Source organism: Triticum aestivum, chromosome 7B (assembly GCF_018294505.1).
Source record: "Triticum aestivum cultivar Chinese Spring chromosome 7B, IWGSC CS RefSeq v2.1, whole genome shotgun sequence".
Taxonomy (NCBI): Eukaryota; Viridiplantae; Streptophyta; class Magnoliopsida; order Poales; family Poaceae; genus Triticum; species Triticum aestivum.
Genome location: NC_057813.1, coordinates 608,177,998 through 608,250,086, shown reverse-complemented (window position 1 = coordinate 608,250,086; position 72,089 = coordinate 608,177,998).

The window sequence follows — 72,089 nt, the reverse complement described above, 5'->3', positions numbered from 1 at the left end:
CCGCCGCTGCTATCGGAGATGGTGCTCCTTTTAGAGCTGGTGCCAGTGTCGGAGCAGGTGCGGTGTCGATGTCCGGTCCTCTGGTAGATCAGACTGATCCACTGACGAGGTCAGTGCCCAATCCTCAGCTGGATTAGACTGAGTTGTTGCCGCTGTCAGTGCTAGAGCAACTGCCGGTGCTCGATCCGTTGCTAAAGGTGGTACCGATGTGCGAGACAGCGGCGATCGTGTCTGGTCTGCTATGAAAAGCTTTCTAACTTGACTAGGATCCATGACCGGTGATCCAGTTTTTTTCTTCATTTCTTTTAAATGCGAGAAGGACTAATTGTGGCGTTTTGTTTAAACCAAACTGCAGTTCATCATAGGGATTCAGCTTGTACTCAGAAAACAAACTGATCCAATTTTTTCCAGCAATATAAGTGATGGGCAGTGCCTTCATTACTGACATGACATAAGAAGTGAAACCTGCAAAAATAGCCATCGTAGAGCAAACCAAACGGTTTATTCTGTGATGAATGTCACATGGAAAAACCCGCATCGTAAAATTGCAGGAAAAGAAAGAAAACATGACATTAAATCAATAAGATTTAGACAGTAAATCAATAAGATTTACTTGATGTGACACGAGTGAATCCTTACCAGGAAATCACTATGTTGAAGTACTAAACAGAAGATTTATCGTCCAACTAAGGGTGGCATGTAGGGGCCCCGCCTACTCCCACAAGCAGGACAGTCCAAAGGTCATGACAAATCGTATGGACCGAACATCCATGGGACTAGAAATCCTGGTGGGTGCGATAAACCCTGCAATGCATACAGATATTGGAGTGTAACCATAATTGATAAACCGTCCTCACAAAAAATGATCTGGATACTTCAAAATATACAGACTAAATTGAGTGGACATACATTAGCATAGACCATTCTCAGGACTGACCACACACCAAAAGCGGCAATACTAATAAACAATACAGGGTTCACAAACACAAATCAAGTACTGAACTATAGACAAGCAAAGTTGCACTAATTAAACTCTGCAGACTATTTCTTGCCACCGACCTACGGGATGAACCCCACATAACTGACTAGGCCATGGACTTCATGAGAGATGTCTACATGCACCATCACCATCTCATCAACCTTGGAGAACCTAACAGAGTGGTCTTTCCACTCATAAACATGATGATGAAGACAAGCCACATCAGATTTGTTGGGAAGCTTTACAAGAACCACACCCTTCGTAATCGAAGGCACAACCAGGAAATTGTTGTGGTCAAGTACAGCCTCGAGAACATGCCTAACAACAATGCTACAGGAAAACACTAGTTCAGGACACATGGTGACAAGGACACAACAGCTGGATAGTTTAGCAGTAGAACTCATGCCCAGGTCTTCCAGTTCACACGACATGACTTTGAGAACTTCATCTCCACCATGGACCTGGTTCTAATTCAAATAGAAACCATATTTTATTACAACCTCCGTTCAGAAATATAAGATGATTTTCGATATTATACTCCATATATGACTACATATACGCACAGAAATTAGTGAACAAAGACACTAGAAGATGTCTTCAAAGGCATGAGAGCAGAGGGATTACTTGCAATATCCATAACACAAGTTTCTGAGGCAAATATACCCTCTTCAAAGGTAGCATTGATGTTCATAAAGTACTCCCTCCGTCCCAAAATTCTTGTCTTAGATTTGTCTAGATACAGATGCATCAAGTCACAGATATATCTGTATCTAGAAAAATCTAAGACAAGAAATTTGGGACAGAGGAAGTAGTTGAAAGTAATCTATAAGAAATCAGTGTCAACCTCTCGCATGTTTTGGTCAAAAGAGGTATTTAGAACCGTCATTTGGCACACTAAAATCACATGCAAGATCACCCAGAAAGTTGTACTACAAGTACTAGTACCGCGTGTTAGATGAAAAAACACGATCAAGATCGAGAAAAAGATCATAAACAAGAGACATTACCTGGACTTGCTTAATGAGGGACCCCAAAGAGGGGGGCTTGGACAGGGGCGATGGCTTTGAGCTTGATTGCGGTAGTCTCGGCGGGGTGCTTGTGCTTCTTCGTACCATGAGCCTCGATGGTTTTGGCCAGAGCCGTAGACATCACGTCGGCCGGTGCTCCAGCGTCCATCCAAGAGACGAAGCTGAGAGAGAAGAGTGAAAGGAGGAATGAGATGAGGGAGAAGCGAAGCGAGTGGGGGTTTTCTTCAAGAGAGGAAGCTGAGAGAGAAGAGTGAAATGATGGTTGCTTCGTCTGTCCAACTTACTGCTGGAAAGGAGGGGGTTTTGTGATTTGACGGCTCATTGGGCATTACTGCGGCGCTTCGATCGGGGTATTCTACCGTCACTCTACTACGGAGTAATTTAGTGCATGACTGGTGGACCCAGGTGCTGGCTATCCCACACGTCGGTGAAAGTGAGTAATTTAGTGCATGGCTGGAGGAGGATCCGCATGGTAGAGCGTGTCCACTATTTTTCTGAAGAAAAAAATGATTACAACAAGCGTTTCCACTCTTACGACGGAGGAGTGTGAAACACGGCAGCCACTTGAACATACACAATGGTCCTACTACTAGGCATGTGCAGTGGTTCATATGTCAGTACTACATAATCTTGTTGCTAGTGTAGTAAGATATGACGATAATAGATGATGTTGTGCGCATGTCAACTGTATGTAACATAGTACCGCTTTTTCGACTGTCCGGTCGAGAATGAACCGTGAGATCAATGTTAACAGAACTAGGTCTACAGTGCATGGAGAGTATGGTGCTACAGTACTCCACGAAACATGAACCATATGAAGCACGAATAGTGTTAGGCAGGGTATATGAAGGGTGCACGTGATGGGAGAAAAATTTCCCTTCTCGACCCACTTTTGGGTGTTTGGCAAAGTGCATGAAGGGTGCAGGTGTCCACACTAGTAGGTTAACAAAAATACACGAAGAGGAAACAACTATATTGAGATGAGAATCCAACCAAACACACCCACATGCTTTGTGCTACAGTGACTAATCTGCATCGTCTGAGTTTGATCCAACGGTCATGTTGCGCCAAGACATGGACATGTCACACCCTAGTTAGTCATGCATTAGAGTGTTGCATCATGTCTATTCCATTCAACAGAAATTTGAAATGGGGATGACAGAACTCCCAGCCCCTCTGAAACCAACTAGGGTTTACTAAAAATATTTTCAATGAACCTGAAATGCCCTTCTAAAATGTCCATCATTTTTGTCTTGGTTCAGAACCTCTGCCAAAAGTGGTGCACAATTTTCTAGGTCATCCTAAGGTCTTTGAATTAAATCATAAGTATTTGAGTTTGGGCATTTAAATTATATAAAATATTTCAAATGCTCAAATATTTCCAAACCAAAATGTTCCAAGATGGATATATTCCACTTAGTGGCCATAAGCAGTTTTGTGATTTTTAGAATTGCCTAGGTATTTTTAGAAAGTCCACAAACTTAAAGAAAAATAGAAAAGGAAAAATCTGAGAGGAGCAGAGGCTTACCTGGCGCCCACCTGGCAAGCCCACCTGCCGGCCCAGCCCAACAGCCGCTCCAGCGAGCTGCTTGCCTTTGCCAGGCAGGCAGGCAGGTGCTCGACGGCGGCACCAGCGTGCTCCACGCAGCTGCCCATCGCCCTGCTTCCTCCTCTCGCCGCCCTGCTGGCCTGGATGAACTCCACGTCGCACCCCGAACCCCGTGGACACACCCATTCGCCCCCAGCTCCTCTCCCTCGCTCTCCCGCACCATGGCCGACGCCACCGCAGCTGCACCGTCGCCGTAGTCGCGCTCTCCGTCGTCCGCGCGCCGCGCCACCGCGTCCAGGAGCTCCGCCGCCCTCCTCTCCTTCGAGCTAGCCAAGCCCCGAGCGCTCGCGTGCCTCGAAGCCACTGCACCCACCTCGTCCGATCCGCCATCGCTGGAGATCCCCTTCGCCGTCGCCGCCGCACTAGCTCGTCCCCGACCGCGCCGTCTGCTTCTTCGAGACCTCCGTGAACCCAGCTACCCCATCCCCCTTTCCGCTCTCGCTCTCGTGCACCACAGCAAGCACACGAAGCTTCACCGCATGCACCGTCGCCGAGCTCGTCGCCGACGTGTCTCCGGCTAACCACCGGCCACACCACCGTGTCCATCACACTCACCGCACCCGCAGGAACCCGTAGCACCACTCCACGGGCCTCGCCATGTCCCGTAGCCTCGAGTTCTACCTCACCCGAACTCCGGCGACCGCCAAGGTCGTCGCCGGCGACATTTCCGGCCACCCCGAGCTCAACCACCACCACCAAGAGCTGCGGCTTGCTTCCGGCTACCCGTAGATGCCCTCCGCCGCTCATTTAGTCGCCGGAACGTACAAAAGCACTCTCGCCGCCGCGTTCGGCCTCGCCGGCGGCTAAACGCCGGCGAGTTGACCCCGCTGACCCCTCATTTGACCACGGGTGGGCCCAGTTTGACCCCCTGGGTTAATGACAGGTGGGGCCTAGCCCTGTTAATTAATTAGGATTAGTATTAACTAATAATTAGTTAAACTAATTACACTGACACACGGGACCCACTAGTCAGGTTTGACCTGGACTGTTCCGTTGACCACTGACATCATCCTGACGCAGTAATTTATTTACTAGAATTATTATTACACAGGAAATTCCAGAAAATAACCCAAACTTCAAAAGTGTTATATATGAAAAATGATCAGAAAAATCCAATCTATCCATATGTACTGGTTTCATGCATGTTTAAGCAAGCTAACATGATGTTTAGTGCAGAACAAGATAAAGCACTTTAAAGGGCCATCTATGAGTTTGAAATTTGAATCTTTGGTTCAAAATGATTCAAACCCATCTGGTCTTAGTTGCATTAGCCCAACACACTCATTTTGCCATGTCTCATGCATGCATAATATTGTTGCATATTGTTTGGTGATGTTTGTGTATCGGTGCTCTCTGCGGTAGGTCCTGCCCCTGAGGAGTATCGTGATTACCCCAACGAAGAATAATACCAGTGCACCGACCCATCAGGCAAGCAACCAACCATTTGATCATATCGATACAATCCCATGTTCACGCTCCTGCTCTCTTTTACTGCATTAAGACAACGCGTTTCAAACTGCTGTGTGCTGCGGTAGTTGAACCCATTTCCTCTGCATGACCTGTCATTGCCAAAGTAACTAGATGAAACCCACTAGCATGTGTAGGAGTTGATTGAGCCATGTGTGTGTGTTGTTCCTACCTTGCTATGCCTGCTATGCTTAGAGTCGTGTTAGGTCTGGTTCATCTAGGTGATGGGCTAGAGTGAAATGATCGTGTCAGTATGAGAGTAATGTGTTGAACATGATTTGGTAAAGGTATCGATGAGAGGCCATGTAGGAGTACATGGTGGGTTGTTTCATTGAGGCCGTCCTTAAGAACTGAGATCTGTATGTGTGATTTAAGATTCAGCTACTACCATACATTGGGCCCTGAAACATGACCCCGCTCGACTTCTTATTCACCCTAGCTCTCTGTCCAGGAGTTGCAAGTAGTTTCTGGTGTTTGTAGCTTACTAGAGGCCATGGACAGTGCTGACCCTAGGGGTGGGCTGTGATGCGGTAGGTACGTGGCCGGGTATACCGGGCACCCATTAGGTGTCGCGGAACCCTGTTCACACCGTTTGGGGCTGTGAGCGAAATCCCGGCCGGATCTCCTCACGGATGGAACCCGAATAGGCGATAAACCTGGACTAGAGACTGGAGTGTTTAGGTAGGTCGTGGTCTACACCCACGTCGGCTTTGGCTTGAAGTCTGCCGAGCACATGTCGTGTGCAGACGCTAAGTGGTGGAAACATGTATGAAGAAGTACACCCCTGCAGGGTTTCATAATCTATTCGAATAGCCGCGTCCGCGGTAAAGGACTACTTGGTTGCCTATACAGTTCATAGACAAGTAAACTGGAAACTACTAAAAGCCTCAAGATAAGCGTGAGTGCCGAGGATGGCTCTTCCGTAGGAAGACGGAGGTGGATCCTCGGTAGTGTATTGAAGTGGTGAGTAGTGGACTCGTGTGCGAAAAACTATTTCAAGTTGGAGTCTCGTAGGATAGCTTAGCCAAGAGTCAAAGCTGGCTTGCTGCAATAACTCCACCAACCCTTCTTGATAATGTGCATGTATGTAGGATCTGATGAAAGTCTTGCTGAGTACCTTTGTACTCATGTTGCTTTAATTACATTTTTCAGAAGACGCTGCAACCCCTTCTAATGGGTTCTTCGTAGACGTTGACATCGATGAGTAGACTGAGGCCCAGGTGGTGACCCTGAGCTTGTGAAGGACCATGTAGTATAGCTAGGCTTACCCAAGCCTCTTTTATTTTACTAGTTGTCTGTACTCAGACAAGACACTTCCGCTGTTGGCTTGTATGCTTGTATGACTTGAATGTGGGTCATGTGACCCGTACTTGTGTGTATGCTATGTATGGCTCTCTGAGCCCTTAAATAAAGTACTGGTGTTGTAGAGTCATGTTGTGATGCCTTGTTGTATTTGCACATATCGAGCATATTGTGTGTATAATTGAAATGCTTGGTATGTGTGGGATCTGACTATCTAGTTGTTTATTCTTAGTAGCCTCTCTTACCGGGAAATGTCTCCTAGTGTTTCCACTGAGACTTGGTAGCTTGCTACTGCTCCGGAACACTTAGGCTGGCCGGCATGTGTCCTTCTTCGTTCCTGTGTCTGTCCCTTCGGGGAAATGTCACGCGATGAATACCGGAGTCCTGTTAGCCCGCTGCAGCCCGGTTTACCGGAGTCCTGCTAGCCCAGTGCTACAGCCCGAATTCACTTGCTGATGACCGACACGTTCGATGCTGGGTCATGGATGCATGTCCCTGTAAGTCTGTGCCACTTTGGGTTTACGACTAGCCATGTCAGCCCGGGCTCCTTATCATATGGATGCTAGCGACACTATCATATATGTGTGCCAAAAGGCGCAAATGGTCCCGGGCAAAGGTAAGGCGACACCCGTGGGAATACCGTGCGTGAGGCCGCAAAGCGATATGAGGTGTTACAGGCTAGATCGATGTGACATTGAGTCAGGGTCCTGATAGCCTTGGCATCAGAGCCGGACTGCCTGTAGGTTCTCCAAGCCAAACTGGTCGATGTTGAGTCTAGAAATGCTTTAGTTATATGTAGGGGAATTGATTTTGGGTTAAGGATTAGGATCTTTCTCTCTATCAGGTTCACGTGTTACTAATCAGTAGTACCTTATAGGTTTGATGATTACAAGCCTAGCTCAGCTCTACTACCCTGTTACACTGTTAAGTTGGACCCAGAACCTTGATATGATGTTGTTGAGTGTCTATGCAATTCTTTGCAAAATGTCTCAAAATCCTTTTTGAGCATTTACAACCGTTATGCTGTCCAAATTCTGCTAGAAATTCTAATGCCTTTGCATTGTGGTTGTGCTTTCAGATGGCCACTCGTGATCAAAACCAAGTGGTTTGCCTGACTCGATGTATCGATGTGCCCGGTCATACGGCTATGTTAGTCCAGGTAATGATCGAGGCGGGTTACCGTTGGTATCCCGAATACACGGTCGAAGAGCAGTTTCGAGACTTTAATCAAAGCCAGTATCTCTGCACTGTCAGGATATTTCCCTCTTACCCTGGTTCTACCGAGCCCCTCCACTATTTCTATGGACTCGGGGTTACTATTGAGATGGCCGTGCAAGATGATGCCTATTCTATGATGACCATCATGCGAGTTAGGACTGGCCTGCTTCGGAACACCGACTTCCGGTATATGCCAGCTTCACTCCCTGGAGCGTAGGGGTATCTTCGGGCTATCTATGCTGACTCCACTGAGGAGGACTCACTAACTCGCACCACTGCACAGTTGCTTGAAGACAAGGACCGTGAAAGTCGGGCCTTGAGACTAGAGCTTTTCAATACCCGTGCTAATCATTGGGCCACTTTGACTCGGTTTACACCGACTGTGCAAGCGGGATATATGGATATGTGAGATCTCTATCCTGTGAGATCTGCTCTGCCAGGCATGATGGATTGGCGTGATGTAGGAGGCATCACCCCACCTCGTGGTCCCCGTAGGCCAACCGTTTGTTGGAGCGCATCGAACAGAACACAGCACACCATCAGAGGAATAACTTGGTGTCACTCAGTCATTTCATCAAGTTACATCCACCCACCTTCCACCACTCCGTCGAGCCTCTCGACGCCGGTGACTGGCTTCATAGTATTACTCACAAACTATGTTCTGCACTCGTAGCTGAGGCTGATAAGGTCACCTTTGCTGCATATCATCTCGAAGGCCCCGCCAGTCTCTAGTGGGAGAACTATGTAGCTATGCGCCCAGTGGGCCATGTCACTACTTGGGCTGAATTCAGCGAGGCTTTCCGCGAACATCACATTCCGGAGGGTCTCATGGACTGTAAACGTGAGGAGTTCTGCAGTTTCACTCAAGGTCGACTCTCTGTGGATGCATACAGCAGGGAGTTCGGTAACCTAGCACGGTATGCAACTGAGGAAGTTTCCACTGATGCCAAGAAGCAAGCAAGGTTCCGCAAGGGACTTAGCCCTGAGCTTCGTCGTGACCTCCGTCTGCATGAGTGCACATCTTTCCAGAATCTTGTTAACAAAGCCATCAGTGCTGAGTCTGGTCAGACTGATTTCGAAGCAACACGCAAGCATGGCCGTGACTTGGGTTCCTCATCTGGTGCTGGACCACAGAAGCGCCGGGTGTGGGTGCCTAACACTGCCCTGCCACCCAGGTTCACACCGAGGCCATCCTATCAGGCGCCTCGCCCAGCTCAACAGTATGCACCAGCCAAGCCCTATGGTGGTCTAACCAACAATGCTCCTCCACTCACCAGTTCCGTGACGTGCTTCAAGTGTGGGGAATTAGGCCACTATATGCGCGAGTGTCCCAGACCAATCCCAGCCAGTCTGCAAAAGTTGTTGGCCGTGGCAAGCCGATAGGGAAAGTGTTCTACGCCAAGCCGGCCACCACTGCACGTGGCCATGTCAACTGTATCTCCGCTGAAGAAGCTCAAGAGGATCCAAACGTCGTTCTCGGTACGCTCCTTGTTAATTGCCACCCGACATCTGTCCTTTACGATACTGGAGCATCCCATTCATTCATATCCGAAAAATTATGCTCGTTTGCATAACATCGCATTCTGTGACATGCCTTCCATCATGGAAATTTCTACTCCTGGCTCTAGATGGAAAACCTCTAGCGTAAGCCATTGGAATGAAATTCAAGTCGACAGACTTGTTTTTGTTGCATCTTTGATAGATCTCAAATCTTCGGATATTAATATCATCTTAGGTATGGACTGGATGTCAGCCCATCATGCCAAGATTGATTGTTTCTCTAGGACTGTTCAACTCACACATCCTTCGAGAAAGATAGTCAATGTCTTGACCCGAGTAGCCAAGCGACAACTATATTCTCTTAACGCCAGTCCTTTGCCAGACCTCGAAGACGTCCCGGTAGTCTGTGACTTCCCGGATGTCTTTCCAGAAGAATTGCCAGGTGTCCCACCTGACAGAGATGTCGAGTTCGTGATAGATCTCATTCCAGGAACTGTCCCAATTTCTAGAAGACCCTATAAGATGGCACCTTTTGAACTAGCCGAACTTAAGAAACAACTCGATGAGTCCTTGAAAAAGGGTTTCATCTGACCTAGTTCATCTCCATGGGCTTTCCCCGTCCTCTTCGTCAAGAAGAAGGATGGTACGGACCGGATGGTTGTAGATTATCGACCCGTCAACTTGGTCACAATTAAGAACTAGTATCCGCTCCCTAGGATCAACGACCTGTATGATCAGCTCGCTGGATCCTTAGTCTTCTCTAAAATGGATTTGAGGTTGGGCTACCATCAAATCAAAATCAGGAACGGGGACATTCCTAAAACGGCCTTTGTTACTCGTTATGGGCAATACGAGTACACTGTCATGTCCTTCCGTTTAACCAACGCTCCAGCCACCTTTTCTCAGTTAATGAACTCAATCTTCATGGAGTATTTGGATAAATTCGTCGTGGTTTACCTTGATGATATACTCATCTACTCCAAGAACGAGGAAGAACATGCCGAACATCTAAGGCTAGTGTTGATGAAACTTCGAGAGCATCGCCTTTATGCGAAGTTCTCTAAATGCGAATTTTGGTTGCCAGAAGTGACCTATCTAGGACATGTAATTTCTGGTAAAGGTATTGTTGTCAATCCCGAGCGAGTTCAAGCCGTCCTTAATTGGACTCCATCTGAATCGGTCAAGCAAGTTCGGAGTTTTCTTGGCTTAGCGAGCTATTGTCACCGCTTTGTCGAGAACTTCTCCAAGGTTGCTAAACCTCTAACTGAACTCCTCAAGAAAGATAAAAAGTTCGAGTGGAGTCCACAATGTGAGCACAACTTTCAGGAACTGAAAAGACGCCTGACATCTGCTCCCGTACTGGTACCACCAGATTTCTCTAAGGACTTTGTTATCTATTGCGACGCCTCGCGACAAGGACTAGGTTGCATACTTATGCAAGATCGTCATGTAATTGCTTATGCTTCACGGAAATTGCACCCTCATGAGGAGAATTATCCTACTCATGATCTAGAGCTTGCAGATGTAGTCTACGCACTTAAAACCTGGCGACATTACCTCCTCGGTAATCGTTGCGAAATCTTCACCGATCACCAAAGTCTGAAGTACATATTCACCCAACCGGATTTGAATCTCAGGCAAAGACGTTGGGTCGAGTTGATCACAGATTTCGACTTAGGGATAACTTACACCCCAGGAAAAGCCAACGTCATGGCTGATGCGCTAAGTCATAAATCTTATTGCAACAATCTAATGTTGCAACAAAGTCAACCACTTCTCCATGAGGAATTTCGGAAACTTAACCTTCACATTGTTCCTCAAGGATTCCTTTCCACCTTGGTGGCGAAACCTACCCTTACGGATCAAATCATCGCTGCCCAAAAACGAGATAAAGGGATATCTCGGATCAAGGAGAACATTGCTAGTGGGGATGCTAAATGTTTCTCTACAAATGATCATGGTGTTGTGTACTTTGAGAACCGTTTAGTGGTTCCCAAGAACCAGCATCTACGGCAGTTGATCCTTAAGGAGGCTCATGAATCTCCTCTCACCATTCATCCCGGTAGTACCAAGATGTATCAGGACCTACGCCAGAGGTTCTGGTGGACTAGGATGAAGAGAGACATTGCTCAATTTGTTGCTAGTTGCGACATCTGTCGTCGTGTAAAAGCAGGGCATCAACGGCCTGCTGGCACCCTTCAACCCTTAGCTATTCCTGAATGGAAATGGGATAAAATTGGTATGGATTTCATCACCGGTTTTCTCAGGACCAAGAGAGGGAATAACGCTATCTTTGTCGTTGTCGATCGTCTTTCCAAAGTAGCCCATTTCTTGCCTGTTCGCGAGAGTATAACCGCTAGTCAGCTAGCAGACTTGTACATCTCCTAAATAGTGTCTCTCCATGGTGTTCCACTGGAAATTAACTCGGATCGAGGAAGTCTCTTCACCTCTCGATTTTGGGAAAGTTTCCAAAATGCTATGGGAACCCGCCTTTCCTTTAGCACTGCTTTTCACCCTCAATCAAGTGGTCAAGTAGAACGCGTCAATCAGATTCTAGAAGACATGCTTCGAGCTTCTGTTATCTCATTCGGAATGGATTGGGAGAAATGCCTTCCATTTGCCGAATTTGCTTATAACAACAGCTATCAATCTAGCTTGGGTAAAGCCCCTTTTGAAGTTCTCTATGGACGAAGGTGTCGAACGCCTCTTAACTGGTCAGAAACCGGGGAAAGACAATTCTTTGGCCCGGATATGGTCCAGGAAGCAGAAGAGCAAGTTCGCATCGTTCGTGAAAAGTTGAAAACAGCCCAATCTCGTCAAAAGAGTCAATATGACCGAAAACATAAGGCTATGACTTTTGAGGTTGATGAGAAGGCTTACCTTCGGGTTACTCCTCTGAAGGGAACCCATCGTTTCGGTATCAAAGGCAAATTGGCTCCTCGCTACATTGGACCCTTTCGCATTCTCGCTAAACGAGGAGAAGTTGCCTACCAATTGGAACTACCTCCGCATCTCTCTAGAGTCCACGATGTCTTCCACATTTCCCAACTCAGGCGTTGCTTCTCGGATCCTATCCGTGGAGTGGACCACGAAACGCTTGATCTTCAAGATAATCTCACGTATCGAGAGTACCCCATTCGTATCCTCGATCAAGCCGAGCACACCACTCGACGTCATAATATCAAGTTTCTCAAGGTTCAATGGTCGCACCATTCTGAGAAAGAAGCAACTTGGGAAAGGGAGGATCGCCTTCGACTTGAGTATCCCGCCTTCTTCCCGGAGGAACCTAAACCTCGGGACGAGATTCTTTTGAGTGGGGGTGAGTTGTCACACCCTAGTTAGTCATGCATTAGATTGTTGCATCATGTCTATTCCATTTAACAGAAATTTGAAATGGGGATGACAGAACCCCCAGCCCCTCTGAAACCAACTAGGGTTTACTAAAAATATATTCAATGAACCTGAAATGCCCTTCTAAAATGTCCATCATTTTTGTCTTGGTTCAGAACCTCTGCCAAAAGTGGTGCACAATTTTCTAGGTCATCCTAAGGTCTTTGAATTAAATCATAAGTATTTGAGTTTGGGCATTTAAATTATATAAAATATTTCAAATGCTCAAATATTTCCAAACCAAAATGTTCCAAGCTGGATATATTCCAGTTAGTGGCCATAAGCAGTTTGGTGATTTTTAGAATTGCCTAGGTATTTTTAGAAAGTCCACAAACTTACAGAAAAATAGAAAAGGAAAAATCTGAGAGGAGCAGAGGCTTACCTGGCGCCCACCTGGCAAGCCCACCTGCCAGCCCAGCCCAGCAGCCGCTCCAGCGCGCTGCTTGCCTTCGCCAGGCAGGCAGGCAGGTGCTCGACGGCGGCACCAGTGCGCGCCACGCAGCTGCCCGTCGCCCTGCTTCCTCCTCTCGTCGCCCTGCTCGCCTGGATGAACTCCACGTCGCACCCCGAACCCCGTGGACACACCCATTCGCCCCCAGATCCTCTCCCTCGCTCTCCCGCACCATGGCCGACGTCACCGCAGCCGCACCGTCGCCGTAGTCACGCTCTCCGTCGTCCCCGCACCGCGCCACCGTGTCCAGGAGCTCCGCCGCCCTCCTTTCCTTCGAGCTAGCCGAGCCCCAAGCGCTCGCGTGCGCCGAAGCCACTGCACCGACCTCGTCCGATCCGCCATCGCCGGAGATCCCCTTCGCCGTCGCCGCCGCACTAGCTCGTCCCCGACCGCGCCGTCTGCTTCTCCGAGACCTCCATGAGCCCAGCTACCCCCTCCCCCTTTCCTCTCTCGCTCTCGTGCACCACAGAGAGCGCACGAAGCTTCACCGCATGCACTGCCACTGAGCTCATCGCCGACGTGTCTCCGGCTAACCACCGGCCACACCATCGTGTCCATCACACTCACCGCACCCGCAGGAATCCGTAGCCCCACTCCACGGGCCTCGCCGTGTCCCGTAGCCTCGAGTTCGACCTCACCCGAACTCCGGCGACCGCCAAGGTCATCGCCGGCGACATTTCCGGCCACCCCGAGCTCAACCACCACCACCAAGAGCTGCGGCTTGCTTCCGGCTACCCGTAGATGCCCTCCGCCGCTCATTTAGTCGCTGGAACGCACAAAAGCACTCTCGCCGCCGCATTCGGCCTCGCTGGCGGCTAAACACCGGCAAGTTGACCCCGCTGACCCCTCGTTTGACCACGGGTGGGCCCAGTTTGACCCCCCTGGGTCAATGACAGGTGGGGCCTAGCCCTGTTAATTAATTAGGATTAGTATTAACTAATAATTAGTTAAACTAATTACACTGACACACGGGACCCACTAGTCAGGTTTGACATGGACTGTTCCGTTGACCACTGACATCATCCTGATGCAATGCTGACGCACTAATTTATTTACTGGAATTATTATTACACAGGAAATTCCAGAAAATAACCCAAACTTCAAAAAATCATAGAAATTAATCTGTAGCTCCAAATGCAAAGTGTTATATATGAAAAATGATCAGAAAAATCCAATCTATCCATCTGTACTGGTTTCATGCATGTTTAAACAAGCTAACCTGATGTTTAGTGCAGAACAAGATAAAGCACTTTAAAGGGCCATCTATGAGTTTGAAATTTGAATCTTTGGTTCAAAATGATTCAAACCCATCTGGTCTTAGTTGCATTAGCCCAACACACTCATTTTGCCATGTCTCATGCATGCATCATATTGTTGCATATTGTTTGGTGATGTTTGTGTATCGGTGCTCTCTGTGGCAGGTCCTGCCCCTGAGGAGTATCGTGATTACCCCAACGAAGAACAATACCAGTGCACCGACCCATCAGGCAAGGAACCAACCATTTGATCATATCGATACAATCCCATGTTCTCGCTCCTGCACTCTTTTACTGCATTAAGACAACGTGTTTCAAACTGCTGTGTGCTGCGGTAGTTGAACCCATTTCCTCTGCATGACCTGTCATTGCCACAGTAACTAGATGAAACCCACTAGCATGTGTAGGAGTTGATTGAGCCATGTGTGTGTGTTGTTCCTACCTTGCTATGCCTGCTATGCTTAGAGTCGTGTCAGGTCTGGTTCATCTGGGTGATGGGCTAGAGTGAAATGATCGTGTCAGTATGAGAGTAATGTGTTGAAAACGATTTGGTAAAGGTATCGATGAGAGGCCATGTAGGAGTACATGGTGGGTTGTTTCATTTAGGCCGTCCTTAAGAACTGAGATCTGTATGTGTGATTTAAGATTGAGCTACTACCATACATTGGGCCCTGAAAGATGACCCCGCTCGACTTCTTATTCACCCTAGCTCTCTGTCCAGGAGTTGCAAGTAGTTTCTGGTGTTTGTAGCTTACTGGAGGCCGTGGACAGCGCTGACCCTAGGGGTGGGCTGTGATGCGGTAGGTATGTGGCCGGGTATACCAGGCACCCGTTAGGTGTCGCGGAACACTGTTCACATCGTTTGGGGCTGTGAGCGAAACCCCGACCGGATCTCCTCACGGATGGAACCCGAATAGGCGATAAACCTGGACTAGAGACTGGAGTGTTTAGGTAGGTCATGGTCTACACCCACGTCGGCTTTCGCATGAAGTCTGCCGAGCACATGTCGTGTGTAGACGCTAAGTGGTGGAAACATGTATGAAGAAGTACACCCCTGCAGGGTTTCATAATCTACTCGAATAGCCGCGTCCGCGGTAAAGGACTACTTGGTTGCCTATACAGTTCATAGACAAGTAAACTGGAAACTACTAAAAGCCTCAAGATAAGCGTGAGTGCCGAGGATGGCTCTTCCGTAGGAAGACGGAGGTGGATCCTCGGTAGTGTATTGAAGTGGTGAGTAGTGGACTCATGTGCGAAAAACTATTTCAAGTTGGAGTCTCGTAGGATAGCTTAGCCAAGAGTCAAAGCTGGCTTGCTGCAACAACTCCACCAACCCTTCTTGATAATGTGCATGTATGTAGGATCTGATGTAAGTCTAGCTGAGTACCTTTGTACTCATGTTGCTTTAATTACATTTTTCAGAAGAAGCTGCAACCCCTTCTGATGAGTTCTTCGTAGACGTTGACATCGATGAGTAGACTGAGGCCCAGGTGGTGACTCTGAGCTTGTGAAGGACCATGTAGTATAGCTAGGCTTACCCAAGCCTCTTTTATTTTACTAGTTCTCTGTACTCAGACAAGACACTTCCGCTGTTGGCTTGTATGCTTGTATGACTTGAATGTGGGTCGTGTGACCCGTACTTGTGTGTATGCTATGTATGGCTCTCTGAGCCCTTAAATAAAGTACTGGTGTTGTAGAGTCATGTTGTGATGCCTTGTTGTATTTGCACATATCGAGCATATTGTGTGTATGATTGAAATTCTTGGTATGTGTGGGATCTGACTATCTAGTTGTTTATTCTTAGTAGCCTCTCTTACCGGGAAATGTCTCCTAGTGTTTCCACTATGCCTTGGTAGCTTGCTACTGCTCCGGAACACTTAGGCTGGCCGACATGTGTCCTTCTTCATTCCCGTGTCTGTCCCTTTCGGGGAAATGTCACGCGATGAATACCGGAGTCCTGTTAGCCCGCTGCAGCCCGGTTTACCGGAGTCTTGCTAGCCCAGTGCTACAGCCCGGATTCACTTGCTGATGACCGACACGTTCGATGCTGGGTCATGGATGCCTGTCCCTGTAAGTCTGTGCCACTTTGGGTTTATGACTAGCCATGTCAGCTCGGGCTCCTTATCATATGGATGCTAGCGACACTATCATATACGTGTGCCAAAAGGCGCAAATGGTCCCGGGCAAAGGTAAGGCGACACCCGTGGGAATACCGTGCGTGAGGCCGCAAAGAGATATAAGGTGTTATAGGCTAGATCGATGTGACATTGGGTCGGGGTCCTGACAGGACATGCTCATGCAAAGGGTGCCTAAACACCACCGAAGTCCCTCTGCTTCTCGAGGCACACGACATTGGTGATGCAGGGTGCAACCGCCCGCAGAGCCCGCTCCCGGTCGATGGGAGCCAGCTCGTCAAAGACGGCATCCAATGGCACGAATGGATTCCGGTGACGGAGCCCTGAAAGGATTCGCTCGGCAACAGCGATGGCAGCCCGCAACCCCTCCATGTCCAGCTCAGCCCCCTCCATCGCGCGGAGATGGCTCGGCTCCTCAGAGATATAGGTGAAGAAGGAGACCAGGTCAGGAAGCCGCAGCTCGTTGAAGTCGATCGGGTGGTCGAACGGGTTTAGCCCGACGACTAGCATCGTCACGCTGGCATGACGGTGGGCATCGCGCAGCCGCAACACACGCGTGGCAACTTGGTTCACCAAGTGGCTGAGGCGATCCTGGAGCTCATCACGATCGGCCCGCTCGTGCTCTAGCTGGCTCCCTTGATGGCCTATCGTATCTCCCGCTTTATACGGCAATGCCGCTGATGCCTCGAGCATCTTTATGGTGGACGCCTGCCGCTTGTGAAGCTCCGTGAACTCCCGCACATAATGGAGGAGCATGGCACTCCTCTCCTCTTTGAGCTCACAGAGCTCCACGTCCTTGGCCCTAAGCTCCGCATCCTTGGCCTGGAGCTCCTGTGTCAGGCGCCTTACCTCGGACTCCCTGATCTGCTGCGCCGCCATGGCAGCAGGTAGAAGCAATGGGGAGAGGAAGCAAAGAGGGCGAAACGGCTGAAAGGCAATGCAATCTATGGGAAGGTGGAGGGAGCCGGCCGAGGAGCGGGGAATCTTTTGGTTTTCACCATGGTAAAACACCAGTCGATGACTTCTCACATCAGGGAGCAGTGGGTTTTACAGGCGGGGTCATCATGACTAATTGCTGCCGCGCCTGCTCCCGTCAATCAAAAAATTGAAAATCCTACCGTGCCTGCTCCCGTCAATCAAAAAATTAAAAATCCTGCCGCACCCAAACACCAGAGCAGCGCTGCAGCGGATATTTAAATTTACCTCCTGGCAGGTAAATAAAAAAAGGGTTGAAAAAACAAATGTGGCGGCGGCCTAGCTAATCGGTCAAACTAGCCCAACTAGCTAGCCACCGTGCTTCACTGATGTACTCGGCGGGAAAGGTGGTCTTTCATGATTTGATGACTCATTTACTTGCTTCGACGCTACGACTGAGGAGGACCCAGAAAACGCGTGGTAGGGCGTCCCACGGTAGGAAGAATATATGCGTGCACTACCCGGGAGGACCCCAAAACCGCGCGGTAGGGTGTGCCACATCTTGGCACGAAGGGAAAATGTGCGTGTAAAAATATACTATATCATACGTAGTACCTATGGTTCGACCTTGGGACCCAGCCAGTCGGTTGAAAACACCCCACTAGCCACACAACTTCATCATGCAAACGTGCCACGGAGGATAGAGGTGGTTAGCTCCGTCTCGACCAGCCACAACATCTCTTGTTCTAGGCGATTCTTCTATTTTCCAAGCTTTTTTTAGTTGTAAGAACACCACGGCAAGCTAACACTGCTCTTCGTGTGTGCCCGTGCAAAGGTTAGGCGATGGAGAGAAGAGAGATTGAGATTGCAGACCTGGGACCCACCAGTAAGTGAGTCAACGGTCATGCATGTGTTGACGAGGCATTCCCTCTACTCTACTCAAAGTAACACCATATAAAATCAAGTTATGGGACAAAGCCAACAACCATCGTTGTTTCAGGCTATCGACTTACGCTTTGTAGTCCAGGTTGCTAGTTCGAATCTCATCTTTTAGATTTGTTAGTTTTAGGTCCAAATTTGATTAATGACAAGTGGGACCCTCGTGTGTTGTTCCGATATTTCAGTGTAGGATGTTTTTTTGAATAACACTTTGCGCAGTTAGACAAGTAACGACACAAGTTACATGTATTTTGCAAGTTTACGAACAAAAATGACAGCAGCATAGAATATCACATCCACCCCGCAACTTAGATGCTATGGTGATATGAGTTTTTACACCGTTGGAAGTGAGATCCAATGGCTTGGGAGTAGTCTTTGTAATTATGCGCAATTTCCAAACTCTCCAAAGTTTTTTTGCAAATAAAACATTCATGCCTCGTGTGTGCCGCTGCATCTTCGATCCAACAGCTCCCCGTTGGTCATATTGGGTGTTCCCCGTAGCTTAATTACCTGCTAGGTTGATATGAGCATCTAGGTCGCATGATCAGTAATCAGATGGCACATGCGTAGTACTTGTACTTTCTGCGCATTTCCCAAACTCTCTCAGCTGTATATTGCAAAAACATTCAAACCTCCTACCGTGGGCCATTAGATATCAATGAACTCGTATCACCATAGAATCTATGGTGCAGGAGCACCTCATATTCTTCCGTGCGAGAAAACCTAAGGTGTTATCGCAGCTTGGATGCTATGGTGATACGAGCTTCAAGGTCGTTTGATCTGAGATCCAATGGCATCTGAGCAGTCTTTGTGCTTGTAAGCAGTGGCCGAACTCTTTTGGGGCTTTTCTGCAAAAAAACCATTCGAACCACCGAGGAGGTGTTGGGTCACAAATCCAACGGCTTCGAAGAGCTTGTATCACCAAAGCATCTAAGGTGTGGTAGCACATGATATTCTTACATACAGGAGAATATGATGTCCTCCTTCATCTTAGATGCTACGGTGATACGAGCTTTGAGGTCGTTGGATATGGGATCCAAGGGCATCTGAGTAGTTTTTGTACAAATTGTGTGCAATTCTCAAACTCATCAAGGTTTCCTGTAAAAATATTAAGACACATCATGTGAGCTGCTATATATATCTCAGATCTACAAGCTCCAAGCAATTCGTATCGGCATATAGCATCTAAGGTATGGGGGCACATGATATTGTCCCGGGGAGGAGAGGTGGGGGTACACAACCAATCGGTGGTTGGGAGGGTGGGGACAAATATAATCTAAACAACCCTAAGCAGAGCTCCACAATTTTATATAAGGTCGAGGGGTTGACCACCGACAATTATAGCTCCGCCTAAACACAACATTTGCATGTACTGTAGTACTAGACTTAATATTCATGTTTCAGTTTCATGTTCATTTAAAATATTGAACTAAGGACCATGCATGTCTTACATTTTACTCCCTTCGTTCCTAAATATTAGTCTTTTTAGAGATTTCAAATGGGCTGGCACATACGGATGTATATAGACATATTTTAGAATCTAGATTCACTCATTTTGCTCCGCATGTAGTCACGTGTTGAACTCTCTAAAAGACTAATATTTAGGAATAGAAAGAGTATTTTTGAATTCGTGTCATACATGCATGGTTTGGAAAAATATATGCACTATACTTATTGGATTGTTGTTGTGTTCGTGCGTGTGTGTCTCTATGTGTGTGTGTGTGGTCATATGCTTGATACACACAAAGTTTTCTCACCTCCATATTGTTCATCTTTTAAATTTGAATTTGCATTGGAAAACTTACTAGGGATACCATGAAATGTGAAATCCACGTTGAGATCACTATATCACAAACTCACTCTAATTCAACAATTCGTCATAAATCAATTACCACATTGAGAATGGTAGGACCCAATGGCGTACCAGCCAGACCTTGGCTCGTGTTGATCCTAAAAAAATAAAAATAAATAAAAAACCGGGCTCGTGTCCTTCAGTGGCGTGCGTGGTATGCACATTAGGCAACCCCAACCAGTCGAGCCTCAGCGTTTCGAGTCGAAATATCTGGCGTCCAGAATTCCAGCCCTAGGAAATTCCCCTCATGTCCCCGGTCCATAATGACTACCGATGAACAACAGAGGGATGCTTTAGTAACTAGACAACGTTACCTACCGTGCCGAGCACGGTTCAATTCCCTCGATCGCCGCTCGTCAAGGTTACCCATCAACTGCATTGCCTTGTACTACTACTACTACTACTACTACTACTACTACTACAGGATGAGCACAGAATTTAGCCCATTTGTTCGTGCCTAGTACTTGAGTTAATATATCAGGCAATGCACTGATACGGAGGGATTATCCTTTTACTCTGCATATATAAGGCTGGTTGTAATGGGGAGTATCATATACTAGTATCATGCATATGATACTAGTGTATGATACTACCTCCCTAATGCATAGTATCATATATTAGTATCATGTAGTACTCTATTTATTGCCATGCATGACACAAAGTAGCATAACATTTATTATGATACGGTATCATGATATGATACTCCACCCTCTCGTTCTTCATTTAATGCTATGACACCTCATCAAAATTGCCTAGTTGGCATGCATGATACTAGCTATAATACTACCATTATGACCAGCCTAACTTGTCTGAAGTCTAACTAAGCAAGACGTTTGACCAAATCCTTTCTTAAGAAATACAACAGGACAGATGTATGGCTTGAAAATTTATTGCATTATGCAGGTTATGATATTGTTTCGAATCCTGGATCTTAAATTTCAGAAAATCCAAAAGTGAGCATGGTCACATGATATGGCACAAATATTACTTCGTAAGTTTTTTCTTCAATTTGAGACAAGCTGCTTATGACAAGTTGCACAAATGAAGAGCCAAGGTATTTTGGAACAAAGACATGTCACGTTAAGGCGAAAGCTTTCACTATTGAAACCGTGGGCGTTTACGTGCCGCCACGAGTCCTCACTTCTCATCGGCAGGTGCCTTCCGAGCAAGCGTGTGAGTCGATGGGAGGCGTGCGAGCAGACCACTTTGCCGGCTAACCGGGAGGCGTGCGAGCAGACCGCTCTATAGGTTCACCGGGAGGCGAGCCCTTTGACCAGGTTCCTCTGTACACGTTCGTCCCAACTCCTCCCACTTTTAATGTCGTCGGCGCCGCAGTTTAAAATCAACCCCACAGTACCCGGTATCGCTACAATCTTCTCTCTTCCTCTCCGATTCTCCTGTCGTCTACCTCCAACTAGCCTGACCTAAATGTACGCCATGCCGCATCACGATGGTCTGCCTTTAGTCTTCAAGTTTCCCGAGGAAGACACCCAGCTGGAGTCTCAAGAACATAAGGCGCTTTGGGACGAGCTTGAACTGGCCTTGCGAGAAGACGTCGCGCCTATCCCTGCTCCCGTTCCGGCTCCCGTCTCCCTGACTGCGCAAGCGCCCATCCCCGTGGCATTGATGGGCTGGGAGCCGTACATTGTCGCCGAGCTTGATCCCACGGGGTTCCACGAGGTCCCCGCCGACTTTCATGCGCCCCTGCACCTGCCAGCACATACGCCTGCGCGTGCACTGACGTGGACGCCTGTGCCGGTTCCGTGCACCTGCCAGTGCATGCGCCTCCACGTGCACTGACATGCGCGCCCGTGCCGGTGCCCGTGCACACGAATGTCTCCGTCATGCCGTTGACAGCTCTGTCCCCACGCGGGTGCCAGTGCCCCCCTCAGCGGAAGATGGCCGCCGTCGACCGCTTCCTTGCACCAACACCAGTCGCCTCCTCCCGCCAGTTGAATCGCTCCGAAGTCCAGAACATTTTGGCCTTCCTTGAAGCTAGGCCGACATCCAAGAGTACGCCAACAACGGCGCAAAACGCCGCCGTCGCCGTCGGTCAGTGGCCCGACAACACATAGAGCACGGCAGAGGAGCCGCTTCCCACCGCAAGATGCCCCCGCCGCCGCCGCGTAATCTAAATTTTCCATTAAAAACGTTCGGATTGGCATGCTTAAAATCCGAACATTTATCATTTCCGTTTATTTTATATCGATCGCCGTATAAATTAAAGTCAGATTCAGACTGAACGAAATCTATTGTTTGATCGATTGAATGTTCTGCTAGAGCCGTATCAAATTAAATATAAAACGTCATCAAGCCACATGTATTCCTTGTCATCCAACGACCTAGACTGCTTCAATGTCGAGCGCTCTACACGTTTAGCGTGCAGTTAATTTCATGCCAAAAATAGTGCTAATCACATGACAACACGCAAATAATATCCTACTTAATATCCGCATGCACTTAATATACTTCCAAATTAATGTGCACTGCACATACACACTCACTAGTGCTGCTAGTACGTGAAACTGGTGACGTAACTTGTGAATGCGTCTAGATATGGTCAACGGCAACATCGCCCATGAGTTCTTCGTGTTTGCCCGTGCGTCTAAACGCAGAAGGGGAGGAGAGAGAGAGAGCACACATGGAACCCACCAGTAAGGGAAGGAGAATAGTACTAAAAATAATATTACATGTTATCCATTAAATAGGCTGTGGTAATATAAAAACATTATGTGAACAAAGGGGGGTACAACAAACATTGCTGTTCTACGTATGTTGCCTATTGACGTGCGGCTTGAAGGCCCTGGTCGCATGTTCGATCCTCGTCCTTTATTTTTTAATTTGTATATGGGTCCAAATTTGTTTCATGACATGTGGGCCCCTCGGTGTGTGGTTTGTAGCACTTTAATTTGTGGGTCAAAATTAGTTCCAATCCAAGTGGACTATCGGTGTGTAGTTTTGTAGCTTATTTATAATAATTAAAGAGAACAACAGAGTTTTTTTGCAATAATACCATGGTGCGATGTTGAAAGCGAGAAAGGACGTGCGAGAGAGCAATGACCGAGCCAGAGGGAAATCAACTAGGGGAGTTGCGGGGGTTGCAACGGTGTTTGGAGTAGTTGTGGGCCGAATGCTACGAAAATATAATCTAAACCGACCGGAATAAATGCCTACACAAATTAATCCAAGGTTGGAGTGCCCCTCGCAATGTAAATAGCTCCGGCTTTGTGAGGTATGGAGATGTAGCTTCAATGCGTGGAAGATACGGTGTGAGAAAGCGAGGTCAATCGAGAGACATATAGATAGAGAGACAAAGTGAGTGTGGCCTGACATTCATTGAACAGATATATATATGCTCTGGAGAGATATTGTCCGATTCAGCTTTTGGCAAGGGTGAGGGCTGTAAGATAGAGATTGAGAGATGATCCAGTCACAGACGTGTAGAGGAAGCAAGGTCAATCGATCACATAGGGTCGCCGTGCGATCGAAAGAGTGAGACGGTTGGAGAGAGTGACCTAGATAGACAATGTGTGTGAGAGAGTATACAATGTGAATAGGTCAAGTTGGGCTCAAACATGGTGATATATCGTTTTTGTCCGAGAAAGAGCGAGGTCAATCGAGACATACAGAGAGAGAGAGAGAGAGAGAGAGAGAGAGAGAGCGATTGAGTGAGCTCGGCCCACCATGAGGTCGAAAGACTGGGGGTGGCTTGTTTGGACTGACCTAGATAGACAATCTGCGTGAGAGAGTATAGAGTGTGTCGATCGAGGCCTGAACAGGGAGATATATCATTTGTGTGTGAAAGAAAACGAGGTTAAACGAGACTCAGATAAAGAGAGCGAGATTGAGCGAGTGTGGCCCGCCGTGCGGAAGAAAGAGTGAGACAGTCTCGAGGGAGTGACCTATATAGACAACATGCGTGCATGCGCACGAGAGGTTGGGGGGCTAGATAGGAAATGCATGTATGTAGCGCGAGAGGGTGAGAGGGAGAGGGAGAGGGAGAGAGAGCTCAGCATGGGGTGCAATGGCGGGTGTGTGAGGTAAATACTTTTGGTAACAGAGTGGAAAAAGGGGTTATGTAGTTGAGAGACTTAGAGATTGAAACATGGAGAGAAAGAATGAACGTGTGTTGGAAATCGATAGCTTCCTAAGGTGGTTAGGAGAAGAAGATTGACCGATACGGGAAGTATGTAGCGTGTGTGCGGGGGGGGGGGGGGCTAAAACAACATTTGAATGTACATAGTACGAGACTTAATATCGATGTTTCAATTTGGTGTACATTGTAAGATTTGAACTGAGGACCATGCATACGAGTAATTATTTCGAATTCGTGCCATTCTAGGTTTCGAAAAGTTGACATTGACTCAATTTGTTGTGCTATTTTGTAGGTCATATGTTTGAATCCATCCAAAAGTTTTCTCACTACCATGGTTTTCATCATATACATATGAATTTGTATTAAAAAAGTAGCATGGATGCAGTGAAATATGAAATCCACATTAGAATTGGAGATCGCTACGTGACACACACTCTAATTCAAATAACTAATTATGTGACACACACTCTAATCCATGTTAGCGTGGATACCGTGGATACTGTTTCAATTTTTTTTTCAAATAACTCCTCACTAATTAATTTATAGTACTCCCTCTGTTCACTTTTATAAGACCTTGAGGACATTTCAGACAATGTGCAAAATAGTTCATTTTAAGTTGTCTAAAACGACTTACAAAAGTGAACGGAGGGAGTAGCTCGTTTCGAATGACTAATTATTGCAAGGAAAACATGGGCATGGTAATACATACAAATTCGTTTGCGAATGAAAGAAGATTCGTTTGCATTCCAAATGTAGGCGCACCAGGCAGACCAGGGTCGTGTCGGGGTGGTCGCTTGTGTCAGACGGACGCGTAGCACCTAGCCACCCACCCCCCTCCCTCCCTCCCCCACTCCCCCACCCCCCAAAGGACGACGACAAAATAAGTTCGTGCTTCCGCGTTTCGGATTGAAATATCTGGCGGCCCCAATTCCATCCCTGCAAAATCTCCCTTCTCCACCGTCCCCTTCCGCGCCCAGATTGCTCAAATCCCTAATTTGCCGCGAACCCAAGCAAAGTTCAAATCGCCCCTTGTCTCATCTCTTTCCCCACCTCTGTGCCGGACGACGACGACGGTTGCGCTTCACCAGCGCACCGGAGCTACCTCATCTACGCCCTTGTCCACCGCACCGGGTGGTCCACCGACAACGTCGGCCGCCGCAACCGACGCGCCTCACAGACACCGACTTCCACCGTATCAGGTGCACTTCACCGACGCCTTCTCCCAGCTCATCGGGGCTACTTCACCGAGCACATCATCGCACCTTCGCCCGCCAAGGCCGTTGGGGCTTCACCAACGGTCTCGTCCACCGCATCATAGCGCTCTGTTGCCACTCAAGATCTGCATCCGTGCGCGGCCAACCAACACCAGCACATCACCCTCAACGGCTCTGAAGTGACCCGCACTCTAGCTAGGCGAGCATGCCCAAACGCCGGCCCAAACTAGGTATCCACACATCACTCCCTTGTGCATTGTTCGGACGATGTTTGGATATCCTTTCACTGCTCTCTTAGCTTATATGCCTATGCAACTCTGACTTTGACTCTTATTTCTTATGGAGATATCATCTGAAACAAGCAAATCCATTTTTAGCGAAGCATGACGGCGCATCCTGCACATCCTGCACCCCCAGATACTTACAAGGTTATACAGGATCTGGTACACATCCTGCACACCCGTATAACCTTGTAAGTATCTGTCTTCCGATACAACATCAAGGTCGATTCCTCTTATTTGATCAACCATTCGCTGTGTCAAAAATGCAGAGGGGGATGCAAGGAGCACAAGGCCTGCACATCCAAGCAAGTGGTAACATGGACTTATACATGGAACATCCCAAGCGCAAGCAGAGCTGCAGTGAGCCTGTACAACAAGCTAGCGTAAGTCCATGCATTTCATTTAATTTGTACTGGCATTCGTGTATGATTTGTGTGCAGTGGCGGATCCACGAATTCAAGTTACCAGGGGCAAACATTTAACTTAAAAAATATGAAGGCACTTGCACTCCGGAAATCAACATAACTTGAGAAATGTGAAGCTACATGCACTTTGAAAACCAGCTAATGATCCAAAGTAGTTCAGATTATAAACACTAAATGATGCAAGCACCAAAAAACACAAAATGCAACATGGTGTACAAGGACTACAAACATGGTCTGTACCTGCTTGAATTATTCATTCTCTGGCTGAAAATATCGAAGTGTAATTGTACCTATAACCAGTGCGCAAACTGCATATCAATATATTTATCTTGCACAAGTATGCCAATAGTTTCAGACAACAGATTAGAAAAGTATTTATGCTATGTTGTCATGATACGGGGACTTTCTGGTAGATGGGCTCGACGTTTCCTCAAGCTATGAAAATGTACTATAATTTTCTTATCATTAATGACTGCAAATCTCTGTCTCTCTCAACATAGCAGATCATCATTAGACACTAAATCCTTCAATGAGCTAGCAAAATGCTTGCATTAGATCCCTTATTAGACACTATATGTTCATCACTAGGAGCATGTAAAATGTTTGCATCAAATCCTTCATTAGCAGTATGTTCATTAGACACTTCAGGCTCAAGAACAACATGAGCTTGTATGTTTGCACCGCAAACTTGATTAGATACATCAGAATCAATCAGTTCATTATTGATTGGGGGAGTTATAAAATAAGTAGAAATTGGTTTCATTTTATCATAGATTCCCTACATACAAGCAGTTTTACAACACCATCAGGTTTAACTATTGGCCAGAAATTGAAGAGTTGAATTAGATATAATCAGGGATGTGATGTACCTGCTCGTTACGCATGCTACTCTTGCAAGCTGCGACTGTCCGTTTGCGCAAGCTCGATGACATGCCCGTGCTGCCGCCACTGCCTCCCACGCAGGCTACACCTATGGTTGGATCTTCATCTTCTTGTCCTTCCGTTCGCTTGAAGCCCGGTGACTGACCTCCAATGAAGGCGCGAGGAAGTGTTGTGTTGGTCTGTCCAGCGGCAGCTAGGTTAGGAGCGAACTAGACTGGAGGCTGGAGCGAATGAATTGGGATTTTTCCTGCTGTCGATCGATATGGGAGGCGCTCGTTTGGGCCGCGAGGCTGCTATAGGGCTTGCCTTGCACTTATGTTATTGGCCCATCAAATTGAAACATTTTTCTTCATTTTTTACATTGCCTGCTTGTGCGTTGGGACAAACAAATCTAGCCTGGGCCAACCTGGACGACTCAAACTAGGTGCACACTTCCCAGCCACCTGAGGCGGCCGCCCATACCAGCCCCTATGGTGGCGTTGCCCGTTTTTGCGTGTATGATTGGGTAGTGAAAAATATTCTAGTGGCGCTTTTGATTTACCCACAGAATGGTTGAATTGCTTGTTTCTATGAACTGAGTTCACCAATAATGGGAAGGATGCCAGTCTTTTCATCCTATTGTAGATTGTGTAGATCTCGATATGTCAAAAGTAATCGCATGAAATATACAGTAAAAGCTAGTGTGATGTGTTTGGCTACAACTAGTCTGACCGCACGTCCTCATATAACATATCAAGGATGCACCATCTTACTAGATTAACCATTCGACTTACCAATGCAGTGTGGGAAGAAAGAAGTATTGGGACTGCATATCCAAGCAATTGATGCCATGGACTCCTTCGTACAACCTTGTAAGCAAAAAAGAAGTTACAGTGTGCCTGTACAAAGAACTAGCATAAGTTCAATTACCCGCTTCTCGGAATTTTAGTTAGCCACTTATTGCAAAATTGTTCAATTACGTTGCTTGGCTTAATTTAGTTTGCTACTAATTACATAATGCCACAGCCTGTTAATCCTATTGTAGACTGCGCCTATCTATGTGTTTGATCCTTACTGTTAAGAATTACCTGTTTTCCTTAACTTAAATAACTACTTGTTTGTTTAACTGCTTTGCTGCTGCAATAGCGGGTTACAATGATGTTAATAATTACTTTTCAGCATCCAATTGAAACTCTTTAATTCCTTGTTTGTTTAAATGGTTTGCTATTATAACTCCCAATTGAGATGTTTTGCTAACTTCAACTTTTCTGAATCCAATCGGAACTTTAATGGCAAAACAGGTTAGCCCAAGATCAAAGAGTGAGGTCCCCATGGACGTTGCATCATCCCATAACAGTGGCACCGGCCCAATCGTGCATTATGAATTGCCAACTGCTGATGCTCTAGAGGCTAAACTAGTGGTAGAAAGAGATTCTGCTTCTGCACTTAGAGATGAAGTTGACATGTTGAGGAAGCAAACAGCACAATCGCAAGCAGTACTCAAGACAACCATTAAATATTTGGTGGATTTCAAAATGAAGCAAGCTGAGACTAACCACATTGTTAAGGTCCTGAAGGAAAAAAGGAAATTAAATTCCCACTTGGTAAATCATAGGTGAAATGTTCTTTCCATCGTTGAATAACCTTTGTGTTGTTTGTTCATGTAATCAATCAAACCATTTGTTTCAGAGATCATGTAATAATTGTTTTTTGTTTTTTGGTTTGTAATTTTATTTGAGCATAAGTCTGTATTAATTGATATGACTCGGAGACATTTCATTTGGATTGCTATGCCAGAGCTACAAATATGCCAATCGGGCTGAATGTGCATTCAACAATAATAGTAGTATAGATGGACCATAAGTGGCACACATCGGAAAGGGCCAAGATGATGTTGTAGCAAAAAAAGTACAGTGGCCTGGCTTATGTATGTTAGTTGATATTATTGATCCGCATACTCTATAAGTGTTTATATGTCTGTTAGTTCTGTACATTCTTGGTTGATTGACTCGGTATTTGAATCTTGATACATCGCTTGTGTACATATCTAAATGGGAGTACACATTATGTTGCGTGTGACATTTGAGTTGGACATGAAGTGCTCCAAATATTCGAATTCACCTTAATCTGGATTCTAGCTTCTGAATTTGAGTATCGGCATTTGGAAACCATATTTATATATGACAGTGGAATACATCGTTGTTGTCCTTCTGAAGATATATAAAAACACGTAGAATGATTTATAAAGATTCATATAGGTGTACAAAATGGATTTGAATTTAGCTCCCAGGGTAAACGTGGATGCTTATTGTCCCAAAATTCGAAAGAAGAGGCAAAATGTCCACTCCCACATCGGCTGCCCAAAGCCAAGTGTTTGGGAGATGGAAATTACTGTCTACCCATTACACGGACAATCCATCGGCCCGATTTCCAGTGCTCTAAATAGGGTTAGTAACTTCAATTAGACATGACACGGCTGCCGTTGAGCCCATTCCGACACGGTGGGCGTCAAAAATGGGCGGCAAAACACATTTGATTCAAGCTCGTCCGAAAGACCTCTGTTTCTCCCTCCATTCCCCATTCATACACGGTGGGTGGCAAAACAAACTCGACTTGGCCGAAATCGATGTAGGCAGATATTTTCAATAGGGCGGGTTTGTAACTTCACTCAGACGTGACACAACCGCCCTACCTGTCAGCCCCATTCATACACCGTGGGCGCCAACCACCCTCTCCTCGCCCAAAATCTCTCTGGGCAAATATTGGCGAGATGCGAGATTACCGTCCTATCCCCAACCGACGAGACGTCCAAATTTTAAACGGGGGCTAAGTTCATAACTTTCCCATATTTTAGACAGGCGCGCCCCAAAAACATGGTTCCCCATACCTCTCCCTCCATTTTCTCATTCATATACCGTCCGTGCTAGAACACCATCCCCACACGAGCATCCGTCCGCCACCCCATCCATCACCGCCGTCCTCCACCACATCCATCGCCACCGTCCTCCACCATGCCGGAGTGCCAACCAAGACCGCGTCATCCACTACTAGAGGTGGATGTTTCTGATCCACGGTGACAGACCAATAGCCTTGCATCACGTCCTCTCGCTTCATCGGCGCCGTCGTCCTCTTTGTCGGGGCTGCTCACACGACCTTCTCTTCCACCGCAATTGGACTTATCCCTCGATGCACCTGTCTACCGTCGCAGATCTGCTTGAATGCCACTGACAACCATCGCACCCCCGATGCCTACACGGCGTCGCAAGAGAGGTGGTACTTCATATCTCCTCAACTTTTTGATCTCAACCAGAAAATAGATCTTAACTTGGTTACTCTACTTTCTTTTCAGCTCTTAGAATTTAGTTCTTAGTTCGAAGCAAACAATGGATGCTAAATATCATTTCTACGGTTTGCAGCTTCAAATCTGCCATCGCACAGTGATAATACGGTTTAATTGATCATGCTTAGGGTTTAATTGATCATGTTGGTTCCGTGGTGGTTTCTTTAATAGAAATCGGAGGGGAAACCCTCTTTTGCTAAAAAAATATGCTTAGAGTTTCCCCCTTTTATGATCACTATACGATCAGAATACGTGCTTCGTGTCATAATAACACTGCTCCACCCATCAAGCTAAACAAGCTTAGTTGTTCAAATACGAATCTGATATTATTAAAACAGAGTTGTTTAATTGGTCAGCTAAATGTTCCTAAATTAGTTTCGAAAATGCATGTTCGCCGCTCGGGTGTGTATCTCTACAGGGTGCCCACGGTGGGCCGGCCCACCCTGGGATTTTGGGTCGTCCCAGGCCCCGATTCCCCTCTGTTCTGCTGCGCGCTTCCGATCTCTACTCGCCCCCAGCCGCCTGCCTCGCCGGCGACTTGCCGTCCCCGGACGGCATGACTCTAGGAGGAGACGCTGGACTAACAGGAGGCCAGGAGCCGCTCGCCCAACAGCGTCACCGCTGCCCGGGCGCGCCGCCGTGCCTACCTTCCCAGTCCGTTCAGGGCTCAGGCGTGCAGCACCCACCAAGCCAACCCGATTTATCCTGAGATACGTCCTCAACACTCAGCAGCCACTCCTCATCACCCATTTTCTAATTGATTCATTACTCATTAGGCAGGACTGTCATTAGGGTTTGTTGTGTGCTCAGTGCTACCTACACTTAATGGTTCAGATGTATTTCGGTAATCTTTAGTACCTCTAAAGTTCACAGGGTTTTCAAAATTCCGGCCCTCGGAACAGACACTAGTCATTTCGGATTGTTGGTCGTAGTGACATTGACCCAGATTACTACTGCAAGCCAGGTTTGTTGACAATTTTACTTGTCTTTCTTACTCATTCGATATAATATCCAATTATTCACGTCGATTAGTTGCAAACAATAAGTGCTAGACAAACTTCTTCATTCAGATTTTGGACGGTCTCTTACTGCAGTTACAATTCTGCATACTTGTCCTAGTAAGCTCACAAGTAAATGATTGATTCACTACATCTATGCTTGCCTTGTCATATTTGTTGTCAATATTCTTTTAGGGTGGACCACCCTGTTTCTAAATACTGGAACCGTAGACATGAGTGAATAGTATTTCTCTATGTGATCTCTTCCATCATGTGTGGGCAACGAACACTGCATTGTATAGAAAGAAAGTGTCATTTCCAGCTTTTACATAGGTTTCGATCTTTTACATGGAATACAATCTGCCTACTTGCTTTGTGTCGCACTACCAACACTCCACCCTTGAAGCTAAACATTATGCCACTCATAATTCCTTAGTTTATTTGTTCAAATACGAATTTCATATGATTCTAATGTTCCTACTTCAGTTTTGAAATGTGTGCCTGCCTGTTATAGAGACATAAGGGGTTTGTATTTCTGTGTGTGGTCTGGTCAGCACGGTTGGGGGTGAACTTTGCATATGCAGGGGTTTATAGGAGACACTCTTCGAGTTGAATCCGCAATGCATTCCATAGATAATCTGACTACTTTTTATGTTTTCATGAATCTCAGATTCTGAACAGCATCTAATGATTATGAGCTTGCGCGCATGAAAAGAATAAAGCAGAACAATGCCATGGCTGTCAAACTTGGCATTAAGGGACTGAAATCAAGTCTGGATGCAATGCAATGCAAACGCTCTCCACCTACAGATTCATGCTCAGAATATGATCCTAACAGTGATTCTGAGCTAGAGGGAGATCTAAGTCAATGTAGCTCCCTAGTAGAGGAGTCAGAGGAAGATGCCTATCTTATTCACCCATCAAGGTACTTGCTCTAACTTTCCAAGGTTACATTGCTCGCACATATCTTGCAACTGATGCTTTGCATTGCTTCTACTTTGTTGAACTGCCATTAGCTTAGTTTACAAATCGTGTATGTGAATACGCCCTGCCTATCCATTTTCAGTACATATTCCATCTGTCATCATACCATATTTATCCATTCAAATGTTGTTCTTTTGTATCAGACATTCAAAAGGAAGAGGGCGATTGCTGATCATGGAGGAGCACAAGCAAAGTATTTGGCAAAGGTAGTGGCACCTGATAAATAAAATAGCCCATTAGGTGTAGTTGCAATATCACCTGACCCACAAAACACCCCAACTCTAGCAGACTCTAGCCCTACTACACTGGTCATTTCTGATGCCCCAACTCAGCAGACCCCAACTGCAGCAAACAGTATGATTATGCCAGTTGACATAGTACCAGCTGTACGATGCAAAACCCCCATTCCAGCAAAGAGTACACCAAATCCAGTTGCCAAATCCCTTTTCGAACCAGAGAGAGCCCCAATTGCAGCAAATAGGACCCTGTTCCATTTCTTCCCAGTTTAGAAGACGAAGCTTATGTTGTTGTCAGGAACTTTGTGCGCATCTTTCCTTCATGGAAAGATTATACTGCAGACATAGAACAATTTCCAGTCTTCCTCCGCAACTTACGCGTAAGTAATGTACTAATGTTATTCATGGTCATTACTGCATATGTTTCTGCTGACAGAAGACACAAGATTTCATTCTTTTAAACAGGAAAGGAGCAAACTGGATTGTGAAGACGAGCAAGGGTTGATTGCGCTTTTCAAGCACTCGTTGATGAAGTATCGTTCCTACCTGAGGCAAGCGCACTTTGACGGCAAGCCTCTGAATGAAATTTCTGTAAAGTCTCCGGTGCTACATTTATTTGATGATGACTGGAATAATCTTGTTACACATTGGTCTTGGCTGTAGTGTAAGGTACTGTCTATGATATCACATCACAATTTGAACTACATTTCTACATTTGCCTTAATGTCTCACTTGTACGAAAACTGTTAGCAAAAGAACAGTCGTTCTCAAGGGACCACAGAATCTCGCAACTATACTGCACACTGCATTGCTCTTGTGAGTACCTCTTGCCCTATATGACCACACTTACTTTCATAACTATTTGATTATGTAGCATCACTGCACATGTTAGCCTCGTAATCGTCCATTTGGTGGACATTATAAGATCCGTATGGACTCTTACATAAATTTAGAATCAACCCAATGCTTTTGAAGAGGTTTAGCTCTACAGTCCTCTTGTAAGGACTGAACATGGTCCATCACTGTACTTACATTAACAGCTACTCCCTCCGTCCCATAATATAAGAACGTTTTGTACGGTACACCAGTGTTCAAAACACTCTTGTATTATGGGAAGAGGATTGGTTCATTGTGTAGCATTCTGCATCTTATCTCCCTCGCCCACCATTTACTAAAAAAGATCAGATCTATATTTAATCTTACCAACAAGTAGAATACACAGACAATGCCAGTGCAGAAGTGTAGCCCATTGCTCTTGTCAGTACATTTTGTCCTGTAACGCTTGTACTTCCAGGGATTGGTAGTTGATTATGTAGCATCAATCTGCATCTTATCTTCATTATCCTCTATCCCTTCCAGTATTATCATATCTATAATTACTCTCTACAAAATGTAGAGTACAGGCAATGCTTATGAAGAAGATTCTGTGCTGAAATTCTTGAGTTATCCTTCCCTTGACATGGAGAAGGGCATTATAAAGCCGGTGTTAACTGTTAATGTAAGTCAGTCCTTCTAAAGCCTTTATCCTCAACTGCTGTTTAATTTGCTCATACTCCCTATCGTTTACTGCTGTTTAGTTTGCTGTTTCTACCAAAATGCATGTTCGCAAGAACCGTAAGTTCTAAGTTTTACTTGTAAAACCAAATTCCTTATTCATACCATGCACATTACTTAATACTCCCTATATGTATGCTTGTTTTTGTGGATCTATAATCCAGTGTGTGGTGAAGCAGCCCACGTTTGCACCTTGTCATCTCCTGTTTTATCTTACTGATGTGGCTGATGATATGAACAACATGCCATGCACATTATCCAAAATAGATACAATGATTTTCTTTGCCCTTCATCTATGCTTGTTATGTTGACATGGTAATCCAGTAGTGTGGTGAAGCTCCCCGCATTATGAACAATGCCAAATTATGCTATTGATATTTTGAACTTACTCTTTATTTTCTAATTTGAAATTGGATGGAATTGACAGCACAGTTATCATCTTTGTTTATACACGTGCAAAACCTGTCATCTCTCTGCTTTGTTTCAGGGTGATATGCCTGATGGCATGCACAAGTCTGCTGAAGGCTGTGAGACAAACCCAACATATATTGCAGCAAAGAAGGCAAAACATCTTGAAGATAGCGAGACAACCCCAAAGTCTTGTCTTGATGCAGTGTTCAAGTTACTTGAGACTAGCAGTCAGACAAGCTCACAGAATTCGTTGTCTGAATCAGTTCGACTTCTTCAGTCCCAAGTTCTAGCAGAAAGGCATTCTGCAACTCAACTTCGACTTGAAGTCCTATCTCTAAGAAAGATTGCGGAGAACACCAATGAGAACCTCATCGCTAAACAGCTACACCTGGAAGCTATGACCGACATGCTAGGCCGGTCTCACAGCCTTGCTCAGCAGCTTGCGCAGCAGTTCCCCCGCAAGGCTAACCTTTCTTGAACTGTCTTGGAAGTGGTCTCGGTTCAGTATTATTTTGTTACGCTGCAATGGTGCCCAGTTTTTGTAATCTGCTTCTTCGTTGCGCTTTATGATCACTGGTGGCGAACTTCGATGCCCAGTGGATGTAATATACCTTAAATCCTTTATTGTATAGTGTAGGTTTATTCTTAGTTACTATGCCATAATTTCTTTATTGTATAGAGTAGGTTTGTTCTTAATTCCTACTAGTTACTGCCATCATTCGCTATCTGAAAAAAATCAGATGTAGTCGACCGGGCTGAAACATTCGACTCTAACGGGCCAGGTTTTTAGCGGGCCACAATTGGGCCGGCCTGCGTCTTTCTTGGGCCCGAATGATTGGGGCCTTCACACATTGCGCCAGGCCCAAACTTACACCGGCCTCTATTTTAGTTGGGCCTTTTGTCGACCCAGTGCTTAGTTTGGCCCAGGTAGCATTGGGCCATTAATAGGCTGAATATTGTACTGGCCTGTTACAGCCCAGATGAAACCACGGGCCTTTAGCAGGCCGAAATGCATGTTGGGCCTCAATTTTCACTAGTCGTCGACGGGCCTTCAGCAGACTGAAATGTAGACCGGGCCTTTTTGGGCTCAGTTAGCTCACGAGCCGTTACCAGGCCAAAACATATCTCGGGCCTTAGTTGGCCCACTGATATCATGGGCCTTTAAGAGGCCGAAAGCTTAATACAGGCATCAACGGGCCGAATTACGTGGCATGCCTTTAGCAGGCCCAAAGTCACATTGGGCTTAACTGTTGCCACCTTTAGCACGGGGCGTTAGTGGGCCCGTTGTCCCGTCGGACCATATATGGCCCATGGGCAGCATGGGCCATTCCCAGGGCGAAAGTCAAACCGGGCTGAAATGGGCCCATGTCTACATCGGGACTCTAATAGGCTGAAAGTCACTGGGCTGTAGTTGGGCCCAAATATTCGGCGAACAATTAACGGGCCAGATCTGGCTTCGGGCCGTAAATGGGCCCAAATATTGGGTTAACAATTAACGGGCCAGATGTGGCTTCGGGCCGTAAATGGGCCTTTATGAAGCAGGCCGTTATTGGGCTAGCCCAATAGTACCTAATTAAGTACTACGAGCCTTTGACTGGGCCGGCCTTTTCAACCTATATGGGCCTCTATTGGGCCCAGCCACGTGTCGACGTATCATAGGCATGTCTCCTCCAATGGACGGGCGACATCTGGCCCACAGACAAGCTGACAGGTGTTCCCTCCGGCCAATCAGAATTTTACACGTGGAAATTTCCCATTGGTCTGGGCTGTTAACGGGTTATTGGATCCAAAACCCGACCCGATAGCTTAACGACGTTCCGTTACGGTGGATGCCATGTGTTGGTCACCCTTGACAAAAGCACTTCTGTGATGCGGGATTTATCGTCATGGAAGTGGACACTTCCATGATGATAATTTTGGTAATGTCATGGAACACTTCTACGACAACACATGTATGACTATCTTGATTCTGTCATAAAATCGTCATGGATGTACATGCATGACAAAAAACGTGACCTACTGTGAAAAACACGTATCATCATGGAAGTGTATTTTTTTGGTAGTGCATGCAAGTTCTTTTCCATAAGCACGTATGACTATATTCGGAATACATGCCTACATTACAGTGATGAACTGGAGCTAGTTCTGTGTCACCCTATGTTATAACTATTACATGAGGAATCGCATTCGACATAATTATCCATCACTAATCCAATGCCTACGAGCTTTTCACATATTTCTCTTTGCTTAGTTACTTTACCGTTGCTGCTGTTACAATTACTACAAAACTGCTACTGTTACTTTTGCTACTGTTACCGTTACTTCCATACTACTTTGCTACTAAATACTTTGCTACAGATACTAAGTTATCCAGGTGTGGTTGAATTGACAACTCAACTTCTAATACTTGAGAATATTCTTTGGCTCCCCTTGTGTCGAATCAATAAATTTGGGTTGAATACTCTACCCTCGAATACTGTTGCGATCCCCTATACTTGTGGGTCATCAAGACTATTTTTTGGCACTGTTGCGGGGGAGCATAGCTATATTCTTTGAGTTACTTGGGATTTATATCTGCTGGTCACTATGAAGAACTTGAAAGACGAAAGAACTAAGATTTATCCCTCAACTACGAGGGGAGGTAAGGAACTGCCATCTAGCTTTGCACTTGATTCTCCTTCTGTTATGAGTAAACTTGTGACACCTCAACCAGCTTCTGCTATTAATTCTGATATGTCGCATGTCATTGATGATGCCAGTTCTGCTATGCATGATACTTATGATGAAACTACTTCTACGCTTGATACTACTGTGCCATTAGGTGAATTTCTTGATGAACAACTTGCTAGGGCTAGAGAGAATGAAATTATTGAAACTGATAATATTGATGAAAGTGATTATGGAGGTTCTCCCCCTAAATATGAATTCCCTGTTGTTCTTGAGGGTTATGTTATGGATGAAGAAACTTCTAGAGATTTTCTTGCTTGCAATGATAGATCTGATCTTAAGAAATTGCTAGCTAAGCTAAAACAAAAGTCTCTGAATGCTAGAATGAAACATGACCCTGCTTTTGCTACCTCACCTATCTGTGATACTGATAAGGATTATGATTTCTCTATCGATCCTGAGATAATTACTTTGGTTGAATCTGATCCTTCTTATGGCAATGAATCTGAAACTGTTGTGGGACATCTTACTAAATTGAATGATATAGCCACCCTGTTCACTAATGATGAGAAATCTCGCTACTACTATATCCTTAAGATATTCATGTTCTCATTAAAGGTTGATGCTAAAACTTGGTTTAATTCTATTGATCCTGGTTGTGTGGGTAGTCCCCAGGATACGATTTATTACTCTCTACTAAATATTTCCCCGCTCATAAGAAACAAGCTGCTTTGAGGGAAATATATAATTTTGTGCAAATTGAAGAAGAGAGTCTCCCACAAGCTTGGGGGAGGCTTCTTCGATTACTTAATGCTTTGCCTGACCATCCTCTTAAGAAAAATGAAATACTTGATATCTTTTATAATGGACTAACCGATGCTTCCAAGGACCACCTGGATAGTTGTGCTGGTTGTGTTTTCAGGGAAAGAACAGCTGATCAAACTGAATTGCTATTGAATAACATGTTGACTAATGAAAACAATTGGACACTTCCTAAACCAACTCCTAAGCCAACTCCGAAGAAAAGAGGTGTTCTATTTCTCAGTCCTGAAGATATGCAAGAGGCAAAGAAATCTATGAAAGAGAAAGGTATTAAAGCAGAAGATGTTAATAATTTACCTCCTATTGAAGAAATACATGGACTTAATAGACCGCCTATTGAAGAAATACATGGTCCTGATGACCCGACACAGGTAGTAAAGGTAAATTCTCTCTATAGATATGATAAAGTTGAAATCCCGTCTACTAAGTTTGCTAGCCAATGCTTGGATGAATTTGATGACTTTATGGCTAAACAAGAAAACTTCAATGCTTATGTTAGTAGACAATTGAAAAGTAATACTTATATGATTGGACACTTGAGTGATTATATGTCTAGAGTTAAGGATGAACTTAAACTCACTAGTAAACATGCTTCCATGGTTACCACTCCAGTAGAACAAGTGCTTAAGGCTCAGAATGATTTGCTCAGTGATTTAAATAATAATAAACATGACTTTGCTGTTAGAGTAGCAACTAGAATCGGTAAAATGACTCAGGAACCTTTGTATCCTGAGGGCCACCCTAAGAGAATTGAGCAAGATTCTCAGAGAAATAATGTTGATGCACCTAGTCCTTCTAAGAGGAAGAAAAAAAATGATAGGACTTTGCATGCTTCTAGTGAACCTGTTGTTGACACACCTGAGAATCCCAATGATATTTCTATTTCTGATGCTGAAACACAGTCTGATGATGAACATGAACCTAGTGATAATGTTAATGATAATGTTCATGCTGATGCTCAACCTAGCAATAACAATGATATAGACATTGAACCTGCTGTTGATCTTGATGACCCACAATCAAAGAATCAACGTTATGATAAGAGAGATTTTGTTGCTAGGAAGCACGGTAAAGAAAGAGAACCATGGGTCCAGAAACCCATGCCTTTTCCTCCTAAACCATCCAAGAAAAAGGATGATGAGGATTTTCAGCGCTTTGCTGAAATGATTAGACCTATCTTTTTGCGTATGCGTTTAACTGATGTGCTCAAAGTGAATCCTTATGCTAAGTACATGAAAGATATTATTACAAATAAAAGAAAAATAGCGGAAGATGAAATTTCCATCATGCTTGCTAATTATACTTTTAAAGGTGGAATACCTAAGAAACTTGGAGATCCAGGAGTACCAACTATACCATACTCCATTAAAAGAAACTATGTTCACACTGCTTTATGTGATCTTAGAGACGGTGTTAGTGTTATGCCTCTCTCTTTATATCGTAGACTTGAATTGAATGAGTTGACACCTACTGAAATATCTTTGCAAATGGCCAATAAATCAACCTCTATACTTGTTGGTATTTGTGAGGATGTGCCTGTTGTGGTTGCAAACGTTACTATTTTAATAGACTTTGTTATTCTTGATATTCCCGAGGATGATAGTATGTCGATTATCCTCGGTAGACCCTTTTTGAATACTGCAGGGGCCATTATTGATTGCAACAAAGGCAATTTCACTTTTCATGTTAATGGTAATGAGCACATGGTACACTTTCCGAGGAAAGAACCTCAAGTTCACAGTATCAACTCTATTGGAAAAATTCCATCGATTATTATTGGAGGTTTTGAATTTCCTCTTCCTACTGTCAAGAAGAAATATGATAATCTTATTATTGGGGGTGTTCATATCCCCATTGAGGTAACCTAGTGTCATTTCAAATGTTTTCCAGTTTCATGCAATTCGGAATGAGTTTGTTAACAAGACTTGATCAACCTTGTTAGTGGATTCCTTTTGATGAGCATGAGATGGATGAAGTTAGAAGGCACAACCTTCTGTACCCTCCTTTTTCTTTCTGTTATTTAGATTAAAGAAAGTAAAAATTGTATTTTCTGTCTGTTTTCTGAATTACCCATGCAATAAAAAATACCCCAAAAATAAAAGTTCTCTGAATGCCCTGAAAATGAAATATGATTTTTTCTGGAATATTTGAGAATTTCTGGCACTGAGAACACAGTAGGGGAGCAAGCACCCGGCCACGAGGGTCCAGGGTGCGCCCCCTACCTCGTGGGCCCCTGGTGGCCCCCCTCCACTTATTCCTGCAACCGTGCTTCTCTTCTTCCTCCCAAAAAATTCACTATCCAGCTCAAGCATGAGTTCTAGCTCATCTTGCTGCCATTTTCGATCTCCTTGCTCAAAGCTCCATTCACAAAAGTTCTTTGGGGGATTGTTCTTTGGTATGTGACTCCTCCGATGGTCCAATTTGTTTTTGTTCTAGTGCTTTATTTGTTGCAATTTTTTGCTAGGTGACCCTGTTCTTGAGCTTGCATGTCAAATTTATTTGGTCCCAAGTAGTTCTAATGCATGATATAGTCTCTAAGCACTTGTGGGAGTAGTTGATATCAATTTTGTTAAGTTAGATTACTTTTATTTCGAGTTACTAAAAATTTCAGAAATTTTTCAGAGAAAGGAATGTGTCTAGGAAAATGTTCCACGGTGGATCTTCAAGGAAGGACCCAGGCTCGCAATACGTGAGCAGGACGATGAACAGCCGAGGGAAGCTTACATGCGGCCTTGTGAATGGCCATCAGAGGAGTTTATGGTCAAAGCAGGCATCAAGGATGACTTCGATGCATATGTGCATAATGCTAATATTGAGGACTTCATGCAAGATAAGTGCCCTCAATACTACCATTTAACTGATTCTTTCTGAGAAGGTTTAAATTTACATCTTCACGCAATTCTCACAATGTCCTGTTTGATCTTTATGATAAATATTATTCCATGGACTTAGAAGATTTTACTACTGCCTGTAAATTCCCGCAATGGGGTAGTGCTAGTGAACCTCGCAAATCTGAATTTAAAGATTTTCTTGCTAGTATCACTGTGGGGGAATCCATAGAAATAGCACAAGCTACCATAGGGAGCATTCATTTTCCTGCTATACATTATTTTGCTCTCTTTATAGGTAGATGCATAAATGGTAAGGATGAGGCATGTCACATGTGTGTTCCTAATCTTAGTGTTCTCAGGAGTGCGGTGTTAGGAGATAAACAATATAACCTGGGGGCTATCATTGCATGTAGGTTGCATAATAATGGTTTAATTAGAGATTTGTTTGGTGGGATTTATGCAACTTGTGTAGCTAATTATCTTGGGATACCCGTACATGAAAATGATAGGGAGTTTCCTCCTGCTTATCTAGATTATAGTGCCATGGTTAGCCATCAGTTTCTTGAGAGGAATGAACTGTTCATCCAATATCGACTAATCTTTGATAGGAGACGTACCGTCCATATGAGAGGAGGATGGAGGCAGCTCGCCTCCAAGCTGCAGCTCGTGAGTCAATGGCCGCTGCATCTCGGTACAACCCCAGCTACAACTATGACCCTTGGCCATAGACCAACTTAGGCCGAAAGCCTAAGCTTGGGGGAGTACGTATTTCTCACCAACATTACATTCATGATCACACACTCATTCTAGTTGTCGGTGCTCATACTTTTTCACTATACTATCCATGCTAGTTTATTTTCTTTTTCTTGCATTCTTCTTGTGTGTTTGAACAACCTTAAGAAAACCAAAAAAAATTAGTTGTAGCTTTTAGCTATTTCACTTTCCATGCTTGTAGTAGCAATTAAAAGAAAACCCAAAAAGATTTCTCGTTCTTTTGTTGCTTGTTGGGAGCTTTCCCGTGTAAATAGTTTCTTTTCTTTTCTTTGGGGGTCGAGAGGAGAAGACCATAATGAAAATGTTGAGTGGCTCTTATATGCATTATTGTTGATCTAACCATGAGCACATATTACCTTGTCCTCTCCTTTGAATTGAATGACTTGCAGATTCCAGCTTAGTCCAATGCACGTGCACTATTATTATTATCCACATCGTTCGGTCATGCAAGTGAAAGGCAATAATGACAATATATGATGGACTAATTGAGATGAGAGAAGCTGGTATGAACTTGACCTCTCTTGTTTTTGTAAATATGATTAGTTCATCGTTCCTGATTCAGCCTATTATGAATAAACATGTTTGCAGTGACAATTAGAGATTATAGTTGCTTATGCCATGCTTAATTATCTAGGAGTTTATAATGGTTTACCTTGTGTGCCAACATGCTATGAAAATGGTTGTGATGTGGTATGATAGGGTGGTATCCTCCTTTGAATGATTCGAGGCTTGACTTGGCACATGTTCACACATGCAGTTGAAACAAAATCAACATAGCCATCACGATACTTATGTTCATGGTGGATTATATCCTACTCATGCTTGCACTCAGTGTTGATTAATTTTAATGCATGTTCATGACTGTTGTCGCTCTATAGTTGGTCGCTTCCCAGTCTCTTTCTAGCCTTCACTTGTACTAAGCGAGAATACTGCTTGTGCATCTAAATTCCATAAACCCCAAAGTTATTCCTTATGAGTCCACCATACCGTCCTATATGCGACATTTACCTGCCGTTCTAAGTAAATTTGTATGTGCCAAACTCTAAACCTTCAAATGAAATTCAGTTTTGTATATTCGAACAGCTCATGTATCAACTAGGGATGTCTATATCTTCCATGCTAGGCAGGTTATTCTCAAGAGGAGTGGACTCCGCTCCTCACTCACGAGAAAATGGCTGGTCACCGGGATGCCAAGTCCCATGCTTAAATCAAAACAAAAAATTGCAAACAAAACTCCCACAGGATTGTTGTTAGTTGGAGGCACCCATTGTTTCGGGCAAGCCATGGGTTGATGCTTGTTGGTGGTGGGGGAGTATAAACTTTACCATTCTGTTTGCGCCTAAATAATGTGTGTAGCATGGAAGATATCGAGATCTCTCAGTTGTTATGTTGACAATGAAAGTATGCCACCCAAAATTTTATTTATGTCTATTTTAAGATCGAGCTCTGGCACCTCTACAAAACCCTGCTTCCCTCTGCGAAGGGCCTATCTATTTACTTTTATGTTGAGTCATCACCCTCTTATTAAAAAGCACCCGCTGGAGAGCACCTCCGTCATTTGCATGCATTAGTGTTAGTTTATATTGGGTATGACTATGACTGGATCTCTTTTACCATGAATTACAATTTTAGTCAGTCCTTGATCTTTAAAGGTGCTCTGCATTTATGTTTTGCGGTCTCAGAAAGGGCTAGCGAGATACCATCTTGTTATATCATATTATGATTGTTTTGAGAAAGTGTTGTCATCCGAGTTTTATTATTATTGCTCGCTAGTTGATTATGCCATTGATATGAGTAAACATGAGACCTAAGTGTTGTTGTGAATATGGTTAGTTCATAATCTTTGCTGAAAACTTGAATGCTGGCTTTACATATTTGCAACAACAAGAGCAAACAGAGTTTGTAAAAGTTTTTCTTTATCACTTTCAGTTTATCAACTGAATTGCTTGAGGACAAGCAAAGGTTTAAGCTTGGGGGAGTTGATACGTCTCCGTCATATCTACTTTTCCAAACACGTTTGCCCTTGTTTTGGACTCTAACTGGAATGATTTGAATGGAACTAACCCGGACTGACGTGGTTTTCAGCAGAACTGCCATGGTGTTACTTTTGTGCAGAAATAAAAGTTCTCGGAATGACGTGAAAAATCAACGGAGCAACTTTTTGGAATTAATAAAAAATACTAGCGAAAGAAACAGCACCAGGGGGGCCCACACCCTGTCCACGAGGCTGGAGGTGTGCCCCTGCCTCATGGGCCCCCTAAAGCTCCACCGACCTCAACTCCAACTCCATATATTCACGTTCGTGGAGAAAAAAAATAAAGAAGAAGGATTCATCGCATTTTATGATACGGAGCCGCCGCCAAGCCCTAAACTCTCTCGGGAGGGCTGATCTGGAGTCTGTTCGGGGCTCCGGAGAGGGGGATCCGTCACCGTCGTCATCATCAACCATCCTCCATCACCAATTTCATGATGCTCACCGCCGTGTGTGAGTAATTCCATCATAGGCTTGCTGGACAGTGATGGATTGGATGAGATTTACCATGTAATTGCGTTAGTTTTGTTAGGGTTTGATCCCTAGTATCCACTATGTTATGCGATTGATGTTGCTATGACTTTGCTATGCTTAATGCTTGTCACTAAGGCCCGGGTGCCATGATTTCAGATCTGAACCTATGTAAGTGCATCTAGTGCCCCTTAGTGATTTTGGTGTATTGAAGACTAATAGGTTAAGGGACTGATATGTTTGTGAGTGTACACAGGCTCTATAAGTCAATGAGGAGTTTGATATTTACAGTGAAATTTGACCCCTAAAAATGAATGTCTTCGGCTGAAGACTTTGATTCTCCTGAAGACTTTGAAAATGAAGAAATTGGTGTGACCATGAAGACTCGATATTCATACGAGGAATCTGAAGCATGAAGACTTTTGTTTTTGTAGTTTCATTTTCTCTTTCTTGAGTCATAGGAAACACCGTATTGTTAAAGGGGTCGAGGTAATACTAAGGAAACATATTTACAAGTGATGCTCATCTCAAAATCTTACACCTACCCAATCCTTCGAGTGACGCCATTGGAAATCTCATATCAGTTACAGTCAATTTATTCAGTGACAGAGACGAAGATCTTCTGGTCTCTGAGGAATTTGTTCTGACTGAGGAGTTAGGAATTCGCCACCGCGGATTGCCTACACAGTGAGGAACATGATATCCCTGAGGAATTCAAACCTCAAAATATCTGACCGTTGCTGAGCCGCGCGCTAGCCGTTCCAAAATATCTACCACCTAACGGTCATATCATTGAAGGGCATTTATGTCTTATCATGTTGGGCTGCTCCCTAGGCTATAAATAGCCGCCCCCTACAACCACTAGCTGGTTGGCTGCTCCAAGAGAAACTGACACTTGTCATTTGAGAGCATCCCATCCTCCGAGGACTTTGAGCGAAAATCATCAAGTGAGGAAAAACCCAAATCCCAAACCCAAACCTACAAACCCCAAAGTGATTGAGCATCACTCAAGAGATTGTTCCTCTGTGGAACCGACGCTTGTTACCTATGAGGACTGTGTATCGTCCCGACGGTTAGGCGTCATGGTCTAAGCATCCATGAGGAATTGTGGATTGCCGAGTGACCAAGTCTGTGAAGGTTTGGAAGTCACCTGTGAAGACTTACCACTACTATTGGGCGAGATTTGCATGATCTTAGCTCAAGGTGAATACAGTGAGGACTGTGTGTCCGGGACTATGTGTCCTCAAGTTTAAATACTCAGCCGCTCCAACCAGACATACAACTGTCACATTAGTTGGAACTGGTCGAACAAATCATTGTCTTCACCAAGCCAACTGGTTCTTTTTTCTCAGCCCTTTAATTTCTTCAGTTATGTGTTGATGTACCTGATCATTACTGCTTGACGACATTGACTGAAGACTTTCTCTATTTCCTCGATTCTAATTCTTCAGTCTGTTTTGTCTTCATCTTGCTTATCCTGTGTTTATGCTTTTTGTACTCTGTGCATGTCTTTCATTTCATCATGATGACTATGCTGTTACTCTGTTTTGCTTATACCTGAGTACTTATTCTGCTGCAAGTAGTTCATCGCTCAGGAATTTTCTCACCTTGAAATTCCTTAGTGAAGATTTCTTAAAAATCGCCTATTCACCCCCCTCTAGTCGACTTAACGCACTTTCAACCTATTATGTTTTCATGAATATATGTGAGTTCTTGATCCTATCTTGCAAGTCTATAGTAACCTATTATGTGTTATGGTCCGTTAACCCCGAAGTGACAATAATCGGTGTACTTACCGGTGATGACCGTAGTTTGAGGAGTTCATGTATTCACTAAGTGTTAATGCTTTGGTCCAGAACTCTATTAAAAGGAGGCCTTAATATCCCTTAGTTTCCAATAGGACCCCGCTGCGACGGGAGGGTAGGACAAAAGATGTCATGCAAGTTCTTTTCCATAAGCACGTATGACTATATTCGAAATACATGCCTACATTACATTGATGAACTGGGGCTCGTTCTGTGTCACCCTATGTTATAACTATTACATGAGGAATCGCATCCGACATAATTATCCATCACTGATCCAATGCCTACGAGCTTTTCACATATTGCTCTTTGCTTAGTTACTTTACCGTTGTTGTTGTTACAATTACTACAAAACTGCTACTGTTACTTTTGCTACTGTTACCGTTACTTCCATACTACTTTGCTACTACTTTGCTGCAGATACTAAGTTATCCAGGTGTGGTTGAATTGACAACTCAACTGCTAATACTTGAGAATATTCTTTGGCTCCCCTTGTGTCGAATCAATAAATTTGGGTTGAATACTCTACCCTCGAATACAGTTGCGATCCCCTATACTTGTGGGTCATCAAGCAGTAGGCGGGAGGGGCAAATATGGAGCAGTTGGAGCTATCTGCAGGAATTAGGCATGGAGTTTTCTTGGAGCTTCAGCCTGCGTGTACACCAATATAGGTGATCCAGCAACTCTTGGAGCATTGGCTATTAGAGAAGGGCTAGCTCTAGCCAGGGATTTGAACGCGAACCGAGTGAATATTGCATCAGACTGCAAAGGGCTATTAGAAGAGGTTCACAAAAGCAGTGGTGCCACCTATGGAGCTATCATCTAGGAGATTAAGTTAGAGTTTTTAGCTTTTATCGTCCTCGTACGCCTCGCCCCACGCCGCGTTCTCGTCCCCGTTTACCTAGTCGTGTGCAATCTGATCACCGTTGTGTGGCACGTGCTTCCCCCACTAAGCCACAACATGGATATCCTCAAAATTGGTTACGCTATCCTAACGAGAGCGGACTGTCCCTCGAGCACACAGCATCAACTTCCGTCGGGATCTGCAGGATCCTCGGCCTTCTTCAAAGTGATGGTCCTCCGCATGTACTCGTCCGGTGAGCTAAGTTGGAGCACGCCTAAAACATTGCTTTTTGACACGGGACGGTTCATCATCCGCGCGCCTCACAAGGATCGTGATGCTGTTGTGTGTCGTGGTTGTGGCAGAGTGCACTGTATTGGTAGGGACCAGTCTAATGTCTGCTCAAACTTGTATATGCTTGTGGTAAACACGAAGATGTGTCAACTCTCTTGGACGAAGATCCCGGATTCGACAAACTACCTTTCTTACCTGACCTACAAGGAGCCGCAACTATGGGACGCTCTTGGTGCTATTTTTGCAAAGGCCAGGCGTCCAGCTACATATTTCTGGGCGGCAAGACAACATAAATAGTAAGGATTGTGTTGCTCTCGGGTAGATATGCACTCGTGTCATAAAGTTGAAACCACCCAAATAGAGAGATGACACTGGTATAGAATCTGGCTTTGGAGGCGGTCATGAGCCAGCGACGGAGTTGTGACAACAAGGGGGCATGTGTACAAGGGGTGACCTTGAGACCGGAGTTGTTGAGAAGAATTGGTTGGACCGACTCAATTGTCGAAGTATCCTACTGCTAGATATGAACTGAGAGACCTCTTTATTCCTTGACTTAGTAGCGGGTAGATGCGTGCATGTAAAGCGCTTTGACACGAGGAAATCATCGTGAGGATTGCTAGGCTTTTTTATTCTTTTTATTATATGTTGTATCCCAGCAAAAAAGAGTATTCTTGTCTTTTGTAGTTAGATAAATCGTCATCAACATCAACAATAGAACAAGTAGTTCATGATGTGTGTTACTCACTTTCTTCATGCCAAGTTGCATGTTAGTACTTTGTCAGTTCCATGTTTTCTCTGAACAATCCAACATTGTGAACAAATACATGCAGTGAAGAGCTAATGATTGGCAATACAAATTACAATACTATTTACTCATGATTCACAATATTTAAGGTTGGTAGCAATGAGATGTTGGTGAATGCGGTAATTTCAAAAAAAGAATCCTACGATCACGGAAGATCTATCTAGGTGATGCATAACAACGAGAGGGGAGAGTGTGTCCACATACCCTCGTAGATCAAAAGCGGAAGCGTTTAGTTAACGTGGTTCATGTAGTCGAACGTCTTTGCGATCCAACCGATCCAAGCACTGAACATACAAAACCTCCGCGTTCAGCACAAGTTCAGCTCAGGGATGTCCCTCGTACTCTTGATCCAGTTGAGGACAAGGGAGAGTTTCATCAGCACGACGGCGTGGTGATGGTGATGATGAAGTTACCAGCGTAGGGCTTCGCGTAAGCACTACGATGTTATGACCGAGGTGTGTAACTGTGGAGGCGGGCACCGCACACAGCTAAACAATGTCAACTTGTGTGTCTATGGGGTGCCCCCCTCCCCTGTATATAAAGGAGTGGAGGAGGGGCAGGGCCGGCCCTCTATGGCGCGCCCTGGAGGAGTTCTACTCCCACCGGGAGTAGGATTCCCCCTTCCCTAGTTGGACTAGGAGAGGAAGGAAGGGGGAGGAAGGAGGAAGGAATGGGGGGCCGGCCCCCCACCCAATTCGGATTGGGCTTGGGGGGGGGCCCTCTCCTAGGCTTCCTTCTCCTCTCTCCCACTATGGCCCAGTAAGGCCCATATACTTCCCGGGGGGTTCCGGTAACCTCCCGATACTCTGATTTATGCCCGAACTCACCCGGAACCATTATGATGTCCAAACATATGCTTCCAATATATCGATCTTTATGTCTTGACCATTTTGAGACTCCTCGTCCTGTCCGTGATCACATCTGGGACTCCGAACTACCTTCGGTACATCAAAACACATAAACTCATAATACGAATCGTCATCGAATGTTAAGCGTGCGGACCCTACGGGTTCGAGAACTATGTAGACATGACCGAGACACATCTCCGGTCAATAACCAATAGCGGAACCTGGATGCTCATATTGGTTCCTACATATTCTACGAAGATCTTTATCGGTCAAACTGCACAACAACATATGTTGTTCCCTTTGTCATCTATATGTTACCTGCCCGAGATTCGATCGTCGGTATGTCAATACCTAGTTCAATCTCGTTACCGTCAAGTCTCTTTACTCATTCCATAATACTTCATCCCGCAACTAACTCCTTAGTCACAATGCTTGCAAGGCTTATAGTGATGAGTATTACCGAGAGGGCCCAGAGATACCTCTCCGAAACACGGAGTGACAAATCCTAATCTCGATCTATGCCAACCCAACAAACACCTTCGGAGACACCTGTAGAGAACCTTTACAATCACCAAATTGTGTTGTGACATTTGGTATCACACAAAGTGTTCCTACGTTATTCGGGAGTTGCATAATCTCATAGTCTGAGGAACTTGTATAAGTCATGAAGAAAGCAGTAGCAATGAAACTAATACGATCATAATGCTAAGCTAATGGATGGGTAATGTCCATCACATCATTCTCCTAATGATGTGGTCCCATTAATCAAATGACAACACATGTCTATGGTTAGGAAACATAACCATCTTTGATAAACGAGCTAGTCAAGTGGAGGCATACTAGGGACTATAGGTTTTGTCTATGTATTCACACATGTACTAAGTTTCCGGTTAATACAATTCTAGCATGAATAATAAAAATTTATCATGAATTAAGGAAATAAATAATAACTTTATTATTGCCTCTAGGGCATACTTCCTTCAGTCTCCCACTTGCACTAGAGTCCATAATCTAGATTACATAGTAATGATTCTAACACCCATGGAGCTTTGGTGCTGATCATATTTTGCTCATGAGAGAGGTTTAGTCAATGGGTCTGCAACATTCAGATCCGTGTGTATCTTGCAAATCTCTATGTCCCCTTCCGACACTTGATGACGGATGGAATTGAAGCGTCTCTTGATGTCCTTGGTTCTCTTGTGAAATCTGGATTCCTTTGCCAAGGCAATTACACCAGTATTGTCACAAAAGTTTTTCATTGGACCCGATGCACTAGGTATTATACCTAGATCACATATGAACTCCTTCATCCAAACTCCTTCATTCGCTGCTTCTGAAGCAGCAATGTACTCCGCTTCACACGTAGATTCCGCCATGATGCTCTGCTTGGAACTGCACCAACTGACAGCTCCTCCATTCAATAAAAATACGTATCCGGTTTGCAACTTAGAGTCATCCGGATCAGTGTCAAAGCTTGCATCGACGTAACCATTTATGACGAGCTCTTTTTCACCTCCATAAACGAGAAACATATCCTTAGTCCTTTTCAAGTATTTCAGGATGTTCTTAACCGCTGTCCAGTGCTCCACTCCGAGATTACTTTGGTACCTCCCTTCTATGCTTATAGCAAAACATACATCAGGTCTGGTACACATCATCACATACATGATAGAACCTATGGTTGAAGCATAGGGAATGACTTTCATTTTCTCTCTGTCTTCTGCGGTGGTCGGGCTTTGAGTCTACTCAATTTCACACCTTGTAACATAGGCAAGAACCCATTCTTTGACTGGTCCATTTTGAACTTCTTCAAAACTTTATCAAGGTATGTGCTTTGTGAAAGTCCAATTAAGCGTCTTGATCTATCTCTATAGATCTTGATGCCCAATATGTAAGCAACTTCTCCAAGGTCTTTCATAGAAAAACTCTTATTCAGGTATCCCTTTATGCTATCTAGAAATTCTATATCATTTCCAATCAACAATATGTCATCTACATATAAGATTAGAAATGCTACAGAGCTCCCACTCACTTTCTTGTAAATACAGGCTTCTCCAAAAGTATGTATAAAACCATATGCTTTGATCACACTATCAAAGCGTTTATTCCAACTCCGTGAGGCTTGCACCAGTCCATAAATGGATCGCTGGAGTTTGCACACTTTGCTAGCACCCTTGGGATCGACAAAACCTTCCGGTTGCATCATATACAACTCTTCTTCCAGAAACCCATTTAGGAATGCAGTTTTGACATCCATTTGCCAAATTTTCATAATCATAAAATGCAACAATAGCTAACATGATTCGGACAGACTTAAGCATTGCTACGGGTGAGACAGTCTCATCCTAGTCAACTCCTTGAACTTGTCAAAAACCTTTCACAACAAGTCGAACTTTGTAAATAGTAACATTACCATCTGCGTCGGTCTTCTTCTTAAAGATCAATTTATTTTCTATGGCTTGCCGATCATCGGGCAAGTCCACCAAAGTCCATACTTTGGTCTCATACATGGATCCCATCTCAGATTTCATGGCCTCAAGCCATTTCGCGGAACCTGGGCTCATCATCGCTTCCTCATAGTTTGTAGGTTCATCATGGTCTAGTAACATGACTTCAAGAACATGATTACCATACCACTCTGGTGCGGATCTTACTCTGGAAGACCTACGAGGTTTAGTAGTAACTTGATCTGAAGCTTCATGATCATCATCATTAGTTTCCTCACTAGTTGGTGTAGGAATCACAGGAACTGATTTCTATGATGAACTACTTTCCAATAAGGGAGAAGGTACAGTTACCTCATCAAGTTTGACTTTCCTCCCACTCACTTCTTTCGAGAGAAACTCCTTCTCTAGAAAGGATCCATTCTTAGCAACAAAGATTTTTGCCTTCGGATCTGTGATAGAAGGTGTACCCAACAGTTTCTTTTGGGTATCCTATGAAGACGCACTTCTCTGATTTGGGTTCGAGCTTATCAGGTTGAAGCTTTTTCACATAAGCATCGCAGCACCAAACTTTAAGAAACGACAACTTTGCTTTCTTGCCAAACCACAGTTCATAAGGCATCGTCTCAACGGATTTTGATGGTGCCCTATTTAAAGTGAATGCAACCGTCTCTAGAGCATAACCCCAAAACGATAGCGGTAAATCAGTAAGAGACATCATAGATCGTACCATATCTAATAAAAGTACGGTTATGACGTTCCGGCACACCATTTCGTTGTGGTGTTCCAGGTGGCGTTAATTGTGAAACTATCCCATGTTGTTTCAAATGAAGACCAAACTCGTAACTCAAATATTCTCCTCCATGATCGGATCGTAGAAATTTTATTTTCTTGTTACGATGATTTTCCACTTCACTCTGAAATTCTTTGAACTTTTCAAATGTTTCAGACTTATGCTTCATTAAGTAGATATAACCATATCTGCTCAAATCATCTGTGAAGGTAAGAAAATAACGATACCCAGCACGAGCATCAATACTCATTGGACTGCATACATCGGTATGTATTATTTCCAACAAGTCAGTAGCTCCTTCCATTGTTCCGGAAAACGGAGTTTTAGTCATCTTGCCAATAAGGCACGGTTCGCAAGCACCAAGTGATTCATAATCAAGTGATTCCAAAAGTCCATCAGTATGGAGTTTCTTCATGCACTTTACACCGATATGACCCAAACGGCAGTGCCACAAATAAGTTGCACTATCATTATTAAACTTCATTCTTTTGGCTTCAACACTATGAATATGTGTATCACTACTATTGAGATTCGACAAAAATAGACCACTCAACAGGGGTGCATGACCATAAAAGATATTACTCATATAAATAGAACAACCATTATTCTCTGATTTAAATGAATAACCATCTCGCATTAAAAAAGATCTAGATATAATGTTCATTCTCAACGCTGGCACCAAATAACAATTATTCAGGTCTAGAACTAATCCCGATGGTAGATGTAGAGGTAGCATGCCGATCGCGGTCACATCGACTTTGGAACCATTTCCCACGCGCATTGTCACCTCGTCCTTAGCCAATCTTTGCTTAAACCACAGCCCCTGTTTCGAGTTGCAAATATGAGCAACAGAACCAGTATCAAATACCCAGGCGCTACTGCGAGCATTAGTTAAGTACACATCAATAACATGTATATCAAATATACCTTTCACTTTGCCATCCTTCTTATCCGCCAAATACTTGGGGCAGTTCCACTTCCAGTGACCAGTCCCTTTGCAGTAGAAGCACTCAGTTTCCAGCTTAGGTCCAGACTTGGGTTTCTTCTCTTGAGCAGCAACCTTTTTGCCATTCTTCTTTAAGTTCCCCTTCTTCCCTTTGCCCTTTTTCTTGAAACTAGTGGTCTTATTGACCATCAACACTTGATGCTCCTTTTTGATTTCTACCTCCGCGGCCTTTAGCACCGCGAAGAGCTCGGGAATAGTCTTATCCATCCCTTGCATATTATAGTTCATCACGAAGCCTTTATAGCTTGGTGGCAGTGTTTGAAGAACTCTATCAATGACATAATCAACTGGAAGATCAACTCCCAGCTGAGTCAAGTGATTATGATACCCAGACATTTTGAGTATGTGTTCACTGACAGAACTATTCTCCTCCATTTTGCAGCTGTAGAACTTGTTGGAGACTTCATATCTCTCAACTCGGGCATTTGCTTGAAATATTAACTTCAACTCTTGGAACATCTCATATGCTCCATGACATTCAAAACGTCTTTTAAGTCCCGATTCTAAGCCGTAAAGCATGGCACACTAAACTATCGAGTAGTCATCAGCTTTGCTCTGCCAAACGTTCTTAACATCGTCAATAGCATCTGCAGTAGGTCTGGCACCCAACGGTCTTTCCAGGACGTAATTCTTCTATGCAGCCATGAGGATAATCATCAAGTTACGGACCCAGTCCATGTAGTTGCTGCCATCATCTTTCAACTTAGCTTTCTCTAGGAATGCATTAAAATTCAAAGGAACAGTAGCATGGGGCATTGATCTACAACAACATAGACATGCAAAATACTTAAGAACTCCCACTTAGATAGACATCCCTCTAATCATCTAAGTGATCACGTGATCCAAATCAACTAAACCATGTCCGATCATCACGTGAGATGGAGTAGTTTTCATTGGTGAACATCACTATGTTGATCATATCTACTATATGATTCACACTCGACTTTTCGGTCTCAGTGTTCCGAGGCCATGTCTGCATATGCTAGGCTCGTCAAGTTTAATTCGAGTTTTCTATGTGTGCAAAACTGGCTTGCACCCGTTATATGTGAACGTAGAGCTTATCACACCCGATCATCACGTGGTGTCTCGGCACGACGAACTGTAGCAACGGTGCATACTCAGGGAGAACACTTGTACCTTGAAATTTAGTAAGGGATCATCTTATAATGCTACCGACGTTGTAAGCAAAATAAGATGCATAAAGGATAAACATCACATGCAATCAAAATATGTGACATGATATGGCCATCATCATCTTGTGCTCATGATCTCCATCGCCGAAGCATCGTCATGATCTCCAACGTCATCGGCGCGACGCCTTGATCTCCATCGTAGCATTGTTGTCGTCTCGTCAACTATTGTTACTACGAGTATCGCTACCGCTTAGTGATAAAGTAAAACAATTACATGGCGATTGCATTGCATACAATAAAGCGACAACCATATGGCTCCTGCCAGTTGCCGATAACTTTGTTACAAAACATGATCATCTCATACAACAATGTATATCACATCATGCTTGACCATATCACATCACAGCAAGCCCTGCAAAAACAAGTTAGACGGCATGTACTTCATTGTTGCAAGTTTTACGTGGCTGCTACGGGCTTCTAGCAAGAACCGTTCTTACCTACGCATCAAAACCACAATGATTTTTCGTCAAGTGTCCTGTTCTAATCTTCAACAAGGACCGGGGGTAGCCACACTCGATTCAACTAAAGTTGGAAAAATAGAAAATCACTAGCCACCTATGTGTGAAGCACGTCGGTAGAACCAGTCTCACGTAAGCATACGCGTAATGTCCGTCTGAGCCGCTTCATCCAACAATACCACTGAATGAAAGTATGACATGCTAGTAAGCAGTATGACTATTATTGCCCACAACTCTTTGTGCTCTACTCACGCATATAACATCTACGCATAGACCTGGCTCGGATGCCACTGTTGGTGAACGCGGTAATTTCAAAAAAAATCCTACGATCACGCAAGATCTATCTAGGTGATGCATAACAATGAGAGGGGAGAGTGTGTCCACGTACCCTCGTAGATCAAAAGCGGAAACGTTTAGTTAACGTGGTTTATGCAGTCGAACGTCTTTGCGATCCAACTGATCCAAGCACCAAACATACAGAACCTCCGCGTTCAGCACACGTTCAGCTCAGGGACATTCCTCGTACTCTTGATCCAGTTGAGGACAAGGGAGAGTTTCATCAGCACGACGGCATGGTGATGGTGATGATGAAGTTACCAGCGTAGGGCTTCGCCTAAGCACTAGGACATTATGACCGAGGTGTGTAACTGTGGAGGGAGCACTGCACACGGAGAAACAATGTCAAGTTGTGTGTCTATGGGGTGCCCCCTCCCCGTATATAAAGGAGTGGAGGAGGGGGGAGTGCCGACCCTCTATGGTGCGCCCAGGAGGAGTCCTACTCCCACCGGGAGTAGGATTCCCCCCCACCCCCTTCCTTAGTTGGACTAGGAGAGGAAGGAAGGGGGAGGAAGGAGGAAGGAATGGGGGGCCGGCCCCCCACCCAATTCAGATTGGGCTTGGGGGGTGCCCCCTCCTAGGATTCCTTCTCCTCTCTCCCACTATGGCCCAATAATGCCAATATACTTCCCGAAGGGTTCCGGTAACCTCCCGGTACTCCGGTATATGCCCAAACTCACCTAGAACCATTCCGATGTCCAAACATAGGCTTCCAATATATCAATCTTTATGTCTCGACCATTTTGAGACTCCTCGTCATGTCCGCGAGCACATCAGGGACTCCGAACTACCTTCAGTACATCAAAACACATGAACTCATAATACTAATCGTCATCGAACGTTAAGCATGCGGACCCTACGGGTTTGAGAACTATGTAGACATGACCGAGACATGTCTCCAGTCAATAACCAATAGCAGAACCTGTATGCTCATATTGGTTCCTACATATTCTACAAAGATCTTTATCGGTCAAATCGCATAACAACATACGTTGTTCCATTTGTCATCGGTATGTTACTTGCCCGAGATTCAATCGTCGGTATCTCAATACCTATTTCAATCTCATTACCAGCAAGTCTCTTTACTCGTTCCGTAATACTTCATCCTGCAACTAATTCATTAGTCAGAATGCTTGCAAGGCTAATAGTGATGAGTATTATCGAGAGGGCCCAGAGATACCTCTCCGAAACAGGGAGTGACAAATCCTAATCTCGATCTATGCCAACCCAACAAACACCTTCGGAGACACCTGGAGAGAACCTTTATAATCACCCAATTATGTTGTGATGTTTGGTAGCACAAACTGTTCCTCCGGTATTCGGGAGTTGCATAATCTCATAGTCTGAGGAACTTGTATAAGTCATGAAGAAAGCAGTAGCAATGAAACTAACACGATCATAATGCTAAGCTAACGGATGGGTCATGTCCATCACATCATTCTCCTAATGATGTGATCCCGTTCATCAGATGACAACACATGTCTATGGATAGGAAACATAACCATCTTTGATAAATGAGGTAGTAAAGTAGAGGCATACTAGGGACTATAGGTTTTGTCTATGTATTCGCACATGTACTAAGTTTCTGGTTAATACAATTCTAGCATGAATAACAAACATTTACCATGAATTAAGAAAATAAATAATAACTTTATTATTGCCTCTAGGGCATATTTCCTTCCTGAGATGCCCTGGTTGCTGGCACTCCATAGGCCACCCCTCTGGCTACCGTACACACGACAAGATAATAAGAAGAATGAGGGGGTGTTGTTGGTACGTGTGTCTGCACTTGCGTCGTTGATATGAAGCCATCCTAGCAGATTGAAATAAGGGCAGTGCACATGAGCATCTTCAGAGAGTAGGTTGGGACAATCGTCAAGGACAATTTTATTGTCTATGCATGAATGATAATTTAACACAAAGAAGACGACCCAGGGATTGATAGGGTTTTTATTCTTGTTATTTATGACCCACAAGTGCAGGGGATCTATCGTAGTCCTTTCGATAAGTAAGAGTGTCGAACCCAACGAGGAGCAGAAGGAAATGACAAGCGGTTTTCAGTAAGGTTTTCTCTGCAAACACTGAAATTATCGGTAACAGATAGTTTTATGATAAGGTAATTCGTAACGGGTAACAAGCAATGAAAGTAAATAAGGTGCAGCAAGGTGGACTAATCCTTTTTGTAGCAAAGGACAAGCCTGGACAAGCTCTTATATAGAGAAAAGCGCTCCCGAGGACACATGGAAATTATCATCAAGCTAGTTTTCATCACGCTCATATGATTCGCGTTCGTTACTTTGATAATTTGATATGTGGGTGGACCGGTGATTAGGTACTGCCCTTTCTTGGACAAGCATCCCACTTATGATTAACCCCTATTGCAAGCATCCACAACTACAAAATAAGTATTAAGGTAAACCTAAACATAGCATGAAACATGTGGATCCAAATCAGCCCCTTATGAAGCAACGCATAAACTAGGGGTAAGCTTCTATCACTCTAGCAACCCGTCATCTACTTATTACTTCCCAATGCCTTCCTCTAGGCCCAAACAATGGTGAAGTGTCATTTAGTCGACGTTCACATAACACCACTAGAGGAGAGACAACATACATCTCATGAAAATATTGAACAGATACCAAATTCACATGACTACTAATAGCAAGACTTCTCCCATGTCCTCAGGAACAAAGTAACTACTCATAAAGCATATTCATGTTCATAATCAGAGGAGTATTAATATGCATTAAGGATCTGAACATATGATCTTCCACCAAATAAACCAACTAGCATCAACTACAAGGAGTAATCAACACTACTAGTGACCCACACGTACCAATCTGAGGTTTTGAGACAAAGATTGAATACAAGAGATGAAATAGGGTTTGAGAGGAGATGGTGCTGGTGAAGACGTTGATGGAGATTGACCCCCTCCCGATGAGAGGATCATTGGTGATGACGATGGTGATGATTTCCCCCTCCCGGAGGGATGTTTCCCGGCAGAATAGCTCCGCCGGAGCACTAGATTGGTTCCGCCAAGGTTCTGCCTCGTGGCGGCGGAGTTTCGTCCTGAAAACTTGCTTATGACTTTTTCCAGGGTAAAATACTTCGTATAACAGAAGATGGTCATCGAAAGGATGACAGGGGGCCCATGAGGCAGGGGGCACGCCCTAGGGGAGGGGGTGCCCCCACCCTCGTGGACAGGGTGTGGACCCCCTGACGTTGATTCTTTCACCAGTATTTTTTATTAATTCCAAAAATGAATTTCTTGGAGTTTCAGGACTTTTGGAGCTGTGCAGAATAGGTCTCTAATATTTGCTCCTTTTCCAGCCCAAAATTCTAGCTGACGGCATTCTCCCTCTTCATGTAAACCTTGTAAAAATAAGAGAGAATAAGCATAAGTATCGTGACATAACATGTAATAACAGCCCATAATGCAATAAATATCAATATAAAAGCATGATGCAAAATGGACGTATCATCTCCCCCAAGCTTAGACCTTGCTTGTCCTCAAGGCGAAGCCGATATCGCAAAATATGTCCACATGTTTAGAGATATAGGTGTCGATAAAATAAAATATGGACATGAGGGCATCATGATCATTCTTATAACATCAACATATATATATATATATATATATATATATATATATATTCTCATATGATTTCTTATGCTAAAGTAACAATCTATTCACAATGTCAAGTATGAATCATAAACTTCATTGAAAACTAACAAAGTACAATCTTGGTCATTGAAGCAATTGCAATTTATCATAACATTAGAAAGAGTCAATATAAGAGCTTTTCAGCAAGTCCACATACTCAACTATCATTTAGTCGTTCACAATTGCTAACACTCACGCAATACTTATGGGTATGAAGTTTTAATCGGACACAGAGAAAGATAGGGGCTTACAGTGTTGCCTCCCAACCTTTTACCTCAAGGGTAATGTCAACAATAATAGTTCATGCCAACTCACACTCACATCCAATTGGATATATATATATATATATATATATATATATATATATATATATATATATATCAGGATATTTCCAATGCGAGGTGCTTGCCAAAGGATAAAATGTAAAAAGGAAAGGTGAAGAACACCATGACTCTTGCATAAGGTATAAGACAAAAAGTAAAAGATAGGCCCTTCGCAGAGGGAAGCAGAGGTTGTCATGCGCTTTTATGGTTGGATGCACGAAATCTTAATGCAAAAGAACGTCACTTTATATTGCCACTTGTGATATGGACCTTTATTATGCAGTATGTCGCTTTTATTTCTTCCATATCACAAGATCGTATAAAGCTTATTTTCCCCACACTAATAAGTCATACATATTTAGAGAGCAATTTTTATTGCATGCAACATGACAACTTACTTGAAGGATCTTACTCAATCCATAGGTAGATATGGTGGATTCTCATAGCAAACTGGGTTTAAGGATATTTGGAAGCACAAGTAGTATCTCTATTTGGTGCAAGGAATTTGGCTAGCATGAGAGGGAAAGGCAAGCTCAACATGTTGGATGATCCATGACAATATACTTTATTTCAGATATAAGAAAACATAACCCATTACGTTGTCTTCCTTGTCCAACATCAGCTCTTTAGCATGTCATATTTTAATGAGTGCTCACCATCATAAAAGATGTCCAAGATAGTATATTTATATGTGAGAACCTCTCTTTCTTTATTACTTCCTATTAATTGCAACGATGACCAAAACTATGTTTGCCAACTCTCAACAACTTTTATTCATCATACTCTTTATATGTGAAGTCATTACTCTCCATAAGATCAATATGATCTCTTTATTTCTTTTTATTCTTTCTTTTATTCCCTCGAGACCATAGCAAGATAGCAAAGCCCTCGACTCAACACTAATCTTTATTATATATAGCTCACGGACTCAATTACATAGAAGGATCATAAGGAAAAACTCAAAACTAAATCATACCAAAACTCTATTCTACTAGATCAAGATATTACCAAAAGGATCGAACTAAGAAAACGGTAAATATAGGAGTGTGATGGTGATACGATACCGGGGCACCTCCCCCAAGCTTGGCAGTTGCCAAGGGGAGTGCTCATACCCAAGTGATTATGTCCCCTTTGCTGGTGAAGAAGGTGGTGATGATGATCGATAGTCGCACATCGAGCATAGGAGCTCTTCCAATTTGCGGATAATGCCCTTGAGAGCGACGATATGATCCTTCAGCAAAATATTTTCACGAGTGAGATACTTGTTTTGTATGCGAGCTAACTCAATCATCTCGAAAGCTTCAATCTCAGTTGGGGTAAAGAGGTCGGGAAGAGGTTGGATGTCTTCTTCTTCTCCAGCCGGAGCTTGATCCTCCATAAACTTCCTGATCCTATCCTCCTTGTTGATCTCCCTAGGTTCTTCTCTCTTTAGCTCCACCTTCATCAGCCAAGCATCATTGCCTTCATTGTTGGTAGAGGGTAACGACATGATGCTTGGCCTTGACCAATCTGATAGAGAACAGCTCGAAACAAAGACAGAGGATATCTGCGTGATACGGTGGTCAAAACCTTCGGGAGATTATATAATGGATTTTTACTGACCAAAAGAAGTATCGTGCAAGAAAACAGAGTTCGAAGAGCACACGAGGTGCCCACGAGGCAGGGGGCGCGCCCTCCACCCTCGTGGACGCTTCGTGTCCTTCCCGGACTACTTATTTTCCTATTTTCTTAAATATTCCAAAACAAATAAAAATTTCTATTGGAACTGTTTTGGAGTCGGTTTACTTACCGTACCACATACCTACTCCTTTTCGGAGTCTGAAACGTTCTGGAAAGTGTCCCTTATGTATTCCTCCGGGGTTACAGTTTCAATAACATTAGTTTCAACATTTATGGGTTACCTGAGATATAATGTTTGATCCTTTGACCATTCACCACCTTCGGATTTGTGCCTTCAAAGTTGTTGATTTTTATGGCACTGGAATGATAGACCTCCTCGATAACGTAAGGGCCTTCCCATTAAGAGAGAAGTTTTCCTGCAAAAAATCTTAAACGAGAGTTGAAGAGCAACACATAATCACCTACATCAAACTCACGCTTTTGTATCCTTTTGTCATGCCATCTTTTAACTTTTTATTTGAACAATTTGGCATTTTCGTAGGCTTGGGTTATCCATTCATCAAGTGAGCTAATGTCAAATAACCTCTACTCACAGGCAAGTTTGAAATCATAATTGAGCTCTTTAATAGCCCAATATGCCTTATGTTCTAGTTTGAGAGGTAAGTGACATGCTTTTCCATAAACCATTTTATATGGAGACATACCCATAGGATTTTTATATCCGGTTCTATAAGCCCATAATGCATCATCAAGTTTCTTGGACCAATTCTTTCTAGATCAATTAACAGTCTTTTGCAAAATTAATTTAAGCTCTCTATTACTCAATTCTACTTGACCACTAGACTGTGGGTGATATGGAGATGCAATTCTATGATTAACATCATATTTATCAAGAATTTTACGGAAAGCACCATGAATAAAATGTGAACCACCATCAGTCAGTAGGTATCTAGGGACTCCAAACCTCGGAAAAATAACTTCTCTAAAATATGTGTATACCCATTAGAGGAAGGAAACGATCCCATATAATCAAAGCCCGAAACATCAAATGGTTCAATAACAAGAGAATAATTCATAGGCATTTCTTGACATCTACTAAAATTACCAATTCTTTGACATTCATCACAAGACAAGACAAACTTATGGGCATCTTTGAAGAGAGTAGGCCAATAAAAACCAGATTGCAATACCTTATGTGCAGTTATATCTCCAGCGTGGTGTCCTCCATATGCCTCGGAGGACACTTGCGTAGGATATGTTTCTGTTCATGCTCAGGTACACAACGTCTAATAACACCATCTACTCCTTCGTTATAAAGGTGTGGGTCATCCCAGAAGTAATGTCTTAAATCATAGATTTTTTTTCTTTTGCTGGTATGTGAAACTAGGTGGTATGAATTTAGCAACAATGTAATTAGCATAATCAGCATACCATGGAGTAGTACGAGAAGCATTTATGATAGCTAATTGTTCATCAGGAAAGCTATTATCAATAGGTAGTGGGTCATCGAGAACATTCTCTAACATAGACAAGTTGTCTGCAACGGGGTTCTCAGCTCCCTTTCTGTCAATAGTATGAAAATCAAATTCTTGTAGCAAGAGAACCCATCTGATAAGTCTAGGTTTAGCATATTTCTTTTCCATAAGATATTTAATAGCAACATGATCAGTGTAAATAGTTACTTTAGAATCAACAATGTAAGGTCTGAACTTATCACAAGAAAATACAACTTCTAAAAAGTCTTTTTCAGTACTAGCATAATTTCTCTAGGCATTGTCTAGATTTTTACTAGCATATTGAATAACATTTAGTTTCTTATCAACTCTTTGTCCTAGAACAGCAACTACAGCATAATCACTAGCATGACACATAATTTCAAAGGGTAAATTCTAATCAGGTGGCTGAACAACAGGTGCAGAAATCAAAGCTTTCTTAAGTATTTCAAATGCTCTTCACAATCATCATCGAAGACAAAAGTAATATCTTTTTGTAATAGATTAGTCAGAGGCCTAGAGTTTTTAGAGAAGTCTTTAATGAACCTCCTATAAAAACTGGCATGACCAAGGAAACTTCTTATACCTTTAATGTCCTTGGGACACGACATCTTTTCAATAGCATCAACTTTAGCTTTATCAACTTCAATACCTCTTTTAGAAATTTTATGCCCCAAGACAATGCCTTCATTAACCATAAAGTGGCACTTCTCCCAATTCATGACAAGACTGGTATCTTCACATCTCTGCAAAACTCGATCAAGGTTGCTCAAGCAATCATCAAAAGAAGATCCATAAACGGAGAAATCATCCATGAAAACCTCACAAATGTTTTCACAAAAGTCAGAGAATATAGCCATCATACATCTTTGAAAGGTAGCAGGTGCATTACATAAACCAAAACGCATACGTCTATAAGCAAAAGTACCGAAAGGGCAAGTAAAAGTGGTCTTTTCTTGATCTTCTGCTGATACAGGTATTTGAGAGAAACCAGAGTAACCATCTAGAAACCAAAAATGTGTATGTTTGGATAATATTTCTAGCATTTGATCAATAAAAGGTAAAGGGTAATGATCCTTTTTAGTAGCTTTATTTAATTTTCCAAAATCAATTACCATCCTATAACCTGTAACAATTCTCTGTGGGGTCAATTCATCTTTATCATTAGGAACGACAGTAATACCTCCCTTCTTAGGGACACAATGGACATGACTTACCCACTTACTATCAGCAACGGGATAAATTATATCTGCCTCTAGGAGCTTTAGTACTTCCTTTCTTACCACTTCTTTCATCTTAGGATTTAACTGTCGTTGGTGATCAATAACTGGTTTGGTGTCATCTTCCAATTTTATTTTGCGTTGACATAGAGTGGGACTAATGCCCTTAAGATCATCAAGAGTATATCCAATAGCAGCATGATGCTTCTTCAGAGTTTTCAATAATCTCTCCTCTTCTTGCTCTGAAAGGTTAACACTAATAATAATAGGATATATCTTCTTTTCATCAAGATAAGCATATTTAAGAGTATTAGGTAATGGTTTAAGCTCAAACACGGGATCACACCCTTAGGTGGAGGAGGATCCCCTAGGATTTCAACAGGCAAGTTGTGTTTCAAAATGGGTCCCTGTTTAAAGAATACTTCATCTATTTCCCTTCTTTCATTCATGAACATATCATTTTCATGGTCTAGCAAATATTATTCTAAAGAATCATTAGGAGGCACGGCAATAGAAGCAAGACCAATAATTTCATCCTTACTAGGCAATTCTTTATCATGGCGTTGTCTACTAAACTTAGCAAAATTAAACTCATGAGACATATCTCCCAAACCAATAGTAACAACATCTTTTTCGCAATCTATCTTAGCATTAACAGTATTCAAGAAGGGTTACCAAATATAATGGGACAAAAGTCTTCTTGTGGGGAACCAAGAACAAGAAAATCAGTAGGATATTTAACTTTCCCACACAAGACTTCAACATCTCTAACAATCCCAACTAGTGAAATAGTATCTCTATTGGCAAGTTGTCGGTGTAAAAATCGGCGGATGTCGGGTAGGGGGTCCCGAACTGTGCGTCTAAGGCTAATGGTAACAGGAGGCTGGGGACACAATGTTTACCCAGCTTTGGGCCCTCTCGATGGAGGTCATACCCTACTTCCTACTTGATTGATCTTGATGGTATGAGTATTACAAGAGTTGATCTACCACGAGATCGAAGAGGCTAAACCCTAGAAGCTAGCCTATGGTATGATTGTTATTGTCCTATAGACTAAACCCTCCAGTTTATATAGACACCAGAGGGGGCTAGGGTTACACGGAGTCGGTTACAGAGAAGGAGATCTATACATCCGGATTGCCAAGCTTGCATTCGACGCCAAGGAGAGTCCCATCCGGACACGGGACGAAGTCTTCAATCTTGTATCTTCATAGTCCAACAATTCGGCCAAAGTATATAGTCCGTCTATCCGAGTACCCCCTAATCCAGGACTCCCTCAGTAGCCCCTGAACCAGGCTTCAATGATAATGAGTCCGGCGTGCAGATTGTTTTTGGCATTGCAAGGCAGGTTCTTCTCCAAAATCTGTGTTGTAACGAGCAGAGTCTGGCTTCCCATTAATGTTGCACTCCTCGGCTTTTGTACCCTAATAATGGCAGTCTCCACGTGTCGAGCGAATGCGAGAGGCCGGGGCATTTTTACATCTGCCACCCTGACCGTGATAATAAATCGTCTATTTAAAGAGACGGGGATCCTCAGATCCAAATCACACCCTCTTCCCCCAGCGAGTATCCATCAGAGCGCGCCTGAAGGAAGCCATCCCATCATGGCCAGCCGCCGCAGCTCCTCCTCTCGCTCCCGTAGTGCTAAGCCAGGTGATTGGGAGAAGTGTTCTGTATCCCAAGGCCATTTGGTGGAGTTGCAGACCCAGGGGTTTCTACCGCCCGCATATATGGTCCCCGTCCGAGCTAGACTAGCCACCTACAATGGCGGGGAGCAAGTAGAGAGTCTCCCCAACCCATCCGGGGGAGCGAGTATGCCTTGTCCCTTTCTTGCTAAGGGGCCTCATATTTCCAATCCATCCGTTCCTCCGTGGGCTCCTGGAGCATTACGGCCTCCAGCTGCATAACTTCACTCCTGCTTCCATACTGCACAACACAGGTTATGTCGCCCTTTGCGAGCTATTTCTGGTCTGCGAAGCTCATTTCGAGCTATGAAAGAGGCTATTCTGCCCCGTCCCTCACAATCAGGAGGGATCAGTATACCAAGTTGGCGGAGCCGAAGTATGGTGCGTCGCCGGAACCGGATACCTATCCGGCACCCTGTAGAAGACATTTGAAGACTGACCTTCAGAGTGGTTTTGTATGGAGGACGTCCCCCTTTCGGACCCTATTCGGATGGGCCTTCCTGAGTTTGCTAATGCCCCGCTGAAGAAACGCCAAAGCTGGCACCCCCGGAGGCCCTAGGAGGAAGATAATAGAGAAGTCATTTACCTGATGAGCAGGATAAAAATACTGGCCAAATAAGGACTGACAATAATCGAGGTTATGTCAATATGTATAATGCGGGGGGTGCAGCCACTTCAATATCGGGGGAAACCCATGTGGCACTTCAATGGAGAAGACGATGCCACCCGCTGCGATCGTAAAGGTCCGGACTCCGCCGCCGCTCTGGCGAACATACTATCCGATTTGTATAAAGGAGAAGATGAGGAGTTTGTTTGCACTAAGCCGCGGGACGGATTTTCCATGTACAACCCCCCAAGCTGGGTGAGTTGCTATCCTTTACTCAAACCCATTCATTCCCGCATTCTTCATTACAAATATTTACCTTGCTAATTCATAGTAGGAACTGCGAAAAGCTGTGAGGGAGGTCCACAGCCGGTCTCCACGGCCAGAGGACCCTGGCCGGGCCCTCGACCCCGGACTCGAAGAGGATCCGGACGTATTTGTGGAGCTCGTCGACAGGACGTTTTATCAGTTAAGCTGTGACGATGCCTTGGTGGCCATCATAGCTGATTATCCTAGCCTACTCCCTGCATCACATGTAAGTAAAACCGAAGTCCCAACTTCCAAGAAGGATCTCTTCTTTGCACTTTACCCACCGCACATGTATCGCGTTTTACAGGGAAGGCAATCGGGGTGCCATGCCGAACCCGCGGTGGCTCGCCAACAAGGGGCACCGAAGCCAGGTAGGCTCAAAAGGAAGGTGGTCGGGACCGAGACGCCATCGCAGAGGTATGATTTAAAACTTGCTCCGTGATTACCGTCTCTGAAATATAACAATGTTTGTGGTCCCTGGCAGAAAAACCGCTCGCCGGACAGTGTCTGGAGAGCCTGCCGGCCATGCCTCCACCAGCCGGATTCCGGAACCGGACTCAGGGGCAGAGGCTAACACATGGACAACGTTGAACTCTCCTCCTATAGAGGATGCGGATAGAGTGTCCACTACGAATTCTGGAGTGGAGAGCGCCATGAATCACAGGCATCGACGGGCCATACTCCACGACCCTGATTTCTCCGAAGAGGCGTTCAATGCCTTCAACTCAGGAGACGCGTACATCCGGGCTGCACAAGGTGGGCTTGCTAGAGCCACAGACCAATATGTAAAGGATATACGGGTAAGAAAATCTGATAATTATGTAAATCAGTAGCCCTTGAGACTTGAAACAGTTGGCACAACTGATTTAAGGATCATTCTATGCATAGGTTCTTATGGAGAAGAATACCCAGTTGTCTAAAGAGCTAGAGGAGTGCAAAGCCCAGCTAAGGGCCGTAGTTGCCGAAATAGAGAAGTCCAAGAAGGCCTCATCTGGTAATACTTGTCTCGAAAATGTATTTACATATATCAGTGAGTATTCAGCATGCTTTGCAAATCTAACAATATATTATGCAGAAAATCTCGGAGTGAATCCGGAGATATTACAAGATGATGAGCAATATGCTAAACGACAGCGAGAGGCTAGTGAGTGAGTGCTTACGCGGGTTATTCGGGAGAAAAATGAGCTCCAGGATGTCCATACCCTGTTGGGTGTTGAACTGGGAGATATTCGGGCCCAGCTCGCAGACTCCATGAAGGAGAATAAGAGGCTTCGACGCGGCATTTTTAGTAAGTGCTCGAACGAACCTTTATACAGTTTGGCTAAAAAGCGGGCTCACAGAATTATGTCTGTAGGCATGCTGACAGGTCGCCCCGAAGAGGAGATGCCCGGATCCGTAGGTGATCTACTGCCTGAGCTCTCGCAAGTGCACGAACAAGTTCGGCAGGTGATGCAGGGTATTGCCCAGGCCTTGTGGCCCTCCGCCTCCCTGCCCAGAGGCATTGGGGATCTTGTAGAGATGCTCAAGGGAGCACAGCGGTGCTACGTCTTGAGCTTGCGTTGGTTTTCCTTGAAGAGGAAAGGTTGATGCAGCAGAGTAGCGTAAGTATTTCCCTCGGTTTTTGAGAACCAAGGTATCAATCCAGTAGGAGGCTCCTCAACAAGTCCCACAAACCTACACAAACAAACAAAGAACTCGCAACCAACGCGGCAAAGGGGTTGTCAATCCCTTCACGGCCACTTGAGAAAGTGAGATCTGATAGAGATAGTATGATAAGATAAATATATTTTTGGTATTTTATAATATAGATGCAGAGAATAAAGATGCAAATAAAAGTAGATTGGAAGCAAATATGATAAGAGATAGACCCGGGGGCCATAGGTTTCACTAGAGGCTTCTCTCAAGAGCATAGGTATTACGGTGGGTGAACAAATTACTATCAAGCAATTGATAGAAAAGTGAATAATTATGACGTTATCTAGGCATGATCATGTATATAGGCATCACGTCCGCAACAAGTAGACCGACTCCTGCCTGCATCTACTACAGTTACTCCACACATCGACCGCTATCCAGCATGCATCTAGAGTATTAAGTTCATAAGAACAGAGTAACGCATTAAGCAAGATGACATGATGTCGGGGAAACTGATCCACGAACACCTATGGGGCCGGTGGGCCGAGCCCCTTTCGGTTCGGCGGGGGGCGAAGGTCGCACGAAGAGCAGATCGAGGCGAAGCACACAAGCAGTTTACCCAGCTTCGGAGCTCTCCGGATAGATAATACTCCTACTGCTGCTTGTCTGATTGTATTGCATTCTTGCTCTAGAGAGCTAAGTGTTTTCTGGCTTCGAAATGATCTGAAGCTCTCGAACTAGTCGAACTGAACTGAACCTTTCAAACCTCCTCTACGTTGCGCATGGGCCTCCTTTTATATGCACAAGGGGTCACCGACAGGTGGCAACGCAGAGAAGGGTAAAAACGTAAAAAGAGAGGTGGTTGGTACAGCTACTTGTACAGTGCTTTCTACCTAACCCTGACGGCAGGGGACAAGGGCATTAAATGCCCGTCTGTGTCGCCCTAACAGTGTAGAAAAGGACCGTCAGGGGCGCCACCGTCCGCCATGATGGCGATCTTGTCTGCATCGCATGCCACCGCTTACCGCTGGCTGCACAGCCTTCCGCCACGCGTGCCTGGAAAGGCCCCCAGGGCGACACGTTGGTGGATGCGCTGGAGCGTGGGCGCAGAGTGGCCGCTTGCCGCGGCAAGCGTCTTGCCGCGGTCGTGGTCTTGTCGCGCCCGGAAGCTTGTCGCTCGCCGAGCCTTGCCGGGACGCGTGGCGCGTCGCGGCAAGTTCCTTGAGATATCTTGGTTGGCCTTCCCGGCAAGCTCCTCTTGCCGGGGCCTTGTCCTCTTGACTTGACTACTTTGTTCTTGAATGGCTCCAAAGGAGCCACGGAGTACCTTGGCGGTCACCCGGCAAGCCCTTGCCGCGGGGCGCTGCAACTGCGCGTGCACAAGTTCGGGGTACTAGGGTACCCCTATTCTAGTACACTGACGGGAGCCCCCAGGCCTGGGCCACACACGGTGCCGAGCGCTGTTGGGCCAGGCCCAAAACAGGGCACGGGCACGCGCGGCCCGGGTAACGCCGAATCTTGCTCTGTACCCACCGCGCCCTCCCCCAACGGCACGCGTTGAATGCGGCATCGTGGGAGATATCGTGGGGGGTTCTTTATTCAGAAGGGAGAAACGTCCGCCCCCTCCCTCTTTATAAGCAGAGGAAACAGGGGCAGTTTCCCCACTTCGCCGTTTGTTGCTCCAAGTCCAGAAATCTCCGCCGCTCCCCCCTCCTTCTTGAAGCAGAAAGAGAGTGGCGCTCCGCCCTCCCCGTCGCCACCAGCACTACTACGCCGCCGATCTCCCCTGCCACTTCCGCCATGGCTCCGAAAGCCGACAAGGGGAAGGGCGTGAAATCGGCCGAGGCGCAGCGGCTCGCGGCGCTGCGGAAGGAGCGGGCCATCTTCCCCCCTCAGCTCGGCGCCAAGGAGCTGAGGGAGTACTACTACCTTTTCTGGTCGACGGAGACGCGTGCGCACCCGCGCACGAGGGTACTCCCGGCCACCGCATCGGAGCTGGCTCCAACCGAGTACCCATTCTTTGCACTATTCTTCTACTGCGGGCTCTGCCCGCCCTTCTCGGAGTTCTTCTATGATATCATGAACACATACGGGCTCCGCCTCTTAGATTTCACCCCCAACGCCGTCCTCACGATGGCAGTTTTCGCACATTTGTGCGAAAACTTTGTCGGAGTCCACCCCAATGTAGCCCTTTTCCGCCACTTCTTCATGCCTCAGGTCGAGAGAGGAGAGCCGCTTGCCGGAGGGATCGCCTGGATCTCGAGGGTCGGCAAGAAGGAAGCGTATCTGTAGGGTGAGCTTCGCAGCAAATGGGAGGAGTGGAGAGTGGAGTGGTGTTGGATTGTTGAGGAGAACCCGCAGCCGTTCACTGCCGTGCGCCAAGCCCCAATAGTACGCGGCAATGATTGGAGCAATGTGGCCCCGGAAGATGACAGGCTGAAGATCGCCATCACCAGAATTCTCCGCCTTAGGCTTGCCGGGCTCACTGTAGGCGCTGTCGGCGCGGATTTCCTTCGCCGCCGCATCGCCCCCCTGCAGGAGAGAGGGAGGCCTGCCTGGGAGTTCAAGAACTCGGCGGACATCATGAGGCTGCGCCCGGGCCTCAACTTCAATTTCACCGTCCTGGAGCTGGATGCAATGCTCCTGGAGCTGTTCAAACGCGACCCTCAGCATCCATTCCTGTTGCCGAGGGGCGTTGTTCCTTTGTGCAATAATTCTTCGCTTGACCGGATCCGCGCGATGATGCCGTTGTGCGATTCGCACGAATCGCCCCAACTTGGCAGGAGCCTGCGGATGACGTCGTGTGGGCGTTCTTCGACAGTCTGGAGGAAGTGCCGATCCGCGCCGACGAGCAGAGGAGCCTCACCTGTGACACTACCGACGCGGAGCTGCAGCACATCGCCACTAGGGCGGAAGAGGCCGCGGCAGCAGCCACCGCGGGCGAGTTCGGGTTCACTGAGGCGGAGGCAGAGGCAGCAGAGGCGGCAAGCCATGCCGAGTGCGAGGAGTTTGCCGGCGAGGAAGATCTTGCCGGCCCCGAGGCCGAGCCGAGCGAGCCCGGCGAGGAAGAGCCCGAGCCTTCAGACAGCTTGCCGCAAGTGGAGCCCCCGGCTGCACCAAGAAGGCGTCTCCGCAGGGCTGGTGACGCAGCGGGGCGGCAGACGGGTCAACAGCCGCCGAGCCGCGCGACACGCTCGACCTCGGCAAGCACCGTTGCCGCGGGAGCGCCTCCCACCGCTGCGGCAACTGGAGCGGGACCTTCCCGGTCCACCGCTGCTACTCCCGCCAAGTGGACAAGGGAGCCCACTCCTCCGCCTCGTCGCACCGGAGGCGAGCCGGACTTCGATCTCTCCGCGCTCAGCTCCGATGACGAAGAAGAAGAGTAACCTTTCTTGTTGTCCTCGTAGTTCTTCAATCTTGTCGCTTTCATTCTGTATCTGACTTGCTTCGATCTGAATCCATTCCTTTTCAGGACGCTGGCCCAGAGAGCAGCGAAGAGGGCCAAGGCCTCGGTGATCGTCATCGATGACGATCCCACCGTGTCAGCAGGGGGCGTGCCTGAGCCCACCTTGCCGGACCTGGCCACTACTCCGCAAAGCAGACCCCAGCGCAGCCCCCAGCGTAAGTTTATAATTTACTTCCCGCCATCAGGTGCGCATGGTTGCTCTTTTATCTTACTGATATCTTGATTGTTGGATTTGTGTAGGAGCAGAGCAGCCTCACCAGGAGGGCCCGGAAGCCGCCCCCGAAGCGCCATCTGCTTCGACTACGCCGCCAAGGGTGGAGTCCCCGGCAAGGGAGCGCTCTCCGGCAAGGGAGAACTCTCTGGCAAGGGCTGGTTCTCCGGCAAGGGAAGACGCCAATGATCCTCGGTGGCTGAGGCCGGGACCGCAGATCCCAGCACAGGTAATCCACTTGCCTAAAAAATTGCCCTTGGGTTTTTGTTCTTCTGACTTTGTTTTTGCTTATTCGCTTGACTTCCTTCCCTTCTTCGTTCTTCAGATCCACCCGCCACTGAGCCGATGGAGACTGAAGCCGCTGAAGGAGAGGCCGGTGCTGATGAACCCGCCGGCGAAGAGGCCGCCAAGGCTGCCGCCGCAGAAGCCGGCGAGGGATCCGGTGATCGTACTGACGGCCCTGAGGCCGCAGGAGCGCCAGGCGCTGCACCGACCGCCGATCCTCCCACCGCTGCCGCAGAGCTAGACTCCGAGGAGCCCCAGCCCGACGCCTACTTGAAGGCCAGCGATGGCGTCTTCATCAAGCTCCCCCGGGCTTCGAGCTCCAGGGCGCCGGTCGAGGGAGAAACCTTCGATGGAGAGGTGCTCGCCTCCGCCGGACTGGCGCTGGTTGACGCGCCAAGAAGCAGCGAGGAGCCCGAAGAGGAGCGGCTGCTGCGGAAGCTAACGTCGCTCTATCGCGCCCGGCAAGCCAAGCTGGCTTCCCGGGAAGCGCTTGTCGCGAGGGCGGGAGTCGACATTGAGAAACGCGCGGAGGAGCTCCGGGATCTCAGGCAGGAGACTCTCCGGAGCTTGGCGGAGGAGCGGGAGCAAGTCGGAGAGGAGAGGAAGGCCTTCCTCCTCGTGAAGGCTGAGGTCGAAGAGCAGCAGCGGCTTGCTGCCGAGAGGTTATCTACGCGGGAGGGAGAATTGGCGCAGCGCAAGGTGAACCTCGACAG